Source organism: Punica granatum, chromosome 3 (genome assembly GCF_007655135.1).
Source record: "Punica granatum isolate Tunisia-2019 chromosome 3, ASM765513v2, whole genome shotgun sequence".
Taxonomy (NCBI): Eukaryota; Viridiplantae; Streptophyta; class Magnoliopsida; order Myrtales; family Lythraceae; genus Punica; species Punica granatum.
Window position 1 is genome coordinate 25,447,486 of NC_045129.1, and position 72,089 is coordinate 25,519,574.

A 72,089-nucleotide genomic window follows, 5' to 3' on the forward strand; every position below is an offset into this window, starting at 1 on the left:
CATATCTGCAGGCGGATTGGTTTTGGGGTGGAGAAGTTCCTTGGTCAGTGATTTTTGGGGTTGGGTGTTGGTTGTTGTGGTCGTCGAAAAGGTTGTTTGACCCGCAGTTCACTTTGCCGCGTAGTACTACGGAGGTTGTGTCCAGGACAGCCCGGTCATTCGACAAGGCGAATGCTGCACTGGAACCAATCTGCACGAGACGTCGAAATGGATCAGCTGGAAGCGGCCACAGCCTGGCTATGTCAAACTTAATATCAATGGCGCTTCTTTGGGTAATTCGGGTTATGCCGGTGCTGGTGGTTTACTGCGAGATGAAAATGGTCAGTGGCTGTTTGGCTATGCTCGTAATATTGTCATCGCCTCAGCTGTTATAGCGTAATCTAGGCATCACCTCGCCTCTTATCGCTCCTCCTTCCTTTGGCCGATGCCTATAATACCCAAATCGACCGAAATTTCAAAGTTAAGATCTCCATCAATTCAAGGAATGGGGGTGATGAGCAGTGGTCCCAACCCAACCCCTGGCAATACCACAAGCCAATAAGGCATTGTAATTTTGATTTTTAGTATGTAAACAAAAAATTATTAACAAAAATAATTTATTGTTGTCAAAAATAATATTTTTTACGTATCTGTGGCATAATCTTACGCGGTACAACCGTTGTTACAAGACCTTCCCCCCAAACACCCGAAGTTGATATTCATTTTTTTTTTCAAATTAAAACAGGTCCATCCTTGAGACATAGCGAGTAAAGGAGATTTTCATATATGCCTCTTTTTCTTTTTTTCCAATTTTTAACCTTTTTGTATTTTATTACGTGCTTTTCTTTTCTTTTTTCCTTTTTTTTTCAATATTTAGCCTTTTTTTATTTTATCACATATTTTTCTTTTTTCTTTTTTGGGATAAAGATGGGTGTATGAGTTTCAGTGACTATTCCCCACAGATTCTCATTAACACCCTGCAAGTACAAGAGACATTAATTCAACCACATAGAAGGAATCCAATATGGAATATTCTCTTAGATGAAGCGTAAAGTATACATGTCTTTCAACATTGCTTTTAACTATTTTTCCCATACTCATACCTGTTTCTTTTAAGTATTTTCACTCTTTTCATATGCATAGGGGAGAATACACCTGTGATATGCATGGCAACATAAAAATTCATAACAAAATAATAGTTTTGACTAAATGTTGATTTAAAGTAAAAAAATTGTTAAAATATATAATGCATCATTAAAAAAATTAACAAATAATTTTTAAGCTTAAAGGCCGAAAAGTGGCTTAATAAGCACTAACTTCTTGCGAGTACTTTTCTTTTTCTTTTCTTACCAAAATATGTGTTCTGAACTTATGTGGGTTGCTCAAAGAGAGGTCATAAGTAGTTTCTCGAGAGTTCATAAGACTTTTTATATTATAGTGACGCATCTTTTTGGTTATTTTATTTAACATTTTTATTATAATACTATATGTTCGAAAGTAATTTTGAGCACCATCTATTTATTTAGACTACTAAAGTTAAGTTCTAAAAACTGTTACATTTACATTTATATTTTATTATATCTTTCTATATATAATAAAAATAAAATTTTGATAAACCAAAATGAGATATTAACTTTTTATATCATGTAACATATATTAATTAGTATATTATATAAAAGGTTCAAAAAATTGTAAGAACAATTGAGTTTCTAATTTTAATTCTATTATTATATGTCGAGGTTATATGTTATATCAAGCATTGTGTGAACTATGAAAACAATGAAAATCGATCCATCCAGCAGAGAAAGTGAGTGGGGACCTTTTCCCTACTCGCCACCTCTTTATATATATATATATATATATATATATATATAATTTTCATTTTTAATAATTTTCCCCTTTTCTTTTCCTTCGTTAAAATTTTTCCCTTTTCTTTTACGTTTTCAAATCCGATCCGAAAAAAGTACCATGTAATTCAATCCACACATTATCCCGAAATATCCGATCGTAAGGTCGATGTATTACTCCTTTTTAGTGATTTCAGATATGACCCTAGTATCATTCCACATAATTCAGTCAATGGACTCAACGCATTATGCCAAATGATCCCATCATTTTAGGTCAAAACGTTATGCCCTCTCAATGTTTTTAAATTTAACCCGAATAAGATATCATGTTATTTTGATTGACATGTTACGCCAAACGATCTAATCGTAATTCTTTTGTTTTTATTTTTCTTAATTCTAATTTTTAACCCGGTCATGCGTTATGCCAAAAAATCTTATCACAAGATCGATGTGTTACACCTTTTTTGCATTTTTAGATTCGACCTCAGTAAGGTTCCACGTGATTCGGTCGATGCTTTATGCCAAATGATCCAATCATTAAGTCAAAAAGTTACACCTTTTTAGTGTTTTCAAATCTAATTTGAAAAAAGTACCACATAATCCGGTCAACGCGTTATGCAAAATGATTCAGTCATTATGGTCAGACTATTTGCGAAAAAATACTTTTACTCAAACTTTTATTTAGAAAATTAGAAGTTTCATACTAGAAGTACTATGTAATATTGTTTTTTAAAATTTTAGTTTGTGAATGCTGAATATCTTTCCTCTCTCTTTCTTTTTTATTTTCTTCTTTTTTTCAATATTTTTTTATCTTGACTCGATAAGATAGTGGTATAACCTTTTTGATCCGTCGGGTCAAATGACCCCATCAATATGGTTGACCAGTCATGTTTTACCACCACATGGTGCAAAAAAAAATTCTCATTTTGTTCTAATGATATAAGACTGAACACCCTGCATTTTACTATATTCTCTCTTTGTCTGAAGAGTTATACATATATCCTATACTTTATTTTTCTTTATAAAGGCACCAACTTTCTTCTTCTATATTATATATTTCTTAAGAAATTACACTAATTAAACACATACCCTTTGAATTACATGTAATACTTTTTCTTCCTTTGTCCATATGGAAAGGTCCAACAATGAAAATTCGTTATTAATTTATTTTAAAAAATTTATAAAATGTAAACATTTTCATTTTCTTAAAATCCACCATGTCTTCGTTGACTTAATATTATTTTTTAATAATGTTCGCACCTATATTTTTAAGAGAAAAATCATTAGCTTTATATTTAAAAATCAACTCATTTAACACATTCAAACACACTCCATGAAACAAAAAGAAAAATGATATCATTTTTGATAACATGATACCATCTTTTGAAAAAAAGAAATAGATTATTTGTTATTAATAGAGAGTACATAATTTTCACAAATAAGTTGTTTTATTATTAGTTTCAAAATATTGATCATTACACAAACCATTATGATGAATCAAAAAATTAAAGAAAAGTTTTCAACCCGCGATACCGCGTGTGATCTTCGCTAGTTATCTATTTATTTCTTGATCCCGTAAATCACACTGGATCAAGAGATGGTCACTATTATTATATAAAGCAAAATTACTTGTACACAACCAATTAATGCACTTTATAAATCTCATCCGAGAAACAACAAACATTGAACTTCACAGGAGCTGATTTACATTATAACTAGTATTCGATCCCTTGTGTTGCAGGGGTTCATTATCATATACATGTTATCAAAATAAATGATTAATTTGAAACTCAAATTAACCATTTATTCATATTTTGCAAACCAAACATGCTTTTAAGTCATTTAATTAATAATTTATTATGTTGATAATTTGATCAATATTAATCTAAATTTGTTTTATTTATGAAATTATGCATTTTCATTTATATAAAAAAAACTTTTAGCTGAATTATATACATATATATATTAATCTACATATTAGATTGAATTCTATTTAGAAAACGATTTCTATATTTATCAATTTTTAATTATTGATTTTTAGATTATATTAGTTTGAAAATTTAAATTTATCATATTTATGATATTACGCATTTTCATTTGTATTAAAATATTAGATTATATATATATATATTAACCTATATATTAGATTGAATTCTATCTAGAAAGTGATTTTTGCATTCATTATCACTTCTTGATTAACAACTTTCTTGGTTATATTAGTTTGCAGAGTTTGCTCTTATATACATTACATAGTGTATTCTATTATATATAGAGAGTATGGATATAGGAATTCAATAATCAAAATATGATTTTGCAATTATATCAATAATGGAAATAGATAAAATCCTATTAAATGTTTGTGGGAGTCAATTTTACTTATATATATAGATATAGATTAGTGGTTCAAGTGACTCTACTAAATTTTAAAAATTTTGATTGAAGTACCCCACATTTACAAATATTTATTTCAGTTTAGTCCAAGTAGTACTTAAGAAACTTCAATGAATTATACTGTAATGTGTAAACTGGATCCACTTTCTTTTTTCATTTTCTCTTATATATAGTCTATATCTATAACGGTGATGCTATCACGGTTGGCTGAAAAAATAATTACCATGATTTTTTTAACCATTAGATCCTATTAAATAAGATTTGGGCCGTACACATGTCCGAAATATTTTAAATTGAAGATTCACTCCTTATACTTTGACTTTCGATATTCTTCGACTTCGCATCTTCTCGACGACGCTCGGTTGCACACATGAACGATTCGAATCCGGTTATATTTAATATCAAACCGAAATCTTCCGGTTCGATTAGATACATAATAATTTTTATAACTTTAAGGGAAAATTACAAAAAAAACCCAAGTTTTGGAAAAAGTATCATTTTGGTCCTAAATTTTGTTTTGTAACAGAAAAAACCATGAGTTTTCTAAATTGTCTCAAAAATGACATCCGTTATAAATTCCGTTAATTTTTGCCTAAACTTTGTGGGTCCCTTAACAGTTCACGTAGGCAAAAATTGACAAAATTTATAATGGAAGTCATTTTTTAGACATTTTAGAAAACTTATGGTTTTTTCTGTTACAAAATAAAATTTAGGACAAAACCGAGACATTTTACAAAATTTGGGTTTTTTTTTGTAATTTGCCCTAATTTTAAAAATATAAGAAAAAATAAATAATGAAACAAATAATTTTCGAAATCATCATTTATTTTCCTCCTAGAATAGAGAACACCAGCAAAATCAAATCAAACAATCCCTAAAAAATTCAATCGATATTTAATTTTGTGCCATGCCCATTGTAAGCTGGTGGATATTCGTAGGATATGCGAGAATTGCCTCTTCTCATTCGCCATGATCAACAAGTCAATTGCCGAGATTTACAGATTATTGTTGGGGAAGGGAGCAGCTTCGGACTCTGTGTGCAGTAGGATAAGGAAATCAAGGGCGAAGTTGTGCTCATGCTATAACACGCCATGGATCTCGAGGGATCCCACCCAGATATTGATCCAGATCACCTCGATTTGTGCATTGAGCTTTTATATTACTCTAATACATTGAAAACTAGCATCATAGGTCATTGCGAAGCATGATTGTATGGTCACTGATATCACCCTTGAGGGATAATTGATATCATTCGAGCACTCATCATTGAGCGAAGTGAAGCATGAGTCTACAGCAACTGATACCACTTTCGAGTGATGATTGATATCACTCGAGTACTCATAGTCGAGCGAAGCGAAGCATGAGTGTGTGGTCATTGGCACTACTCTCAAGTGATGACTGATATCACTCGAGCACTCATCGTTGGCACTCATTATTGAGCGAAGCAATGCATGAGTGTGTGGTCGCTAATACCACTATCAAGTGATGATTGATATCACTCGAGCACTCATTGTTGCGCGAAGCGATGTATGAGTGTGTGGTGACTGATACCACTCTCGAGTGACGATTGATATCACTCGAGCACTCATCGTTGAGCGAAGCGAAGCATGAGAGTGTGGTCACTGATACCATTCTTGATTGATGACTGATATCACTCGAGCACTCATCTTTGAGTGAAGCGAAGTATGAGTGTGCAATCATTGATACCACTCTCGAGTGATGACTGATATCACTCGAGCACTCATCATTAAGCCTCTCTTATGAGAGGCTTTTACTAATAAATGCATCCTTTGTGTAACATGCATTAAATCATCCATAAAGCAAACTAATGCCTATAGCATAACAATGTATTGCCTACGTGTTGAAATATAAAGGATGGTCATTAAAAGAAATACTTGCGAAGGTGCACAACATTGAAGGTGCAGGGGAGTTGCTTTCCATTCACGTCCGCCAAGACATAAGCATTGGGGTACGGAGTACCGATGACATGTATGGGTCTTCCTACTTGGGTGTGAGCTTATTGCGCCACACCAACCTTGTGAACTCATTCTTCCTCAAGACCCAATCACCCACAGCAAACTGCCTGGTTTTGACCTTCCTGTTGAAGTACTTGGCAGCTGCCTCTCTGGCACAGGCCATGGAATCAGCTGCCTCCAGCCTTCGCTCCTCCAAGGTGTCCAGCTCCTTCGCACGTCTGTAATCATTGAAGCTTTCATTGTATATCTCCACTCTGTAAGTGTGTAGCCCGATCTTCGCTAGAAGAACTGCCTTAGAACCATACACCAAGCTGAAAGGGATTTCATTAGTTGCCACCATGAGCGTAGTCTTATAAGACCAAATGACATTGTACAATTCACAGGTCCAACTCCCTCCAAGCGAAGCAAACCTGTTGCGAAGGCCATGGAGGACTGTTTGATTAGTCCTTTCCACTAAGCCATTTGTCTATGGATAACCCACAAACGCGAACCTCTGTTCGATTTGCAGATCATTGTAGAACCTTCCAAGTTCCTTGCCAGCAAACTGTGCCCCATTATCTAAGACCAAAGCATGAGGGACACAAAAGCGACTGATGAGGGATGTGAAGAACTTAATGATAGCCCTCTCATTGATGGAAGTGACGGCTTCTACCTCCACACACTTGAAGAAGTAGTCCGTAGCGACGATGACAAACTTTCGTGCTCTTGAAGCAGGCGAGAGTAGGCCCACCGTGTTAATCCCCCAAGTAGAAAAGGGACATGCCTTTGGAATGGGGGTGAGCTTTGATGGGGGAGCTCCCGTGCTTCTCGCGAACTTTTGGTAACTTCTACACTTTTGAACCAGCTCTTGAGCATCAACATTTAAATTAATCTACATTAATTTAAATGCTGTTTATTCAAGTTTTCTTTTAACTTTCTATTTATTTTTTAAGATATTTTTAATTCACTCAACATTTATTAATCCTCAAATGCCCATAACATAGTTCTCATATTTAATAATTTGAATTATGAAGGAATATTAGTGGAGTTCATATTAGAAATAATCAAATATAGCATATTCAAGAAAGTTAAAATAATTTCATATTTAAGATAATTTAACGAGTTTCTAATATTATTTTATTATAAAACTAATTTGCGGCTGGAATTTTTCTAAATATCTACTAATATAGATAAAAGAATGACTTCAAGATGACGCTCTTACATAAGGGTAAAGGCGTCAAATAAAAAAATATATAATAGCTGTATGTTTTTCATGAAAGGAAAGATTTATCCCAAGAGTAATCCCCTTTCAATGGGAAAGACTCTCCTCACTCAGAAAAGAAAAATTTTGGAGTTAGAAATTTTGCTTTCGGCACTTTTTATGGGTGAATCTACTTTTCGGCCTTTTTTACTCCAAAATCCTTCACAAATGGTGAAATAGCGATGGAGGTTGATTTCAGAGAATTTGCAACCTTTCACATGATCCAAACACCACTTAAAAAGTCAAAAGTAACCGAACATTGTGTTTATGGCTTTATGCAACTCTTTCATATGAAGCCTAATTATTTTACAAATAGAAACTGAAGAGTAGACAGCACTTCCTTCCCCCCCCCCCCCCCCCCCCCCCCCCCCCCCACAAAAAAATAAAGGAGTAGACAACAAGAGAGAAGACTCATCCTTCTCCATTCATATAATAACCAAGAATATCACACTAATCGAATTATTCATTGGACAAACGATCCCAAAGTATTGGGAATACTATTCATCATTAAAATGGTGGGCTCACTAGTTCCAAAATGACCAAGAATGAAGCACCACCCAAAAAAAAAAAGCCAAGGAATTAATACGGTCGGGGCAGACAACTTCTTCAGTCAATTCAACATATCGTGTTCTTGTTAGTCTTCCTAGCCAGGACAAACTTTTTCCACGCTTCCGTAATCTCCCTCGTCGTCTCCATCTCGGTCTTCTTGACTACGCCATTCCTTCCATTTTCTTGCGAGGCACTCATCTTGGCCTTGACCTTGGCCGGGAGGGCGTCAAGTTCATGGATCACCTTGGTGATGTCGATCACAAGGCGCTCAGCGAGGGTCCTAGAGAAGTCTTCCCTGATCACCACGCGGAGCACAGTGATGTGCTGTGCATCCGCAGGCATGGTGTAGGCTGGCACGATCCAACCGAACCGCCTCAGCATCTCGGAGATCTCAAACTCATCGTGGCGGCTGTTGTCCTTGAGGGAGAAGGCCACCAGCGGGACCCCATCATCCTTCGACACGATGTTGAAATGCCCAGTCTTCTCCAGCCCTTCCTTCAGCACCATTGCATTCTCGCGACAGTTCTCCATCACATTGCGGTAGCCCTAGCATTCGTAATTTGGCAATCATGAGGTCATGCTTAAGATTTCGCATTAAAGAATCCAATGCCATGTAAAATCTTTTTAATACAATCACATATCACTTGACCCGTAAGACAGGGTGAACCAATGGAACATTAATTGTACTATTCTTTTTTTCCTTTTCTATTTTAGACTGAAATAGTGGTTTTATCCAAAAAAATATATATAGGAATAAGTTTAACAAGAGATTTAAGGAGATGAAGGATGGAGGAATCAGAATCGTATCCCTTGGAGGTCATGAATAACTATATGACTCGGAAGAAGTTCTTGCACACTTACTTCTTGTCCCAAGCGGATCAATTGATAATACTGTGCAATTATTTGACTCGAACCTGTAACATTTTGCAAAAGTAGGGAAGTTAAGAGAAGGCAGGTATCAAGATTATCATCTAAAACGTTTCATGGCGAAGTTTAATTTTGTGAAACAGGGTGATTTGGCAAACCTTTCGAGAAATTGAGAGTGAAGGTGGGTTGATCGGCTCCAAGATAGTTGATGTGGAAGATGAGTTCCTCAGGGAGGTCCACTTTGCTCCTCCAGATAACCCACCCAATGCCAGCATAAACGAGACCATACTTGTGCCCGCTGACGTTGATGCTCTTCACCAGGGGAAGCCGGAAATCCCACTCAAGCTCGGGGTAAAGGAAAGGAGCTATAAATCCGCCACTGGCAGCATCGACATGGATCGGAGTATCCCACCTATGGAAGGGAAAAAATATTCATTGTTCCCAATTATTTCGGTCGAGAGTTATCAATGGATTGTGAAAAGTGAAATACGGTCTCAGGTCAACATGGTTAGATGGATCATATGAGATGATGTTTAATTAATTAATTTATAGCATACCCAGTTTCCTTGTTCTTCTCGAGCAAGAGATCATTCAGGAGCTTCACATCCTCGAATTCACCGTTGAGTGTTGAACCAAGAATTGCAGCTACACAGATGGTGTTCTCGTCCACGAGTTCCACGGCTTGGACAGGGTCCATCACGTAGTAGCCTTCTCTCAGCTTCACTTCCTTCAGTTCTACCTCGAAGTACCTTGCAAACTTTTCCCAGCACACCTACATATTGGCAGAAATAACATCCCTTAAATCTATATACAGACTTGTAGTCCAATTAAGTTGGCCTTCCTTGCTCCGCATGCTCATGATTAGGCTCCGTTTGTAGAATAGCAGAATGCAACGATTTTCAACCTAAGCTCGGTTCAGCTCCACAACTGAATGTTGCCAAAGTTGAAGTCAAAATCAAAGTCAATTTCTTGTCGGTCAAGTGAAGGACTAAAGGCAGCCATTCGTTCTCCTTCTACACGAGAAATCTCATCCATAACCGGAAAAAAGAAACACGAAATCTATTTTTCACCTAAACCTAGGCCACTTTTTTCTCATAACAGGAGGTCCACATACATACATCGGTAGTTTACATGTCTGCTATAAACGCAAAAGAATCACAACAGGCTGTTTTTCCTTTCCAATTTGTTCATTTTTCTAAAGTTTATTACATTTAATAATGAAATCGTGCTGCATGGTTTGTCGGAAATTTTCCTTCTAAAATCCAGTGGGGCCATGTCGTATTTTGCCAGCCAGCTGTTACCAACTTTCATACTCATACACACACACTTATATATACATATATATATATATATACACACACATAATTAAGTAAATATATATATATATATATATATATATTATTGGAATAAATAATCAGTAAATAATAGTACCTGAACGTTGGCCCCAGTGACAATGTTGGGCTTATCATAAGGCTTCCCTTCGGCTTTCCTCTTGTTTTGCCACTTCCTCTTGAATGCAAGGCCTGCTAGCATTATCGCCTCCGAAGATCCCACTGTTCCAACACCCACTGCGGCTTCCGAATCACCAAGTGGTGCGTTGAAAAGATGTGCTATCATATTTACGCAACGATTCTGCACAATTATTAATATTAACGATTTTAGAATCAAACAGAAGACGAATTTTCCTCGATTAAATGCAATTAGCGAAAGAGTTATTAAGTTGTTTTTTTTCATCACAGGAAATATATATATATATATATATATATTTATTGTCGGTGGAATTCACCATATGCACCACCTAACACTGCATGCGCTCCTTATGATATATGGGGAACAGGGGCGGAGCCAATGAAGAAGCAGGGGGGTCAATTGCCCCCCGAACTTTGAAACTTTTAACTTTTGCCCCCCAAAGTATGAGATTTTTTATATAAAATTAGTACTTTGCCCCCCCTTAACTTTGAATTTTTTAAATTTTACCCCAAACGTATAAGTTTGCCCCCCTGGATAAAAATCTTGGCTTCGCCCCTGATGGGGAACATTAATTAATTAAGATAATATAAACATATAATAATCAGTCATTATGCGTAAGGTGTTGCAGACAATATTAAATATACGTAATAAAATAATAATAACAAATAGGGCGCTCTGCTTAAATGGTCAAAGTCGACCATTGCAAGGAAATGAGCAAAAACCAATCAATGGGCACATAGCAAACCAAAAGCAAATAAGTTCATAAAAAAGTACAGAAACAGTCAAAGTTTGACTTGCAATGAAAACAGCCAGGAAATCCTAACAGTACTAACATTTCGTTTTTTACTTTTCCCGAATGTTTGAGTTTTAATCAACAGCGATTTTTATCTATTGATGGTGTTTTCCTTAGTGATCAAATTTTAATCAATTTCGAGCAACTAGCGGTTTCACAAGCCCGTTTAGAGAGAGCAAGGAGACCGACTCGGATAGGAGCAAGTGGTCCAATTTTTACCTGGAGCTCAGTGGTCACGGGGTACTCATCCATGTCGACATAGTTCTTGTTGATGGAGTCCATGATGAGCTTATCGCACTCAGGCTCCATCCACGTGGTCACGAAAGATGCGAGGTTGAGCCTTGGGTTCCCATCCAGCATCAGCTCGTCGTTTATTATCTGGTAAGCAGCCTCCTTTGGTATCGAGTTTTCTGGCATCTTAAACCTGAAACAGGTATGCATACATATTTCAGTCCTGTCATGTTCTAGCTATAGGAGATCACTAAATGAGTAAAGTGGTCACTTATTCTAAAATATACATGGAAGCCAGTGATTCGTACCTGGGAAACGAACTGCGGACGTAGCGAGAGGCGAACGTGGAGTGAACTGATACATCGGATTCTGAGGCCGTCTTTGAGAGAACCATCTTTCTTATGATCAGAATGCAGAAGTAAGAAAATGCTTTTGTGAACTTGAGCGATTGCTTGGAGAAGAGGCCTGCCTGAGGGTTAGCTTATATATGAGGGCCTCAGCCTACCATGAAGTAGGAAAGTTCCTGTTCGCAGTTGGAACTGGGGAAGGCAATTACTTATTCAATTCAACAAATAGAAAAAGGAATAAAAGAACAATTCTTCGCTTTTTTGTATGAGTGCCCATTTTCATTCTAGAAGGGCCAAAAACACAACGCGGAAACTAGAGAAGGTGCCCGTTTCTGACCAAGCTCGTGTGAAACTGTCTCGTTGGAAAATGAATATTTGAATTAATCAATTAGGTTAATTAGTATTTTAGAATATTTTCATATTTGATTTAGATTTTATACTGGTATTTTGAAGTTATTTATTTCTTTGTTCATAGTTTTGGCATATGACCACACATGTTAATATTTCCTTCTCTTCTTCTAATGTTATATTTAATTTCTTCAATTGTCCTATGGCCACCGCACGTCTATTATTATATTTAATATATCATTGGGCATAATATATATGCAATCAAGAGTTTCGAATTATATTAGAGATGCTCGAATGGAATTAGTCCCAACCATTAGATGAGACAAAACTCATTAAAAGTCAGACTTGTGATAGGGGCTAGCTAAAATTGGTCCCCAAACGGGAATTGCGGTCTACCCGTAGGAAAGAACAGGGTGTGGGGAAGTCGGTCTTAGGCCCATTTGGGTCAGCGTTTAAGCAGCGGTCCCGTGGCAATAAGGTAGTTGGACTTCTGGAATCTAAAGGTCAAAGTACGAGCAAATAAAGACATTACCACCTTCGTGCTGGCCATCACACAAAGTCGGGTGCCTGTTCGTGAGATTACCTTACTTACTCCTTTCGTAAAGAATAATGGTGATTACGCGATATATCCTATAATTTTATCGTTTTTTCAAATATATCTCATACTTTAGAAATTATCTAACAAGATCTATGATTTTACATCTTGTTTCAAATCTATTACTCCGTCAATTTGTCCGTTAATGAAACGTAAGTGGGATTCAAACCTATTTTATGACTTTACTTTTTCTCCAATTTATCCATAATTTTAATTTTTTTCTCAATTTATCACGGGTAAAGAGCCACAGTGGAAAGAATGAACCCATTTACGTTTCACGTCGGCAACACTATGATAAATTTGGAACCAGATATAAAATATGAGCTTTTTTGGATAACTTTTAAATTATGAGATATATTTGAAAAATATGAAAACTTTTCGAGAGAATTACCAGTGGATTACAAACGGACTGTGTTTTCGCCGGGAAAGGCGCTAGTTCTAGTGGTGCTGGATTTCGTGAAATTCGAGTACTTACAACTTTTTTCCTGATTCAAAAAGCCTTAGGGATATGGAAATAATTTCAAACCAAGGGGCAACATGACCCTACTTTCCTTTGTTTATGAAAGGAAGCAAGGAATTTGGAACCCACCAAAGTCAGCGGGAAACGTAAGGCCCTCGGCCCGTCAAAGCAAAGTTTATATAATCTATCGTGTAACTCGTTAAAGCAAAGTTTATATGATCTGTTTCTGCCAGAAAGTAATGTAGAATCGGCCTTTGAAAAATTCGATTGATTTTTTTTGGATAATTGCGTCATATAACCTATCGTTTGAAAGAATTTTTAGTTCTAGTCCAAACTTAATTTTTTACCTGAGATATCCCAACGTTAACATATTAGTTTTACATCTATCCCGACGCTAATTTCTCGTTCAAAATTGACGAAAATGCACACGTGACACGTTAATTTTGTAATGTTACTTACATGTGTTACAAAATTAACGTGCCACATGTGCAATTCCATCAATTTTGGACGGGAAATTAGCGTTAGGATAGATGTGAAACCAACACGTCAACGTTGGGATATTTCAGGTAAAAAATCAAGTTTGAGATAAAATTAAGAATTCCTTCAAACGTTAGGATATACAGTGCAATTAACCATTTTTTTTCTAAAAGATATGTTAATTTTAAAATAAATTAACAAAACAAACAATATAAAATTGTAGGTTTCGACCAAAGAAGTCTTGGGCACCGTGATTTTGTAATCTATACCTATATTATATAGTAAAACTAATTACATTTTGAATAAAGTTGATTCATTCTAGGAATTAAATAGTCAATCTATATATATTTCATTTATTGAAACAAACTATTCATATAATTGGGGGGTGCATGGTTTCTTTAATGTCTTCAATTTTTTAATTTAATGTGATTTTTTTATTTCTTTATTTCAGTATAAAATACATATTTGAATTGATCTTTAAATTTAGATATCCACTTCTCATTCATACGTTTAGATATCCAAATTTTTTGGATAAAACATAAGGGCACAGTGCTTAGATTATCCTAAGAATCAAATTAATTCTCGCTTGGACAGTGATTTTTACCATAACTATGAGATACTTTTAATGATTTTCAACATTGCAACTAAAGTTCGTTACTTCAACTAATTAGCCGGATTACTTAAGGCCTATTATATTGCAATCATACTTTTCTCACTAGAAATAATGAAAAAAACAATCGTGGTGGTTATTTTTGCCACCAACTGTAGTAGCATCACCCAATTAAAATTAGCAAGTAAAAATGTTTGTTTAATGCCGTATGACATAAGAATTAATATTAGTATTAGTATATTAGCATGCTAGTATCAGTACCATATCAATATCAGTATATTATTATTATTATTATTATTATTTTATTTCATCTTTACTGAACTTGGTCCTCTGGAACAGGAAGCAAGTAGAGTGGGTTTCGGGACCCTCTCTCTCTTTTTCAAAAGATGGAAAAAAATATATTTTTAATATTTTTATTTAAAGATAAATTTAAATAATTTTTGTTAATGTTACAAATATCCTAATTCTTTTTAGTTTTTACAGTCAAATAAAAGGTTACGCCACTCTATTCACAAAACTAATCCTTACTTAGATATTGACTTAGCCATGACCACAAAATACTTTTAATGGATTTCAAACCTTAAAATATGTAGAGCCACTTAAAGCCTATATTTTTTTTATAATTTTTTATTTAAATATGAAATTTTAATTTTAATTTGTTTCCAATTTAAGTAGTCTCTTTTTATCGTAAAGTTAGAAATATCTTAATCTTGTTTTTTGTTAATAGCAATGTTAAACCGTTCTATTGACAATCCTTTCTTGAGCTGGATGAAAGGAAATATTTCAGGTCCGGTTCATGTTAGATTTAACAAAATTATTTTGTTTTATGTAACTGAAAAAAAATATTTTGTTGTATCCAGACTAATATACCAATGATCTCTCTCTCATTTAATAAAAGTCTTGAATCCATGATCCCTAATTGATTGACTTAGTCGTTGCACGAGATTTTTTTGAATGAATTTCGAAACCCACTTAAAATTAACAAGGCCGCTCAAGGCCTCTATATATATATATATATATATATATATATTACATTTTATATTTTAAATTCTTTGTAGATATAAAAGACTTATCTCATCAATTTGTCACCAATATAAATAGTCTCTTTCTATTGTGACGTTAGAATGTCCTAATTCTCCTTCTTGTGAAATGCAAGGTTCATGCCAATAGGGAGAATTATTATGTATGATTTTTAGACTGATTCAAAATTGAATATTTTTCCACTAAACTTTTATTTATTTCTACATATTTATCCCTTTTTATCTTCATTCCATATACTATTAAAATAGACTTTTCTCCCGCATTCATCTATGTCTTTTGAGATAATATTAACGTTAGAATCTTCAATTGATTTTGAAACTTAATTAAACTACAATAATTTCAATATGTTTGTTGTATTATAATATAATTCATCTTTTCAACATTACAATGCGCCCTACATTTTTTGCCTTCTTATTACTAAATAAAAAAATTCCTCATGATATATGAGTACATCCTATCTGAATACTATGTCTAAAAGTTATTGGAATAAAATGAAATACATTACAGTAAAGGCAACTTATAATGGTAAGATATCAAAAATATGAGATACTTAATGTGGATGAATTTGTTAGAATTATACATAAATATAGCTGCAATTCTATGTGCAAATACAAATAGATATGGTATAGTTACATACTAAACAAGCATTAATATTTTCCTTCTTATACATATATACTCCCTTTTATGTAGATACTATTTAATCGATATTTTTAAAATTTCATATAAATTTTTGCCTTTTTATGCTTCTTTTATCTTATCATTTAATGAAATTTCTCATTTCTTTTTCCTCCACGTTATGTTTATTAACTTAAGACAGTTTTGAAATATAGAGTGTTCTATTAATTTTAAAGTAAGTCACGCTATATTAATTTGTTAATTTCTTTAATAAGTGCAATTTGTTAATATTTTACTTTCCAACATTACTATTACTCTTTCTCACGCTTCAGTCATATGAAAATATTGTTGACTAAGAACTATTTAAAGACCCGCATCATCATATGGATTCCTTTCTAGTTTGCCTTTGAATGGCCAAAAGTCAAGAAGTAAAAAGAGCAATTTTAAAGGTGAAATTAACCTAGAAATAAAAGGCAATCAACAACAAATTCAGCACATTTGAATAATTAAAGATAATTTATAATTATCAAAAGAGAGTGTAGGACAGTGACGCATGCCCTTACCTGTTAACCTAAAGGTCTCAAGTTCGATACTAGCGGGATTTTCGTGCCCCTTTATTAATTGTTTATGATTTTTCTTCATTGTACTAGGTCTTGAACCTTCCTTATATAATAAAAAAAGGATAATAACAATCACTTAATATATTATTAGTAAATAATTGAAATTTATGCGACAGTATAATAAAATTATACAAGTAGATTGCATAGCGCAAGCATCACACTGGTGTAACTAAGATGTAGAGATTATTTCGAGGACGAAGTTAATTGAGAACTTATCAAAGTTTAAGGACTTCAAAGTAGCAAAATCTCGTTGGGGAATGGTTCGGTGAGGATTGGTAGAAATTATGCTAATTCGAGAAGGCCTAGGGAAAAAAATTATCGATGCTTTGCCCTGCATTCTTTGGGATCGTAAACCGTCAAATTATTGGCATAAAAAATGGTAAATCCTCCTAGCTGGTGTGGCCGAAAATTCTTCTAATTTAAAATTTCACTCATATCATTGGATAATACTTAAATATTATGTAAATGACAACTCATGTTCAATGCCATTGTGAATTTTAAATTCGGATGAATTTTGAGTTGCTTATTCCTCGTCGTATTATATTAGCAGAGCAACACTCAATTGGCATAGTCGAGCTAAGCTTTCTACAAACAGAAGGGGGCCAACTATGGCACTACAAAAACAGACCGATCTTTCTACCAAAAAAAAAGAAGACCAATTTTTTAAGGGGAAAATCTTCATTGGAAATTTTCTTTGATGGATTTTTGAGCAAATTTCTTGTCTCGGAAATTCAAGTCCCAAGAAAATTTCCTTTGAAATTTTGAAAAATTCTAAAAAAAATTAAGAAAAGAATAATGAACGGGACCGAGCCAGGTCTACAATCAAAGGGGGCATGCCCGGACCGTCCCAGCGCCTCTTGGCTTACGCAAATAATTCTTATGCTGGAATTGATCCAGACTCTCCCCCCATAGAAGCATGCGTTTTGTCCTTCAAAGCTATCCTTTTCAATTATTATTCTTTACCGTGTTTATTACTTATTAGACATTAGACGAATGCGCTATGCATGGGCAACAAAAAGAAAAAAAAATTATTAGAAAATTGAAAAAAAATCGACAATGACTCGACTTACGCGCGAAATTTATTACTCTCACGTCACATATTTTAAAGCAATGAAGCAAAAATAGAATTGTGAAATCATAAAATTTGTACAACCCAAAATGATAATTTTTGAAATTACTAGTGCGTAATCTTATGAAATGATCATGTCACATATTTTCAAGCAAGCGAAGTAAAAGTAAAATTCTAAAACTCGAAATGGAAATTTTTGAAACTATCGGTAACTAATTTTATGAAATAACCCCGACTGTGGGGAAAAAAATCTATTGCATGTAAAGTGGGGTTAATTTTTGTAATTGGAGATGTGTATTGGCCGGTTATTTTGCTGTATGAGGAATTATTAGTTTTTGCAAGGGGGCAGCTTTTGGACGGTTTCCTCTTCTTTTTCTTCTTTTCCTTTTTAAATTTATTATTTAAAACTTTGAATTATTTCTCATATATTTGACTTCTATGGGGGTATTCTTGTAAATTACCACATAGGGAGTCTCTTACTTTATTACAGTAATAGATTCAAATAAAATTTCTATTTTATATTTAATACTGATTTTTCATTTTCATAATTCCTTTAATAGGTTTTTGCAATTTTTTTGTTTATTGGAAAACTTATATTTGTAATACATTTTATTTTGAAAATTATTATTTATTTTAGAAATAGTATTTTGGACAAAATCTTTTCAGAAACTTCTTCGAAAAATAATTTTTTAATCAAAAAGTATTTTTCGATGAAATTTCTCTCAGAAATTCCAACGGATTTTTTTTATTTTTTAAATTTTCCAGTGGAATTTTTCTCGAAAGTTTGGAACTTCCCTTGATAGTCCGTCAAAAAATTCTAAGGAATAATTCCCTCATAAAATCTCAAAATTGTACTTACATTTTTTGTTGTGAGACAAGCACCTTTATTATCAAATACAAGAAAATTTTGTCATGGCTTCAAATCGTACGTATCCCGGTTTTACAACTACTAGATTGCCATAGGGAGAGAGAGAGTGAGACGTGATGCAATCTATCCGTTGGCAGCGTAAGATGCAGAATGTTTTGTGGGCACTAAGCTTCCGTATTCTATGGTAAGAGGTTGTAGTTTTTTTTTAAGTTACAAAGAAAATTCTGATCGGATGATTTTGCACCTCAAGTTTTCATGTATTTTTACTTCCCCACCATTCTTGTAACTTTCTATACACCCATAAATAATTATTTCAAAATTTTCTTAATTTTTTTTTAAAAAGGCGCAAGAGATGGAAACCTTCATCCTCCGACTGTTCATGGAAACAGTCGGCGGCGGCGAGGGGGGTGGAGGAGAACCCAACGCTAGCCACTAGAGCCCCCGAAGAAGTGGCTGATGAGCCCTCCTTCCATCAATGAGGTCCCCGGCAGTCCCTCGGTTCGACCCACTACAACCCCTATCTTATCTCTCCCTTCGAGTGAAGAGAGAGAGACAACCGTGGGGTGGTGGGGGCTTGACACCAGCTACCACTGCCCTAGGCAAGGTCGCCGACGTGACCTAGGGCTTATTGGCGACCTCGCCTGGGGCGGTGGTCGGCTGACTGTGCCCCCACCACCCCTCTTCGGCCTCCTTCAGCGTGCTTAGCCTTAAAAAAAAAAGGTCAATGGCATAATTCAAAATTTTTATACAAAGCGAGGACCATTTCTGTCTTTTTATAAATAATCATATCCTAATCCTCCCTTAACCCACTTCCTCCTTAGGATTAGTTGTTTCATACTTTTATCTAGGTATGTCATAATCCCAATCTCAATCCTAATCTGGCCTCTTTTCCGGCTTACCAAACATAGTCTTTTAAGTTTGGAGTCTTGACTCCTTTAACTGTGATTACTATCTACCAAGAAGAATATGAGAAATGTAGAGTTAGCCAAACATAGTGATGAAGATCGTGGACATGACAATGAGGCTGATGCACACGAGCTTGGAAGTCGGACTCGTGAAGAGGGAGCTGATGCACAAGATCTTCGAGGCTTGTATGTTCCGAGTGAGCCAATCACACGGGCGAAGGCCAGACAAATCCAACAAGCTATGGAGAGCTTGCTGATGGGCTTTTTGGGCCAAGAGGAGTCCAATTCAATTGGGTCTCCAAAGGGCTTTATTCAACTAACTTGCCATGAGATATTGAAGATGGAATAAAATACTGCCAACTATTCTAGATAGCCTTTATTTAGTTTCCTTTGTTATTTCTATCTTTAGAAAACTAAGGTTATTCCAGTTGACAAGTTTATTAGTTTCTAGTTTCTCCTAGGCTTATATAAAGGAGGCTGAGTAGCTGATCATAGGCAGACTATTCTGGTATTTTGGTGAGATTTTCTCATTTGTTCTTCATTGAACTCCTTCGAATGAACAAGTGTGACAGCTTGTGATTGTTCGGTACAATTTGATATTATTGGTTCTTGTTTCTTCATAAACAACGGGTCAATAATCCTTATCTTAATATTGTTGGTTCTTGTTTCTCTATAAACAATGGGTCAATAATCCTCTTTATCTAAATCTGTGTTTGGCGATCGGAGAATCGATTCAAGTTGGTCGTCGGGTTTCACAATCCTTCATGAGGTCCGCATCATTTTGGTATCAGAGCATCAAGCTCCAAATCAGGTTTATCATATCCTTTGCGTTTCAATTTGCTGAATTTCATTCCGTCTAGCTTGTTCGTTCTGGATAAGTAGTAGCAAAAAAAAAAGGAAAAGAAAAGCGAAGTTCCCGCTATAAAAAAAACAGAGAGAGAAAAAAAATTCGACCAAAAAAAATAGAGCTGAAAAAAAAAAGATAGAAAGAGAAGAAAGTGAAGCTTGTAGCGGTGAAATTCACTGATTATGCCATCGTTTGGTGGGACAAATTGGTTAAGGAAAGAAGGAGGAACCATGAAAGGCCTATAGAGACTTGGGAGGAGATGAAGACTATCATGCGGAGGCGATTTGTTCCCTCGTATTACTATCGGGACTTGCATTTAAAATTGCAAAGTCTAAGGCAGGGGACGAAGAGCGTGGAAGACTACCACAAGGAGATAGAAATAGCTTTGATTCGGGCCAACATTGAAGAAGATGAAGAGGCAACTATGGCCAGGTTTTTATGTGGTTTGAACCGAGAAATTGCTAATGTGGTGGAGTTGCAACATTATGTGGAGATAGAAGAGATGGTTAGCATGGCCATGAAAGTAGAACGGCAACTCAAGAGAGGGAGACCAGCAAGGCAAAAGGGTTGTTCGAATTCGGGGTCTTCATCAAATTGGAAGTCGAAATGGGGTGCCAGCTCAAGACCAGTAGAGAAACCCAAATCGAATGCTGAAAGGAGTATGAGCCAAGGGGACAATAAGGAGAGATATAACTCTACATCCCAATCTCAAAAGAATAGGGATATCAAATGTTTTCGGTGTTTGGGATTTGAGCATATTGCTTCTCAATGTCCAAATAAAAGGGCAATGATCATGCTAGATAGTGGGGAAATTAAAACTGAAGAAAAGGAAAGTGATTCAATGCCAACACATAATGATTCTAATGATTATGAATATGCTGCTGAGAGGAATGCTTTAGTAATCATGCGAGCACTTAATGCACAAATTAAGGAAGAAGAAAGAGTTGATGTGCAAAGGGAGAATATATTCCATACTAGATGCAACGTGAAGGATCGGGTATGTAGTTTGATCATTGACGGGGGTAGCTGTGTGAATGTGGCTAGTAAGTTACTTGTTGACAAGTTGGGATTGCGTACATAGAAGCATCCTAGGCCATATAAGCTGCAATGGTTGAATGAAAGTGGAGAAGTAAAGGTGAACAAACAAGTTCTGGTTTCCTTTACAATTGGGAGTTACAAGGATAATGTTCTTTGTGATGTAGTGCCTATGCATGCTAGTCATATGTTGCTTGGGAGGCCATGGCAGTTCGATAGACAGGCAATACATGATGGGTATAAGAATCGATACTCTTTTATCAAGGATGGTAGAAGGCGACACTTGTTCCATTGACACCTTATCAAGTGTATGAGGATCAGCTCCGAATCAAGAGATCAATTTGTGAGAAAAGTGAGATAGAAGCTGAGATTCAAAGAAAAAAAGAGAGTGAGCAAGTGAGAGAGAAAACTGGTAAGAATAGAGAGGAAGAAAATCGGGATAGTGAAAAGAAAGAGAGCTCAACTATAGATGAGATGAAAGAGTTAGTTGAGAGAAAAGAGAAAAAAAAATGAGTTTCTATGCAAAATAAAGAGAGATCAAGAGTGCATTTAAAGCTAATCGTCCAATGATCATGTTTGTTTACAAGGAGGCTTATTTATCGGACCTTAATTCTTCTTTACCAAGTTGTGTAACCTCTCTTTTGCAAGAATTCGGAGATGTCTTTCCCAAGGAATTACCCAATCGTTTGCCACCAATAAGGAGAATAGAGCATCAAATCGACTTTGTGCCAGGAGCCGCGATTCCGAACCGGCTAGCTTATTGAAGTAATCCAGAGGAGACAAAGGAACTTCAAAGGCAAGTGGACAAGCTTTTAGCTAAAGGGCATGTGCCTGAGCGTGAGTCCTTGTGCGGTCCCGGTGTTGCTGGTGCCAAAGAAAGATGGTACTTGGCGAATGTGTGTTAATTGCCGCACTATAAACAAAATCACGGTAAAGTATCAACATCTCATTCCTCGATTAGATGATATGTTGGATGAATTACATGGTTCCACTTTATTTACAAAAATAAACTTGAAAAGCGGATACTATCAGATTAGGATGAAAGAGGGTGATGAGTGGAAAACAGCTTTCAAAACAAAACATGGCTTGTATGAGTGGTTAGTTATGCCATTCGGATTAACTAATGCGCCTAGTACTTTCATGAGGCTCATGAATCATGTTTTGCGTGCTTTCATTGGAAAATTTGTTGTTGTATATTTAGATGATATCTTGGTGTATAGTAAGAGCTTGAAGGATCATATCGATCATTTGCAACGCATGCTTCAAGCATTGAGACATGAAGAATTATATGCTAACTTGAAGAAATGTACATTTTGCATGGATCGAGTTGTGTTTTTGGGATTTGTTGTTAGTTCCAAGGGTATTCAGGTTGATGAGGAAAATGTGAAAGCAATTAAGGATTGGCCGACGCCGAAATCCGTAACCGAGGTAAGAAATTTTATTGTGCGAGATTTTAGTACTTTGGCTATTACATTGACGGAAGTGGTTAAGAAATATATAGGTTTCCAATGGGGAGGAGAGAAAGAGCAATCATTTAATTTGATTAAGGAAAGACTTTGTTCTGCACCTTTATTGGTTTTACCTGATTTTTCGAAAACTTTCGAGATTGAATGTGATACTTCCAGGATTGGTATAGGTGTTGTTTTGATGCAGGAAAAACGATCGATTGCCTACTTTAGTGAGAAGCTAAGTGAAGCCTCTTTGAATTATTCTACATATGACAATGAACTCTATGCTTTGGTCCGCGCTTTGGAGACGTGGCAGCACTACTTGTGGTCGAAGGAATTTGTCATACACACGGACCACGAATCATTGAAGCATTTGAAAGGGCAAAACAAGCTGAATCGGAGACATGCCAAGTGGTTCGAATTCATAGAGATGTTTCCATACGTGATTTAGTACAAGCAATGAAAGGAAAACGTGGTAGCTAATGCATTATCACGGATGTATGTACTTATCTCTACTCTAACTGTTAAATTTCTTGGGTTTGAACATCTTAAGGAGTTGTACATGCAAGATTCTGACTTTGGTGTTATATATAGTGCATGTGAAAGGGTGCATTTGGTAAGTTCTATAAGCATGACGAATTCTTATTTAGGGAGAATAAGCTATGCATTCCTAATTCTTCTATGCGTGAATTACTTGTGCTTGAGTCGCATGGGGGAGGTCTTATGGGTCATTTCGGGGTAATTAAGACGTTGGATATTTTGAGAGAACATTTCTTTTGGCCGCACATGAAGAGAGATATGGAGAGAATTTGCTCTAAATGTGTTACTTGTAATAAGGCGAAATCAACAGTCAAACCACATGGAATGTATATGCCTTTACCTGTTCCTAATGAGCCTTGGACTGATATATCCATGGATTTCATCCTAGGATTGCCTAGGTCTAATAAAGGACGAGATTCCATTTTCGTAGTTGTGGATCGATTTTCTAAGATGGCTCATTTTATTCCATGCCGCAAAACTGATGATGCCACACATATTGCAAATTTGTTTTTTAGGGAGGTAGTGCGATTGCATCGGATACCTAAAACCATAGTTAGTGATCGAGATGCTAAGTTCTTGAGTCATTTTTTGCGCGTCTTGTAGGGAAAGTTAGGAACTAAATTGTGGTTTTCAACTACTTGTCATCCCCAAACGGATGGGCAAACCGAGGTGGTTAATAGAACGTTGTCCACTCTTCTTCGTACTGTCATAAAAAGGAATTTGAAGTCTTGGGAAGATTGCATACCGTTTATTGAGTTTGCTTATAATCGTACAATACATTCTTCTACTAACTTCTCACCATTTCAAATTGTGTATGGTTTTAATCCATTAACACCTTTGAATCTAATCCCTTTGCATATGAGTGAGATTTCTAGTCTTGACGGAGAGAAAAAGGCAGATATGGTGAAAAAGATTCATGAAGAAGCGAGGCAACATATCTTGAAGAAGAATAAACAATATGCTGAACGTGCTAATAAGGGACGGAAGAAAGTGACTTTTGAACCAGGAGATTGGGTGTGGGTTCATATGAGGAAGGAAAAATTTTCAAACCAACGGAAATCCAAATTGAGTCCACAAGAAATTGGACCATTCCAAGTCATAGCCAAGATAAATGATAATGCTTACAAAATAAATTTACCAAGTGAGTATAATGTTAGCCCAACTTTTAATGTTTCTGATCTTTCTCCGATTGATATAGGTCTCGATTCGAGGATGAATCCTTTTGAAGAGCAGGGGAATGATGAGGATCGTGGGCATGACAATGAGGCTAATGCACACGAGCTTGGAAGTCGGACTCGTGAAGAGGGAGCTGATGCATAAGATCTTGGAGCCTTGCATGTTTTGAGTGGGCCAATCACACGGACGAAAGCCAAACAAATCCAACAAACTATGGAGAGCTTGCTAGTGGGCTTTTTGGGCCAAGAGGAGTCCAATTCAATTGGGTTTTCAAAGGGCTTTATTCAACTAACTTGCCATGAGATGCTGAAAACGGAATAAAAGACTGCCAACTATTCTAGATAGCCTTTATTTAGTTTCCTTTGTTATTTATGGCTTTAGGAAACTAAGATTATTCAAGTTGGCAAGTTTATTAGTTTCCAGTTTCTCCTAAACTTATATAAAGGAGGTTGAGTAGCTGATTATAGGCAGACTATTATGGTATTTTGGTGAGATTTTCTCCTTTGTTCTTCATTGAACTCCTTCGAACGAACAAGTGTGACAGCTTGTGATTGTTCGATACAATTTGATATTATTGATTCTTGTTTCTTCATAAACAACGGGTCAATAATCCTTATCTTGATATTGTTGGTTCTTATTTCTCTATAAACAACGGGTCAATAATCCTCTTTATCTAAATCTGTGTTTGGCGATATGGGAATCGATTCAAGTTGGTCGTCGGGTTTCACAATCCTTCATGAGGTCCGCATCACGTAGCCTTATACTATTCGCCCAATTAGCTATGTGATTAACTTTTACATGATAGATAATATTGTCAATCTTTTTAGTGCATGAAGCCACACCAGCCTGCTGCTTCAAGATCAAGTATTTCAAAACAATGGGCCTGAAAAGCTCAAAGATGCTATGTGGATAAGAAAGAATATGGTCCCTTGCGGAGAGAAGTCTCCATCAGAATTTGTTCACTATGTAAAAGTACTAAGCGTGATAATGTTTTCCCGGGAAATATCCGAAAGATACGTACAAAATTTTTTTGTGATAATTAACGATAATTTAAAACCAAGAGTTTGCGATTGTATCGGATCAATAGAGTTAGTCTAAGTGAATTCTACCCACTTTAATATGATGTCATTAAAGGAGAATTTTCTCCTTTGCTGAAAATCATATTTTCAAGGGTTCAAGGGCTCTTTGATATAAACTGTCCATAGAATGTCATAAGAATTCACATTCCCAGTGGATTTGTGTAAATATTTGAGAAATATGCGGAAATTTCCAAAAGCCTCGTATTTGATTATATGCACTGAATATGCAACTCAACTATTATCCTTAACAGTTCTTATAATTTATGAAAGTGGAGTGTTAAAGCGATTGTGAACACGCATGATGAAACTACTACACAAATATGGATCTGAGGGCCGCTTCCTACTAGTTTTTTAGATAAATCCTAGAGTACTTTCCAAATTAGGATAAGCGCAAGACCTAATAAAATGCGCTGCCTATTATGAATTAGAACCCATGTAGTCTAGCATCAGACTATACTATACGGTAACTCGATATTTTATTTTCTATATATATTTTATATTATTAGTAAATAAGTGGAGTATTGTTGTATTTTTTTGGTGAATATTGTTGTATTAATGTCATTTATTAATTGATTTCTTAACAAATTAAAAATTATCTTTGGCTATTCAATTTGCCGATGATTGCCTTTAAATTCTTGGTCAATTTCACCTTTAAAAATGCTAATTTAATTCCTCCTTTGACTTCTTGACTTTTGATCATTTAAAGGCAAATTCAATTGCACTGACAGTTAATAATGATTAGCATGTCCAGATAAACCACTTATTGGGTGTGTAACCCTAATAGGGGGTCAGATTCGTGAAATTTTTGGGTGATCTTACTTCGCCACATGACGTAAGAAAGCACCAATTAAATTGCATAAAATAAAAGACCTGATGCTATTCACTCAAATAATTTCCATAATTATTCTTCATTAAAAAAATATTATTAGTTTTTCCTCATCGTGTCAATATGACGTAGGACTATTTAAACTTTCTCATCAAATTCGGTGCGAGAAATCTAGCATATGATTTACATTATTTTCTATATTTTATATGGGTTATGTTCTAGTGAGCATATATCATAATTTGCAGCGCAATATCTCTTGTAACCATTGTATCGAAGGTTAGAGTTTCGTTGAAACTATGCTGTAATATTGTGGCGAAATTTGTATCTATGAAATAGATTTTTAAGAATGACTTACCCATTGATCTATTTCAAGTTTTTAGTTGGACGACTTTTAGCTCGTTCAACTTTCTAAATTGTAATGTCTTCTAGACATTTGATTTTTGGTTTTGTGTCTCTTGAACAAATAATATTATTGCAATTCTCATTTTAATTTTTTAGTACTTTTCTCCACATCTCGAAATTCCCCACAACATACACTGCTAATATAATGCCATATTCAATTATGAAGTTTTAATTCATCAAAGTCTAACAACATGGCATTAATTTTATGCTGAAATATACACATCTAGTGCGATTATGGCGTTACATTTGGAATTGGTGCTCATTTTCAAAAAAAAAATATGGTTGCAAGTAATATGAATTTATATATAGGAAATAATTTCCAAACGTGAAACAAATATATCATTAATTGGAAAACATACATTTAATTTTAACCGTAAAAAAAAACATAAATATTGCTAGTAAAAAAAGGAAGGAATTACTTTCTTTCTTTTTTTGGATGAATAGAAAAAGAATTACTTACGCTACTGAAATCACTCTCCGCACCATTTTACCCAGAGAACTTCTACATTAAGACAAATATGGTCACCTTCATATAAAAATTTGGTGGGCCGATTCTTAGATGCCTTTTTTTTTGGTAAATTACAAAAAAAATCCAAATTTTGTAAAATGTCTCAATTTTGTCCTAAATTTTGTTTTGTAACAGAAAAAACCATAAATTTTCTAAAATGTCTCAAAAATGACCTCCGTTATAACTTCCGTCAATTTTTGCCTACGTGTGACCTACGTGGACTGTTAAAGGGACCCACCATCAGTAGCAAAATTTGACGGAAATTATAACGGAGGTCATTTTTGAGACATTTTAGAAAACTTATAGTTTTTTTTGTTACAAAATAAAATTTATGACAAAACTAAGACTTTTTACAAAATTTGGATTTTTTTTTTGTAATTTGCCCTTTTTTTTGCAATTTCTTTCAAATTTTTAATTTTCATTTTGGTGATGGCATTTTTTTTTGGGTGTAAATTTTAATTCTTTCGTGAAATAGAGAGGTGATCTAAATAGGAGACGGAAAGTAGGGCTACGCAAAGAATAGGAGGCGGGAAAGTGTAAAAAAGAGGAGTGGAGCAGTGGGTCTAGACTTTAGAGTACAGTAGTAAGTTTAGACTAGAAAATTATCATTATATTATGTCAATCCATCGATCCAAATAAATTGAAATTTATATAAGAGGGGCGACGGCCGGAGGAGCCACCAAATCCTGACCTGCGCCCCCTTCTTCCCACTCCTTTCTTCACGGCAACCTCCACTGGAGGTTGCTGGCTGGAGGGGAGCCCCACCGTTGACTAGCCCTTTCCCTCAAAACCTTTGTGATGATTTTTTTTAAAAGATTTTTCATTTCATATTTCTTAATTTTTTTAAATAAAATACTAAAACAGCAAGTCACATCAATCAAATTTATACATGGCATCTAGTCAAATGGGAAAGATATCGTTGTCTATTTCCAAAAACATAGAAATGTCATTGAAATTTGCCTTAAATATAAATGTTTACCCTTTCTTGTGTGAGCATTTACATGTTCTCCATTAATTTTAGTATTTTTCTTATGAATTTAGATCTAAATAAACAGATAGGAGCAACTTGAAGATAAATTACCACACATGTATCTTGCGGTTATATATATATATATATGTAATATTTTTTTTCGGTAAAGTATATATAATATATTTATCCATTCAAAAAATAGCTCATGCAAATATTGATGGTGCATTAATTCTTAATTCAATCAAAACCAAGGAAACACTAGTTTTGTCGGTGTTTGAAAATCATACTATTTTGGGAATGAGTATCTCTACATTTCGAGCAACATGCAAAACCATTGATCATGGGAGAGAATTTTCTATCCTTAAATTGTTGTGAGAAATTTTAAGATGGGAAAAAGAGCATTGAAAAATTAAAATGAGAATTTCGCAACAATATTATTACGACAAGATAAACAAAATCAGAAATTAAATTCGAAAGTATTACAATTAGAATCGACAACATGAAGATGAAGTTGATGTAAAAGAGCTTGGAGACTTGCATGTGCCTAGTGGACCAATCACACGAGCGAGGACAAAACGGATCCAATCAGCCGTGGAGAGCTTGATTGTTACTCTTAGAGACGAAGAACTAAAAGGCTTAGGTGAGATGGACTTTTCGAGCCAAGAAGTTTCCTATTTAGTTGGGTCTTCTAAGGGTTTTGATTTACTAAGTTTACATGAGTTAGTAGACACATAAGGAAGGCCAAGAGGAGCCGAAGTTGGAATAAATTTAATGTCAATGACTCTAAATGGCATGTCTTTGAATTTCCCTTTTATGCTTTCAGTTTTGGAAAACTAGATTAGCTTGTTTCTCAAGCTTATTTCTTTTTATGGTAAATTACACTGCTGGTCCAAAAAGTTTTAATAATGTATCAGGTTGGTCCAAAAAGTTTTTTTTGCTACTTGATGGTACAAAATATTTCAAAATTGTAACATGATAGTACAAACCGTTATATCGCCATTGACGTCGTCATCTCGCCATTGACATGGGTGGACCTTTAAGTTAATTAAATAAATATTTTGTACCATTATGTTACATTTGTAAAATATTTTGGACCATTAAGTGACAACTTCAAAAGAGTTTAAACCATCATGTGGCATTCCACCAACTCTTAAAAACATATCAAAGCCACGTGTCGGCTACGTTTCGGCCACGTCAGCTTCATTTGACGACGTCAATGGTGAGATAACGGTTTGTACTATCATGTTACAAGTTTGAAACATTTTGTACCATCAAGTAGCAAAAAAAACTTTTTGGACCAACTTGATATATTATTAAAACTTTTTGGACCAACAGCGTAATTTACCCTTCTTTTTAATTGCACCTAGGATCATATAAGGGGCATAAAAGCTAATCATGGGTTAGAATTTTTTGGTGAGATTTTCTCGTTTGTTCTTCATGGAACTTTCCATCAAATGAATAAGTGTGATTGCTTGTCATGTTCAAACATCTTTGATATTATTGATGCTTGTTTAATCATAAACAACGGATCGATAATACTTTTTTGATATTATTAGTCTTGTTTCTCTATAAATAATGAGTCAATAATCTTTTGTACCTAAATTTGAATTGGCAATCTGGGAATCGATTCTTATTTGATTGTCGGGTTTCACAATTCTTTCGTGAGTTCCGCATCATTTTCGTATCAGAGTATCATGATTCAAATCAAGTTTATTATATCCTTTTTGTTTCCATCGTTAAATTTCATTCCGTTTAGTTTGATCTTTGTGGACTATTAGTAGCAAAAGAAAAAAAAAGAAGTTGCAGAAAAAAGGGATAAAAAACGGTGAAAAAAAGAGAAGTTGAACGGAAAGAAAGTGGTCTGAAGTTTTCTTGAGTTCTGTGCAATCATGGATTTTGATACAAATTCCTTGCATCCAATCATTCTAAACACATTGACCCATGTTGATTCTTTTTCCATAATTTTTTCATATCTCTTTCCTCCGTATATTCCCTTCCATATATATTTCCTCATATCTTTCATTCCATATAATTTTGATACATTCCATTCTTTATTTCTAACTTTCCATCCTTCTTGATAGTATCATTTCTTCTTTTTTCCTTACTTCTCCAAATTTCCTTTGACCATTTAGTTTACTATTTTGTTTATGTATGGATTTCTACAAATAATTTCATTTGATTTGTGAGTGGCTAAATTCTTTAAAGAGCTTTGAGGAGGAAATTAGAGTGGAACAAGGCACGAGTGGTGAGAGTATAAAAGGGTAAAAGCCATTGAACTGAGTGAAACATGAGTATTGAAGGTAAACACATGAGAGAGTGTTGTGAGATCCTAATAACAATTTTTTTTTTGTATTGAAAACATGAGTTTGGCAGGAATGGCCATGGAATTTACAAGTCATGAAGGTAGTAATACCGAGCAGCAAGATCCTACTTTCACTTTAAAAACCATGAAGCAACAGTTCAAGAGAATGGAAGTTGTTTTGGAAAACTTTTCCGTGATAGAATGCTAGGCAAAATCAACGCATTAATGAGCTACAAAGAGAGCGAACCAGATAGCCTATTCAAGTACCCAATGCAAAGAGGCAAAACCAGCAACCCCCTATTTCTCAAGATGATAAAGATGGAAATTATGAGTAAAATGATGAAGTGGCATTCGTGAGTAATATTAGGAGAGGAGAAAATATTGGGTGAATACTACACAGTCAAGTGGCTGTGTAAAACTCTACCCTCGAATGATACACGCAAAGTAAGAAAGAGAGAGTTATCCGGTGGGGCTCTTGTCATTCGGGAGTGGAGTTTTACAAGGTCACTTGGTGGTGTACTACTCACCAAATATTTTCTCGTTAGGAGAGGTAGAGGAGATATGAACGAGGGGTGAAGACATGATAGGCGAGATCAAGGAGTCAGAGGTAGAGTAGATAGGAACATTGGCAGCATTAAAGTTATGATAATATCTCACAATTCTCTCTCCAAACTAATATATAAGACCCCTCAGATAAGGCAATTATAACGTGTTCTAATATATAACATATATCTATATATAAATATATTCAGGTTTACCGAATTTTTTCAACATTTGGATATTTTTTTCAGATATATAATATTAAGAAAACATTAAATCATCCTAAATTGTATGCCTGTTATATCCTTTTGAAACTTATATATAATAAATAGTCCTTGGATGTTGATTTGGAGAACAATTCGGAGAATAAATAGGAGGATCTAAGAAAAAAACATAAGATTATTATAAAATCATGGTTTAGATAATATGTTTCTAAAATCAGAAAAATATCATTGTGTGCACCCACTTTTCTTCGGGTCTTGGATCCGCCCCTGGTAGCATGAGTATATTCTCTTCTCTAAATATGAAAGGGAGAAAAAAAATACTAAAAGAACCATTTAAATATCGGAAAAGTAGCAAGAGCAATTACAAAAAATATGTGTAAAATATTTCTTGAAATTATGCAAGAGAATATTCCGTATTGCCTCCTACAGTTTGGTGTGGAGAGTCATGCAGAATAGTCGGTAGCTGAAACCCATTTATCTCACATTAAAGAGGAAAATATAAGCTGAAGATTAAAAAAAAAAAGAAAAACGAAGAAGAAGGGTGTATGAAAACTCCCCCAACTTGCCGTATCTTTGAGACGGACGAGGTTTAGCACCCGATAGCATGAGTTCATTCTCTTCTCTAAATATGAAAGGAAGAGGAAAAAAAAACAAAAAGAAACAATAAAATATCGGAAAACTAGCAATAATTACGAAATATATGTGTAAAATATTTATTGAAATCATACAAGAGAATATTTCTTACTGGTGTGGAGAGACATGGAGAATAGTCGGTAGCCGAAACCCAGTCACCTTGCATTATTAAAAAAATGGAAAATATATTTAATAAAACTGAAGATTTAAAAAAAAAGTAGGGGTATGAAAACTTCTCCAACTCACCGTATCTTTCATACGGATGAATTTTATATACATGATACGATACGATAGGAAGCATTTTAGAAAACCATTTGTTGGTTTTGCTGACTTCCGCTCATTCATTCTTCATTCCACTGATTGATTGAGAAAGAGAGTTGATAGAATGAGACCTCTGAGCAAAGAGATAGCGCCTGTCCAACCTGCATAAAATTATTAAATGACCAATTGTATGGGTTTGTGTTCGTCAAAGGTGATGTAGAATTACAAAAAATGGCTTATAACTATTGCATTATATCATTTGCTTGATCACTTAACATTGGAGTCTTGGCTCCCTTAAATATAATTACATGCTACCAAGAAAAATATGGCTCAGCAGAAATTGAGCTCCCAATGAACGAATTTTATTTGCAAGGCAAGGAATCGATACTCTTTAAAAGTATCTCAAGCCTAATGCCAAGACGACATCTAAACATATTTAGTCTCAATCTAAGCTATTAGTTGAAAGCTTGATAATACCAATTATCTCTCCGCAAAAATATCACTAAACACCACATGTGGGAAATTCACTTTAGTCCAGCTTCCAAAAAAAAAAAAACAAAGAAAGAAAGAAAGAACATTTCTTCTGGTTTCTTGAGTAGGTTTATATCATGACCCACATTGGCTTGATAGACAAAAGAATATATTGAATTAGTGTTCAATCATTTGTGTTGCACAAGTTTGTGTTCATATATTTATATTTTGTACAGATAATAATTATCACAATTTAATATATTGATTTACTTATTATATAGTATTATTATTATTATTATTGAAAATAAAAGTCCTCAACAATCAATTTTCAAAAAACAAATTCAATTGAGTTGAATGAATGCTTTTGAATAGTTCAATTATAATTTTATAATCAACGTTCTTATTATATCTTGTAAATTTATTTAATTTCTTTCACAATTTTAATATGTATTATATATAATTATACTATTATATATATTTTTATTCTTTTATATTCTTTTCAAATTTATGGAATCTTCCTTATAGATAAAGATTGTTATTATTCTACATAATATCATTTTTTCAATTTATATAATCTTCCTTCATGGGTAAGGATTGCTATTGTTCTATATAATGAGACATTATATATATTTTTATACATATTATTAACTCGATTTTTTATATATTATTTTTACATATTTCTTATTGTTTTAGAATTTATTAAAGGTAATCATTTCTATGATTCATGATTCTTATTATTATTATTGAAAGTAAAAGTTCTCAGCAATCAATTTTCAGAAGTTATTTTCAATAGAGTTGCATGAATACTTTTGAATAATTCAATATTATAATTTTATAATCAACCTTATTATTATGTATTGTAAATTTATTTAATTTCTTTCACAATTTTAGTTTGTATTATATATAATTATATTATTTTATATTATTTTCAATTTTATGAAATCTTTCTTCTAAATAAAGATTGTTATTATTCCACATAATATTTTTTTTTAATTTATATAATCTTCCTTCGTGGGTTAGGATTGCTATTGTTCTACATAATGAGACATTATATATATATATATATATATATTATATGTATATTAACTCGATCTATATATTCTTTTTATATATTTCTTATTATTTTAGAATTTATTAAAAAGTAATCATTTCTATGATTTATGATTCTTATTTTTAACACGATAAATATTACATTTCAATATGCTCGTACATATGTATGTTTAGTTTTTATGATAAATTATATATATGCTTAATTAATTTTCATAAGAATATCGAAATTTTTATATCAATTTCTATATGTTATGCTCAATTTTTATAATGTCACGTTAGGTTAATTATTTATATACATTTATCACTTATATATAATTAAGAAATTACAACAAAAATTTCTCTTATTTGTATTTAGTAAGAGATTTAGGTACATTTAATTGCATTTATTAAATATTTTTAATTATTATTTCTTTGTTTTTTAATTTTTTCAAGATTCTTCAAATTTTCTTTAATTATTATATACAATGAGTAGGATATTTTGATACATTAATTGCATTTATTAAAAATTAAAAATTATTATATTTACTTTTTAAATTTTTTTAAAAGTATTTATTATGCACCCAAGTAAATTTTAGTTATATATAGATTATTTTAAATATAAATTTTAACTTAGAAATGAAGTCACGTAGATCTCTCCCAGGTGAAGTAATAAGAAACTGTGCATTCCAGGCAGGCCCACATTATTCATATGGAAGGGTCAGTTATCACTTTCAATGGTGAGAGGAGAGAGAGTTTTCTATCCGAAAGTAGAATTCAGAGTGATGTTTTGCCTCCTCGCTATTTCACCACGTCTAGCGGTCCCACAATAAGCCATGTCAGCATACCCAATCGCACACGTTATCTCTAAATAAAATATGGGCAATATCTCTCACGCAATGAATCAAGGCAAAAAATTCTCAATGTCTAGCTATCACAAGATTTTTACTAAAACGATGGACATATTATGTATATCATTCTATAATGAAATAAAGTACTCACAGAACTCCCAAAATATAGTGCACCGAATCTATCCTTCGAGGCGCAAAGTTTGGTCTCCTCAGCCACTATTAACTATAAGCATGAGAATAAAATTATATGAACAATAATAACGAAAATATATATGCTGGTTCTTTTAACTTCCCAATCTTATTTGAAAAGACCAAAAAGTTCAAAACTATCGTACTCGAGTCCACCATTTCAACCTTACTTTCGATCAGCTTCTTGTTAGTTTATTTTGACAAACTAACCAATAATACTTAGCCCATTCAAGTGATAATATATACTTTTGGGTCGACGTCATTGATTGAATTAAGTTGAAATAATTGTATTTATATCCGAAAACTTATCAAAACTTGTAAGTTTTATCTATATGCAATTGCCAAATTAAAAGATTCGAATATCAGATATAAAATATATAAATCTCACGCCATCTATTTAATTTCAATTTGATGATAATATTCCCCACAGTGCGAAAACGAAAACTTATAAATACATATAACTGACATTAATTTCACAATTGTTTCCTCTGCTGGTGCAATCACGGTATACTTACCCTAATAACTGAAATTAATCGCATTTGACTGTCGATTAAATTCTGATGACGAAATACTTTGGTGAGTTTCGAAATATTGTACCGATAGTAAATCATATCGCGGTTGTGATCAAAGGTTTGCAATAGTTGCACAGTTGCTGTCTCCCCCCTTCCCTCTCTCTCTCTCTCTCTCTCTCTCTCTCTCTCTCTCTCTCTCTCACACACACACACACACACAACTGTACAGTGTGCGGGGCAGACAGAGACCATCACCCACAACCACTTCCACGGTTCTACCTATCATGAAACAGAGGAGCTTGTCCTTCTTCCTCTTTAAGTTATGTTCGATGTTCTCTCCTCTCTTTCACAGCCACAACCAAATTACACGCATCTCTCCGATCGCTCTGCCTCTCTCTTTCTCGCACACACATTCAGTATAGAAAGAAGAGCAGCCATGTCTGAAAGAATCTATCCTGCTTCCAGGCCCGCCGCAAATGGCACCGCGTCTGTCGCTGCAGCCACAAAACCGCCTTTCCCCGCCACCAAGGCCCAGCTCTATGGCACCACCCGCCCCACCTACCGCCCCCAACCCCAATCCCACCGCCGCCAGGGCTGCTGCTGCACCCTCTGCATCTGGCTCACGCTTACCGTCATTGCGCTCCTTTTCCTCGCCGCCATTGCCACCGCTATCCTCTACCTCATGTACCACCCTCATCGCCCCACCTTCTCGGTTACTGCCCTCAAGATCTCCGCCCTCAACCTCACCTCCTCTTCCCTCACCTCCAAGTTCGACGTCAGTGTCACCGCTCGGAACCCCAACAAACACGTCACCTACTCATATGACCCTGTCTCTATCTCAATCTACACGAACAAGATCGACATTGGTGACGGCAGCATCCCGGCATTCGTCCATGGGAAGGAGAACATCACCTCGCTGAGGACCTCAGTCATCAGCAACAAGCAACAGCTGGATAGCAACTCGGCCGGAACTCTGAGGTCGCAGCTAAAGAGCAAGAACTTAGATATGGAGATTAAGATCGACACGAAGGTGAGAGCGAAGATGGGAGGTATGAAGACGCCGAGGGTCGGTATCAGGGTCACGTGTCGTGGGATTAAAGCGAGTGTGCCAACTGGGAAGTCTTCTTCCAGAGCTTCAACGGCCAATGCGAAATGCAAGGTCGACATGAGGATTAAGATCTGGAAATGGGTGTTTTAGGCAAATGCAGAAGAAGACCTGCGGACAGAGAGGAGGAAGAAGAAAAAGAGGAAACAAGCTGGTGGAATTTCCTTTTACTGTTTTGTAATGTAATACAACACTTTGCATGATGTTCAATGTGTTTCTTGTTAGTAAATCTCGTCCAGTGGGTGGAATACTATTCCAGTCCTCCTTTTCCTTTCGTTTTTGTTTTTGTTTTTTTTCATTTTTTTCATTACAAAATAGACCTTAGACCTAATACAGTGAAATATAAATTTTAAAAATCAATAAAGAGACACGAATAATTACATGATGAGTATCGAACCTATAATCTCTTCGTTATCAAGCGAGAACCTCCGTCACTAAGCTGACAATCTCTTTGATTTTATGCATGGTTCCTTCTGATTAGTTATCAATGGTTCCTCTATCGTTAGATCCTTGAAGAGAAATCTGACGATGGAGAAGCCATTCCGATTATTCAAGTAGCCCGTCCTCATGCCATTCCCAACCTGTAAAATCCTAATGATTTTATATGATAAAAATCAATAAATACAATGAATTTCCATACAAATAAGGAATATTCAGAAATTTATAAATTCGACCGAATAAGTAAAAATTCCAATAAATGCCACGAATTTACTGTCATTTTGACATGTAAAACAACTGACAAAACATATTTTGGGGGTGACTTGATGCTTAGTGAATAACCACAACCTAAACTAGTCGGATCATAGTATAAGTTCAATAATATCATAAAAATATCGTCAAGACCTTCATAATTCAAATCGTCCATGTGCCCCTCACAGCTCCCGACTACAGTAGTGGCTCTACATTGACAGCTACTATACTCCAGGTAGCCATTTCCTATTGCTTGGTTTACGACCGGCTCAGAGCGCCATAAGACTCACCAACTCCCATCAATTTCAATTACATAAGTTAAATCTCACCAACTCATTTCCAAATATCATAATCGATATACATGCATGATCTGTGACAGTGACATTGACATGACCATGACAATGTAGTTTTAATAAACTAATTATAATCAAGATAAAAATACCAGTTTAGGAATATGTTACTCACCTTGACAAATGCCCCGAACATCAAACATAAAAAACCGAATATTTTCCATTTTCTAGATTTTTTCTCACATTTTCCCCTCAAATTTTCTCTCTCGGTCTCTCAAGGTCTCTCTCTATAATGGTTTGGCTATGAATACGGAAATAGCCGAGAAGAGTTGATGAAAGGCCGTTTAAAAGAGAAGACTAAGGCGGTGGAAGGAGATCACCATTTAAAGTCCAAATTTTAAAGAGTACGAGAGGGGGACACATAAAGCAATTTGAAGGTTAGCTAGTTGCTCTATGGAAAGAAAAGTTGTATTTAATTAATTACATTAAAAAAATCGTATTTGACAAACACTTCTAGAAAATACAAAATATGAACATTCTGAGTTGAATAAAAATTGGGATGTTACAAACACTCCATGACTATTATATACATAATGTAAAATAAATGACTGTATTTTAATAGCAGATTATTCTATTCATGATATGGACTACTCCATTCATTACAGCTGCCACTGACATACTTGGACATTTCTACAAAATATTAAACATTTGAACATAAATACTATATCATTAGTAAATTTTAGTATACAAGGAAAGGGTTTTATTAAGGTGACACAAGTCATCAATTCAGAACTAATGAGTTCGATCTTATCGATGGAACTTACATGTACCTTTACTTGAATTTATTTCTTATTCATGTACTAAACTCGTGACCTCTCTCATGACAAAGAAATTTCGTACTCCATGAATAAGTGTTTGTAAGATTAATTAGCCATAATAAGTTACAAAATTGAACGACAATTCGAATAGCAATTCAGATAAATAGAATGCTATAAAATTAAATGAATTTTACTAGTATAAGAACTTGGAAAATTCAAACTGATACAAAGACGAAACCGGAAGATCTGAAGACACGAGAAAGCCGAATTCTGTGTTAGACACAAACCCCTTGAAACAGAATTGTCCCCTCCTGGGTACTTGAGGTCACGTGGACAATCGTTTCCCGGGGTAAAACGGCAACAAGCGAAGCAGCAACACAAACAGCAACGCTCCAAAGAACTCGAAGTGAAGCGTGAGCACTATCTCAAAAATTCGGATGCAAATTCAGAAATCTAAGAGAAGAAAAATGTTTTTGTGTTTTTCTTAGATGAGAGAATTGTTGGATTTTATAGGCTAGGGGTTCAATGCTTCTATAATTATTCATGAATGCAATCCATATGATTATTCATGAATGCAATCCATTCATCTCTTGTAACCACCACTTAAATATAATTCATTCCCACTTGAATGTAATATATTCCCCTATCATTAAGAGGAATTTTAAGTGTGGTTAACATAAGAAAATCAATAGTCATTAGCTTGTGAACAATTTCTTTATTCACCCATTGGCCATAATTTCCAACAATCCCCCACGTGAATGGAAATTGTTTTGTTTTGATTCGCTGATAGTGTTCACCAATTGAACTTGCAGAGGATAGGTAGGTGTTACCACCTTTGAACCTTCCATTGTGAAAATGCATGTACTTTACTAGCAGTCCAATAGACGCGAAGTCCTTGAATTGATTCGCTGTTTTGTGTAAAGATATCACACACCTCACACATGAGTCAAATGACTTCATTCGGTTCTCATAGTTGTGTCCATTTTTGCCATGGAACACCGTCTTGGTTCTGCGAGAGTTTCTGAATAATTAAGTCCATAGAAATTCTCCTCTGAAGCGGCCCTACTTCTCTTTCACATAAGTGATTTCACATATCATTAAAGCAATTCAGATTGCTAGCCTTATCCATTTATCACTGTTTCATCAAGGAATGGTCCAAGGATTTTCTTCCAAGTGATTTAATTCAGTTCTATAACTTAGTTGTCCCATTGAACCTAGATCTTGGGATCTCCAGTCAGCTAGGTTGGGTGTCTGCTATAAAACATTTCCTCTAATGGACTTCAGACCCATTCCCTTTGACAACTTTTCAAACTGCTCTTGACTTAACCTTTTGGTTAGCGGATCCACTATATTATCTTTTGACTGCACGTAGTAAATAGAGATAATTCCAGTTGAGATCAGTTGTATAATGGTATTATGTCTACGACTTATATGTCTAGACTTACCATTATACATATTACTCTGTGCCCTTCCAATTACCGTTTGACTATCACAGTGGATACAAATTGGGAGCACAGGTTTTTTCCATTTAGGAATGTCCTCTATAAAATGGCACAGCCATTCAGCTTTTTCTCCACATTTATCTAGAGCAATAAACTCAAATTCTATTGTGGACCTAGCGATAACAGTTTATTTCGAGGACTTCCATGACACTGTTGCACCTGCTAGTGTCAACACATATCCACTAGTGGATTTCAAATCCGTTATATTAGATATCCAGTTTGCATCACTGTACCCCTCTAAGATAGCTAGATATCTAGTATAGTGCAACCTGTAATCTCGAGTGTATCTAAGGTATTTGAGTACCCTCATAATTGCCTTCCAAAGGTCTCTACTCGGATTACTCGTATATTTGCTGAGTCTACTAACTAAGTATGCAATATCTGGCCTAGTATAACTCATTAGATACATCAGACTCCCAATGACTCGCGAGATTTTTATCTATGTAGTGTGACTGACTTAAAATTAGTCCATTTGATGTTCTCATGATTTTTATTCCTAAAATCACATCAACGAGATCCATATCTTTCATGTCAAATCTCGAATTCAGCATATTATTCGTAGATTGATCATTCTGTCATCACTACCAATAATGAGTATGTCATCCACGTAGAGACATAAAATGACGTAACCATTTTCTGTCTCCTTAATGTATACACATTTATCACACTCATTGATCTTAAATCCTTTGGAAATCATTACATTATCGAATTTTTCGTGCCACTGCTTTGGCGCTTGTTTCAACCCATATAATGATTTGATCAATTTACAGACTTTCATTTCTTTTCCTGGAGCCATGAACTCATCGGGTTGTTCCATATAGATTTCTTCATCTAAATCTCCATTTAAGAAAGCTGTTTTCACATTCATTTGATGAACTTCCAAATTACGCAGTGCCGCAATTGCAAGTATCATTCTAATGGAATTTATTCTCGTCACAGGAGAATAAGTATCAAAATAGTCCAAGCCTTCCTTTTGCCTGTATCCCTTAATTACAAGCTTGGACTTGTACTTATCAATGGATCCATTTGTTTTTTTTTTCCTCTTAAAGATCCATTTGGATCCTAAGGGTTTACAACTAGTGGGGAGATCCACTAATTCCTAAGTGTGATTCTGCAGAATAGAATCAATTTCACTTTTGATTGCCTCCTTCCAAAGAGGTCCTTTAGAGAAATTCACTGCTTTAGCATCGTTTTGTGGTTCCTTTTCTAATAAATATGTCAGAAAATCATTCCCGAATGATTTTTCAATTCTAACTCGTTTGCTGCATCTAAGTTCAATCTCTTGATCTGAACCCTGGCTTTCATGATCTATGTCATGAAGTCCATCATTCATAGTGTATGATGTTCGTTTCGACGAACTCAATACCTCATTAAGTTTACATGGAAATACATCTTCAAAAAACGACGCATTCCTTGATTCCATTATCGTGTTCTTGTGTATATCGGAAATCTTAGATTCATGCACAAGAAATTGATAAGCACTACTGTTATGTGTATAGCCAATAAAGATGCAATCCACCGTCTTAGGACCGATCTTTACTTTCTTTGGTGTCAGAATGACTACTTTTGCCGAGCACCCCCACACTCGCAAGTGATCGTAGGATAGTCTCCTACCTCTGAATGATTCATAAGGTATCTTTTCCTCTTTCTTTCAAGGTACCTTATTTAATAGGTAATTGTTTGACAATATTGTTTCACCCCATATATTTTGAGGTAATCCTGAACTTAATAATATCGCATTCATCATGTCTTTCAACGTGCGATTTTTGCGTTCAGCAACACCATTCGATTGAGGTGAATAGGGTGCAGTCACTTCGTGTATAATTCCGCGTAGCGCACATAATTCCCTGAAAGGCGTTACATATTCGCCTCCTCTATCACTCCTCAATCTCTTGATTTTCTTGTTGAGTTGATTCTCAACTTCATTTTTATAGAGAACAAATTTCTCTATGGCCTCATCTTTGCTTTTCAACAAATATACATAACAGTATTTTGTACTATCATCGATAAAGGTATTAAAATAATTATTACCACCTCTTGTTGTTGCAAACTTTAAATCGCATACATCACTATAAATTAGATCAAGTGGCTCAGTGTTCCTTTCAATCGTTTGAAATGGTGATCTTTTCAATTTTGCCTCAACACAAATTTCACATTTGTACTGTGAATCAATTTGGAATGTAGGTATGTGATTCAAGTTAATTAATCTACGCAAAGTATTATAATTAACACGACCTAGTCCTCCATGCCATAAATCAAGAGACTCAATCAAATACGCAGAAGAACTAGAATTCTTATTTATTATGGTCATTACATTGAGCTTAAAAAGCCCATCACACACGTATCATTTTCCTACATACATTCCAGACTTGGACAAAATAACTTTGTCTGATTCAAAAACCATCATGAACCCATGCTCGTTCAGCAATGACACGAAAACTAAATTCTTCCGAATCTCAGGTACGTACAATATGTTGTTAAGAGTCAGCTCCTTTCCTGAAGTCATCTTCAGGACCACCTTGCCTTGACCTTCAACAGTAGAATGGGCAGAGTTTCCCATATAGATCATTTCCCTAGTGACTGGTTCGAGTATAGTTAACAGGTCTCTGTTTGAGCACACATGTCTGGTGGCACCGGTATCCAGCCACCATTCCTTCAGGTTGGACCCAATGAGGTTTACCTCTGAAACCACAGCAGATAGGTTGATGTTTGCCACATTTCGAGCCATCTCATTAACCACGTTTGCTTCATGGTCCTTTTTCCTCTTTGGGAGCCTGCAGTCAGCAAATCTGTGACCTTCCTCTATTCGTACCCAGCTTCTTCTTGCCTTTTCTGTTCTTGAAGCTTTGCCATTGCTCCATGACATTTACCTTAGCAGCAGCAGGAATGATGAGATCCTTTCCGGAGTTCTTATTGTCATCTTCAATTCGAAGCTTGACAACAAGATCCTCCATTGTCATCTCTTTTCGCTTATGCTTCAGATAATTCTTGAAATCCTTCCAACCAGGAGGCAGCTTCTCAATGACAATAGCCACTTGGAAGGATTCACTTAGAGCCATTCCCTCAGCCTGAATCTCATGCAAGAGCACTTGAAATTCCTGCACTTGACTCATTACAGTCCTTGAATCGACCATTTTAAAATCGAGGAACCATCCGACGAGAAATTTCTTCGCACCGACATCCTCTGATTTATATTTACGGTCCAAGGATTTCTATAGCTCCTTTGCTGTCTTAAACCCCTGATAGACACTATACAAGGAATCATGAAGACTATTCATTATATAATTTCGGCAAAGATAGTCGGAATGCTTCCAAGTGTCAACCGCACTGAGAGCCTACACATCTGACTCCCCCACAGATAGGGTTGGAGCATTTTTAGTCAAGAACCTTGCAAGGTTCGGAATTATGAGGTAGAATAGCATCTTTTATTGCCACCTCTTGAAGTTCAACCCATTGAACTTCTCGGGCTTCTCGACATGGTTGACAGGAACCATCGAGGGAGCAACCACATTTTGGCTAACCAAATGGTTAGGCAACATAGGAGCAGGGCCGAAGCTAGTAATTTGGCTTCCATTGGTCGCATCCCCATCGTTCCCCGACGCCATTCGAATTGTTCAAATAGAGATTATGTTTCAAGATTGTAAGATTAATTAGCCGTAATAAGTTACAAAATTGAACAACAATTCGAATAGCAATTCGGACAAATAGAATGCTATAAAATTAAATGAATTTCACTAGTATAAGTACTTGGAAATTCAAACCGATACAAAGACGAAACCGAAAGATCTGAAGACACGAGAGAGCCGAGTCCTGTGTTAGACATAAACCCCTTGGGTGCTTGAGGTCAAGTGGACAATCGTTTCCCCGGGTAAAACGGCAACAAGCGAAGCAGCAACACAAACAGCAACGCTCCAGCGAACTCAAAGTGAAGCGGGAACACTATCTCAAAAATCCAGATGCAAGTTCAGAAATCTAAGAGAAGAAAAATGATTTTGTGTTTTTCTTAGATGAGAGAATTGTTGGATTTTATAGGCTAGGGGTTCAATGCTTCTATAATTATTCATGAATGCAATCCATTCATCTCTTATAACCACCACTTAAATATAATTCATTCTCACTTGAATGTAATATATTCCTCTATCATTAAGAAGAATTTTAAGTGTGGTTAACATAAGAAAATCAAGAGTCATTAGCTTGTGAACAATTTCTTCATTCACCCATTACCCATAATTTCCAACAGTGTCTTCTCGTAGCTTATTTTCCTCTCTTTATACTAAACCACCTACTAATAAAGCACATAATTTATACCAATTTAGCACTCTCAGTTGTGGATACATTGCGAAACTAGCAATTTGAGACTTCCAAATCGGATTTGAAATTAAGGCGTCGCCACTAGTCAATTAAGGTTAACTGAAAACTTATATTATTTACCGAGAATATGACATTGTCGCACCTAGGATTTTCATTGGTCTACAATTCAAAATTCTTGATTTGGAGTTCCTATTATGGGATTGAAGGCTTGGCAGCCAATAACCCCCCCCCCCCCCCCCCCCCCCCCCCCCCCCCAAATCGTACTTTAATCATCTAGCTAGTTGGCTTTATTCATTTCCCAGTTATGCCTAATTGACTCAAGTCGTCCTCAAAGTTCCACTCAATTCATGTCCTTGTGATATGGCATCTCATCTCCACTTCTCCCTTGGGCAATCATTCAAGCATATCACAATGATTTGACACATTTACAGGAAGGTTTATGATGCAATCAATTATATGACGCAATAAGCTTTTTTATGATTGGATGGTCAATAAATTATTTATTTATTTATAAAATAATTGCAATTCAACAGTTTAAAAAGTGATCTTATAGAAAAAGTGATTTCACCCTAAGATTCCCCACATTTACAAGTTCAAGTGATTAATTGCTTGATCAAAACATATCTTTTAAATCAATTTTCGCCATTCCATCATTGTATTAACCAAATTCCGGAGCGAAGTGATTAATCAAGTCTAGTTGTATGGTTTCGATTTAAAAAATCAAAATCAAAATCAAAATCCCTTAGAACTTATTCAGGACCATTTTGAAATTTCTATAAATTTGGGGCTGATTTGGAACCATTTCAAAAGGCAGGGACTGAATTGCAAAGTCTGGGAAAGTTCTGGAATGTTCATCTACATACACAAACCTCTCCTCAAGTTGTCTCAAAGTCAACAAAAAATTCCCAGGTTAATTGAAAAACATGTTTTCCATGCGGGGGCTGATTTGAGAAACTATGAAAGTTTGAGGACCAATATGAGAACTCTGCTAAACATGAAGAAACTACCCCTGGACTAAACTGGAAAGTTACAGCACGTTTAGGGATTGATTTTCAGATTCTGCCAAAATCAAGGGCTGATATGGAAAACTGAGAAAGTTCAGTTACTGATCTAGAAAACATGTGAAAACAGTCAAAAAAACCGCCCAGGGATTGATCTGTAAAGTCACAAAAGTTCAGGTACAGAGTTGGAAACTATTAAAAAACCTCCTAGGACTGATCTGCTAATTATGGGAAGCTCGGGAGGGGACAAGTTTAAAAATTGTGAAAATGTCAGGGATGGATTTGTAACAGTGGTAAAACTATTGAAAACGAGTTTCATCATGGGAATGTTTGTTCATTCGATTTTGTTAGTGATATGCCAAAGAGCCTGATTTATGTATTTGGATAATTCCTTTTATGGTAATAAAGTTTATTCTATTATTCGTATATTGTCTATTATGGCAATAAAGTTCATTCGATTTTGTTAGTGATATGCCAAAGAGCCTAATTTATGTATTTGGATAATTCCTTTTATGGCAATAAAGTTTATTCTATTATTCGTATATTGTCTATGTTTATTAGAATAAAGTCCTTAAGATATTTTGAATACTTCATGCTTAAAAGTTAAGAATATGAATGACGAAGTAATTCGGTAAGAATATCTTTAAACTGTTCACGATTGTGGGAGACTTAACTAGGCATTATTTCTCCAAATAGATCGTTAACTCTGTCTGTTTCCATGATTAGTATACAGATACTAATGAAGATGGAGTAGTGAGTCTCATGCTATCTGATAACTGTTATCAGGACGGGCATGTGGATACTTATATAAAAAGTAGTCGAATGTGACTGCAAATAATATTCATACGGTAATTTACTCATGTCAATGAATGTTATTTGGATCCTATTAGTACATATAGTACTTAGACCTCAGATGGAACGCTATCTCAAGTATAGGTGATTAGGATTTGCTACTGTTAATGTATTTGTGGTTAGCATGAGTATTTGGCAAATAATGGTCCTAGTTAGTTATACTTGGAGTTATGTGTCCAATCAAGACGGGATTTGCTAACTTGAGTAAGCAAGGAAAAAGTCCTATGGATATGAGTTTGGTTCTAAATCGAGAAATCCTCAGCCAGGGTAGATAGACTCGAACAGAAAGGAGTTTATGTTCAAGTTCTACAGATCTAAGAATGAAATCAGAGAATGCATATGATCAACTATAGAATTTGGCATTTACCGTAACTCTGACTAGATCGGGATCTTGTAGTGAAGGGATTCAGTGCATGTCATATACGATCAGAGGTTCATCAGAATGTTTCAATTATACATTTGTTATCATTTGGATCGTCACGATATGCTGCTAGGTGTCACTCATGAACCTTGGGAGCCAATGACATTTTGGGAATTATGCTTTCGGTTGCAAAAAAAGTTTCTGGTAGTGTCAAAAGAGTTGATACTATAATCCCAATGCCATTTGATGATGAACCTAGTTAGTCACACACATTGAGCGTGTCTAAACTGAGAAAAGAATTAATTCTAATTAAGAAAGTTAATTAGGAATTAATTATCGAACGAGGCTTGCAATGTGGTTGCAAGGGTGCTAGCACATCCTAAAGCCGAGTTCAATATCAAGGATAAATCTAATTAAGGAAATACAATAGTTTCCTTATTTGGAGAGTTTTTATAAATAGATTGTCTATTGGTGGAAACTCGCGTCAAGGACTTGTTTGAACTTTCTTTCTAACTACAAGGGCAAGTCATTGGATGACTTAAATTGTGAGGACTCTTTTGTAATTTATTAATTAATCTGGATTAATTAATAGTTACATTTTAGTCCCTAGGGTAAAGATATATATAGATATGTTCTTTATAGTTAACCCTAGAAATTAATCTATCATCAACCGATATTAGAGAGAAAGAAAGAAGGTTTCAACTAAGGCAATAACAGCAACTCAGCCGCACAAATCCCAAGGCTGATCAGAGTTCTTTTCGGTTTCGATTCGGCGTTTTGGTGTTGTCCTTGACGTCCTTGAAGAGATCCTTTCATTCCATGATGATTACGTTCGAGATCGGTGACCTAGATTGGAGTGTACTGGTCAAGAGGAGTCTAATCTCGTGTGGATGAGCTAGAGACCGGACACTTGGACGGTTAGTTTGATCGACTCGAATCGACAAGGTTAGTATAAAAGTCTAAACTTTTTCTTGTGGATTCGATATGTGATGTTATCTATTCGTTTAGAAGGCGATTCTTATATTAAGATGTGATCTTGAAGTTTTGATTAAACGAGCACGCGATAAAAATTTGATTTTTACCGTATTTAACTTTTCCGCTGCGCATGTGCTTGGTTATCTTACAGTGGTATCAGAGCCACCCTTCTAATCAATTAGATACATGTTTCGTGCCTAATTTGGTGGTTGATTGTGATTTATTAAAGTGTTTGATAAATCGGTATCGGATCGGGTACGAGGAATCGTTTCTTGTAACTAGGTTTAGATCACCGTACCGGTGATCTCTCTCGGCTGAAAGGTCAGTCGCGAGATGGCCTTTACATGGCTAGGAACAACCACAGCAGGTGGCTGCTGGACGGCCACAGAGGCTGAAAAGGTTACAGTAATCGCTGATGTTATGGACACGACTAGGCGCAGCAGTGAAGCGCGAGACTGGACATGGTTGTCCAGAATTGGCGCTCGTCGCGTAACGAGTAAATTTCGATATTTTCGGAAATAAGATTTTCAAAACAATTAATTACCAAAATTGTTTTTTGTAAAATTTGATTTTATGAAATTGGATATTTGATATCCTATTCTAATGAGATTAGAGATTTGATATTTGATATCAAAAGAGATTTTGGAAGATACACTAGATATATGATATCTTATATATTTTTCAAAATTGAAAATTTCATAATATTTGATATTTGGATATTTTGTAAAGAGCTACAAAATTGGCACAATTTATTTTCCTTTTATGCTATTAGTTTCCTTTCATAAATTTCGAGCATGGTGTGTGATTATGGATTTTAGGAAATTTTGCTTAATTCTTGTGGCTCTAGGATTAGGCTAATAGTAAGTCCATGATCATGCTTTTATCGATTCCGAATATATATTTATGCTTATGATGCGTGAATACGAATACTGTGCAAAGTGAAACCAAATAGTAATTACGTCACCAAAATAGAAAATCTTCCAAATTAAAATATTAAGTCGGGAATGGCACGAGGTTGCGAACCTCTGTCATGGCTCTCCACCAAAGCATTCTCCAGAGAGTTTTAATTTGTTTTGTGTCGGTCGTGGACACACAGGGGCACGAGACAGATTAAGAGATCCTTCTGCATGAATGTTAAAACATGTGATATTTTATATTGTCGGTTACCAATAACGGCAGGCACCTGAGGTAGTTGACATCTTGGGTTTGGTGGGTCAGATTTAACTATGTATGATGGACCAATAACGGCAGGCACTTGAGGTCCAGAGTACTATGATCCAAATTGATTGAGTCGTACATAGAGATGTACTGAACAAGGAGTTGTTCACTTGTAGAGTGCTTGTTTCCAATAATGGCAGGTACCTGAGGAAATTAGTATTCTATGAGAATTCAATCACCCGCTAGGAATCTTTCCCAATTAGGATTCTCATTTCCTATTTTGGAAGTGTAGGATTCGAAAAGATAGTGGGAGACCATTTTGATTGAAAGTCCATGGTCATTATGGTTGTATATACATAAATTCATTAATTTAATCTTGTTATTTTTGCAGTCATGATAAGTATGAAATCTATGAATCCTCTCTCGTGCATACTGAATGATAATAGGCTCACTGGGCCTAACTTTTCGGCTGGCTCCGTAACCTTAACATGGACGCTCTGGGATACATTCTGGAGACTCAGGAGATTGAACTCCCTGGCGGGAATGCTCCGAGTGATCAACAGGACGCATATGATCAGTGGTCTGTTGATGACTCGAAGGTCCGCTACTATATGCTTGCTTCCATGAGCAATGAGTTGCAGAAGCATCATGAGAACATGAAGAGTTCTCGTGAGATCTTGAAGAATCTCAGGGAGCTATATGGGGAGAATAGCAGCACCGCACGATATGAGATATCGAAGGAATTGTTCCGTGCGAGAATGCAGGAGGGAACTGAAGTCGCAACTCATGTGCAGAAGATGATCAGGCTGATTCAGCAGCTTGAGAAACTTGAGTTCCATATGGATAAAGAACTCCATGTGGATTTAATTCTTCAGTCTCTCCCAGATTCTTTCTCATGGTTCATTTTGAATTTTCACATGAACTAGTTATCATGTTCGTTGTCTGAGCTACTAAGCATGTTGGTCACTGCACAGAATGCAATGAACAACAAAAGGAAGGATAAGGAATTCATTCTTGTGGCTAGTACTTCTTCCAGCAAGACTAGGAAGAAGAAAAAGAAGTCCAAGAAAGGCTCTGTTCCTCAGCAGTCAGCAGGGGTGACCAAGAAAAAGGGCAATGCAAATGTTGTTGCGGATAAGGGAACTTGTTTCCACTGCGGTAAGGATGGACATTGGAAGAGGAACTGTTCCCGATACCTCGCCTCGTTGAAGGCAAACAAGGGAAATAAACCATCAAAAGGTATGTCTATCTCATGTTATGTTAGTTCCAATGGTTCATATAGTTCATCTTCAACTTGGGTTCTTGATACTGGAACAAGTGTTGCTGCCAAAGCTGTGGGGTCGACTTCGTTACATCTAGATGGACATGTTTTATTTCTAGATCGTGTTTTAGTTTTACCAAACGCCTATCGGAACATTATTTATGTTTCTAGTTTGACTAGGAGTGGATATTTGTTTGATTTCAAGCATGATGTTTGCGACATTTATTATGGTAATAAATTTACTGGCGTTGATTATTTAAACGATGACCTTTACTATCTTAGAGCCAGAAATGAAATGCTTCCGAATACGATTGAGATTAATACCGTGTCCGAATCTACTTCAAGTCCAAAGCAACTTTGGCACCTTAGACTAGGGCATGTTGCAGATGATAGGATAAGTAAGTTGGAGAAGATGGGACTTATAGTTTCATTGGGTTCAGAACCAAATCCGACTTGCGAGTCTTGTCTTCAAGGCAAAATGATTAGGACTCCATTTGTATGACAAATGAAAAGGGCTGAAGAAGTTTTAGAACTCATACATAGCGATGTATGTGGTCCATTTAATGAAGTGGCTCGGGGTGGATATTTCTACTTCATCACCTTTACCGATGATTATTCTCGTTTTGGGTATGTTTATCTTATGAAGTACAAACATGAATCCTTTGAGAAGTTCAAGGAATTCAAGGCTGAAGTAGAGAAGTAGAAAGGAAAGAGCATCAAGACTCTTCGATCTGATTGGGGAGGAGAGTACATGAGTACTGAGTTTGGTGATTTCTTGAAGGAACACGGTATTGTTTCTCAATTCACTCCACCAGGAACACCACAGTTGAATGGAGTTTCTGAAAGGAGGAACTGTACTATGTTGGACATGGTTCGGTCGATGATGAGCTATACAGATCTCCCCATTTTAATGTAGGGATATGCGCTGCAAACCGCGTGTTGCTTGCTTAACAGGATTCCCGGCAAGTCGGTCTCTACCACTTCTTATGAGATATGGAATGGTAGGACACCTAGTCTTAAGCACGTTAAGATTTGGGGTTGTCCTGCATTCATTAAGAAGCAGGAGACCGATAAGCTGGAAACTCGGTCCGAGAAAGGCAGGTTTGTTGGTTATCCAAGTGACAGCCTTGGATACTATTTCTACTTCCTTATTGAGCAAAAGGTTGTTATCAGTAGAGATGCGATCTTTTTGGAGAAACAGTTTGTCTAGGAAGGTGGCATGGGAAGACAAATAATACTTGATGAGGAGTCATCAGTGCCACAGACCGATCAGGCACCCATTTCGACGGACACTGATAAGCCAGTTGAGACACCTATTTAGATTGAGAATGTTACAAAACCTCGAGGGTCGGGTAGGGTAACTCGTACTCTCGCGAGATACCTTAATCTCCATGAGAACGTACAAGAGTTGTTCGTTCATGAAGAAAATGCTCATAGGGATGATCCTACCACTTATGAGGAAGCTATATCAGATATAGATTCTTCTAAATGGCTAGAGGCCATGAAGTCTGAGATGGACTCCATGAGCAAGAACCAAGTCTGGGATCTTGTTGACCCCCCTAAAGGTATAGTACCTATAGGGAACAAATGGGTTTTCAAGAGGAAGATTGGTGCTGATGGAAAGGTAGAGACCTATAAAGCTAAGCTAGTGGCGAAGGGTTATCGCCAGAAGCAGGGAGTCGACTATGAGGAGACTTTCTCGCATGTAACAATGCTGAAGTCCATCAGAATAATGCTAATTGTTGCTACGCAGTATGATTATGAGGTTTGGCAGATGGATGTCAAGACCGCCTTCCTCAACGGATACATTGAGGAAGACATATTCATGGACCAACCCAAGGGTTTTGAATCCAATGATAAGTCCAAGGTGTGCAAGCTTAAGAGATCCATTCATGGTCTTAAGCAGGCTTCAAGGAGCTGAAATCGACATTTTGATGAGGCCGTAAAGTCCTTTGGCTTCATCAAGAACAAAGATGAACCATGCGTGTATAAGAAGGCTAGTGGGAGCATGATCGCTTTTCTTGTATTATATGTGGATGACATTCTGCTAATGATGTTGGTATGCTCACTTCTGTAAAGGTCTGGTTGTCTAATACTTTCTCCATGAAGGATTTGGGAAAAGCGACCTATAGTTTGGGTCTTCAGATCTATAGAGATAGACCGAAAAGATTGATAGGTCTATCACAAGCCCTGTATCTAGATAAGGTGTTGAAGAGGTTCAACATGCAAGATTCCAAAAGCGGATTGCTCCCTGTGAGACACGGTATCCATCTCTCTAAAGCGATGTCTCCCAAGACTCCTGAGGAGAGAGAAAAGATGGCACAGGTACCTTATGCTTCAGCTATAGGTAGCCTGATGTATGCTATACTGTGTACAAGGCCGGATATCGCGTATGCTATTAGTGTGACTAGCAGGTATCAATCCAACCCAGGACCTGATCATTGGACTACTGTCAAGAATATCCTTAAGTACTTGAGAAGAACTAAGGATATGGTTCTAGTATATGGAGGAGGTGAGTTGAGACTAGACGGGTTTACAGATTCTGATTTTCAGTCAGATGTTGATGATAGAAAGTCTATCTCCGGTTACATATTCACCTGTAATGGAGGTGCAGTTATCTGGAAGAGTTCTAAGCAAGAGACGATTGCAGATTCCACTACAGAGGCTGAGTATATTGCTGCATCTGATGCAGCAAAGGAGGCAGTTTGGATTCGAAAGTCGGTGTGACTGAACTCGGTGTCGTTCCTTCCATATCGTCACTAGTAGAGCTGTATTGTGATAATACTGGAGTGATTGCTCAGGCAAAGGAACCGATGTCACATCAGAAGTCCAAACACATTGAGAGGAGCTATCATATTATCAGGGAGATTATTGGGAGAGGCGATGTAGACGTGCAGAAAGTAGCTTCAGCGGATAATGTCGTTGATCCACTCACGAAGGCCATGACATAGTAACAGCTAGAGAAACATCTTGAGAAGATGGGTCTTAGATACTGTACTGAGTGGCTCTAGTGCAAGTGGGAGATTGTTAGTGATATGCTCTAAAGCCTGATTTATATATTTGGATAATTCCTTTTATGACAATAAAGTTTATTCTATTACTCGTATATTGTCTGTGTTTATTAGAATAAAGTCTTTAAGATATTTTGAATGCTTCATTCTTAAGAGTTAAGAATATGATTGACGAATTAATTCGGTAAGAATATCTTTAAACTGTTCACGATCGTAGGAGACTTAACTAGACATTATTTCTCCAGATAAATCGTCACCTCTGTCTGTTTCCATGATTAGTATACATATACTAATGAAGATGGAGTAGTGAGTCATATGCTATCTAATAACTGTTATCAGGACAGACATGTGGATACTTATATGAAATGTAGTCGAAAGTGACGTGTAGATAATATTCATACAGTAATTTACTCATGTCAATGAATGTTATCTGGATCCTATTAGTGCATATAATCCTTAGACCTGATATGGAACGCTATCTCAGGTATAGGTGATTAGGATTTGCTACTGCTAATATATTTGGGCTTAGCATGAGTATTCGGCAGATAGTAGTCCTAGTTAGTTATACTTGGAGTTAGGTGTCCAATCAAGACGGAATTCGCTAACTTGAGTAAACAAGGAAAAGGTCCTATGGACATGAGTTTTGTTCTAGTTAGAGAAATCATCAGCCGAGGTAGATAGACTCGAATAGAAATGAGTTCCTGTTCAAGTTCTACAGATCTAAGAATGAAATCAGAGATGATCGGCTATAGAGTTTGGCATTTACCGTAACTCTGGCTAGATCGAGATCTTGTAGTGAAGGGATTCAATACATGTCATATACGATTAGAGGATCATCAGAATGTTTCAATTATACATTTGTTATCATTTGGATTGTCACGATATGCTACTAGGTGTCACTCGTAAACTTTGGGAGCCAATGATATTTTGGGAATTATGCTTTCGGTTGAAAAAAAAGTTTCTGGTAGTGCCAAAAGAGTTTATACTATAATCCTAATGCCATTTGATGATGAACCTAGTTAGTCAGACACATTGAGCGTGTCTAAACCGAGAAAATAATTAATTATAATTAAGGAAGTTAATTAGGAATTAATTATCGAACGAGGCTTGCAATGTGGTTGCAAGGGTGCTAGTACATCATGAAGCCGAGTTCAATATCAAGGATAAATCTAATTAAGGAAATACAATAGTTTCCTTATTTGGAGAGTTTTTATAAATAAATTGTCTATTGGTGGAAACTCGCGTCAAGGACTTGTTTGAACTTTCTTTCTAACTACAAAGGCAAGTCATTGGATGACTTAAATTGTGAGGATTCTTTTGTGATTTATTAATTAATCTGGATTAATTAATAGTTACATTTTAGTCCCTAGGGTAAAGATATATATAGATATGTTCTTATAGTTAACCCTAGAAATTAATCTATCATCAACCGATATTAGAGAGAAAGAGAGAAGGTTTCGACTGAGGCAATAACAGCAACTTAGTTGCACAAATCCCAAGGCTGATCGGAGTTCTTTCTGTTCTTATTCGGCGTTTTAGTGTTGTCCCTGACGTCCTTGAAGAGATCCTTTCATTCCGTGACGATTCCATTCGAGATCAGTGACCTAGATTGGAGTGTATGGGTCGAGAGGAGTCTAATCTCAGTAGAGAGGTGCTCGTGTGGATGAGCTAGAGACCGGACACTTGGACGGTTAGTTTGATCGACTCGAATCGACAATGTTAGTATAAAAGTCTAAACTTTTTCTTGTGGATTTGATATGTGATGTTATATATTCGTTTAGAAGGCGATTCTTATGTCAAGATGTGATCTTGAAGTTTTGAATAAATGAGCACGCGATAAAAATTTGATTTTTACCGTATTTAACTTTTTTGCTACGGATGTGCTCGGTTATCTTACACTTTTACCACCCATTTATTTATATGTCCACACCAAAATGCACTTAGCCAAGTTTATTACCACTTCAAATGAGCTAAACTAATCTTATCAATATTTTTTCCTTTTTCAAAATAAGTTTTATTTCTTCATTTCAGTAACCATCCACATTGTTCGCGGGCAAACTCACACACATTAAGCACTAGGGGTGATCGGTTCCGGGTACCCTGTTATTTTCACAATACCCGGACTCTACCATGTAAGGAACCGGTTCCAAGATTTTGGAACCGGACCGTATCCTGTTGAATCTTGAAACCGAAACCTACCCGGAACTTATATTATATCACAGGTTTCGAGTACCCTATTGGAACCTGTAAATTTTTTTGTCTCCCTAAATAAAACCGAAAATACCCCATCCATAATCAGTAATCCCGGCAAATATAATATCGACATAGATTTAGATTAATCCACAACAATAAAAAATAATGTCTCATCAATCCATCCGCAAAACTAAACATCCATAATACGATCTCACACAACAAAGAGTAATATGTCCTTACAATACGTCCATAAACTAAACATTGAAAAAAAAATTAACGACACACAAACATGGCTGAATAATATATGTTTGAACAGTCCTACAAGAATCACCAAAATTCTTCTGATACTCATCCAGCACTTGCGCGACACATACAAGGCATATTCAATTTGTCCTACAAACCAAGCAAAGGTAATCAGAAATCAAATTAATTAAACTTTCATATCGTTAATGGGAAATCTCAAATCCAGCATTTCCTTAACAGACTGCTCATCCAATCCTGCACAATAAATCTAAGTTTTTGCTGGATTTAACTTGAGTACAAGAAACAAACCCAAGGTGGGTTAGCTGAATTTTTTTTAGAAAAAAGGATGATATGCCAGGACACCTCTTGCAGCAGCACTATCAAGCAGTTTGGAAAGAACTTCAACAGCCTTGACAAATAAATAAATAAAGTAATTTACCATAAATTTAATTAATTTACTACATGTTAAAAGTAATTTAATTCGATTGTTGCACCATAAAGATTGTCAGCATCCCATTTTGGCTCACCATTCCAAACAATGATATCAGCAATGGTCAAGACCATGACTTAAGCAGAAATACAGAAAACGGCTCGGTAGAGCAAGAAATCACTATTCATTCTCAAGTCGGCAAAATTGAGCAAATCACATAGGCATATGACAGAAGGACTCCAGGGGTCACCAAAAGGCAACAAAGTGATTAGAGAGTTCAACAATGTCCAAAACCGGCATTTCCAGTAGTCCTATTTTCCGATAGTCCTATGTTCGGAAAATAGGACATGGATAGTCCTATTTTCCAATAGTTCGCTCGACCGTCGGAAGATAGCCCATATTGGACTTCAAAAATCCACATCAATGCCAAACAGATGAAAAGTATTTTCAAACGCATTTCGCAAATCATCTCCTCTATACAGAACAACTTTCTGTATACAAACAACTTTTAAGTGGAAGTCCAAAAATGCCGGCTTCTCGGAGAAAAGTTAATTCCAAATATAAGATGCGGCCATGCCCCACAATCATACAGAGCACGAGCAGTGCTTCAGATTGTCTTTTGGAAGATACACAGACACCTTGAATGACTTTCGAGCAACAAAATGGGCATACCCCTCTTCATAAAAGGATAACCGGAGACTGGTCTGATGGAATAACGACAAATGAAGTTGACCCTGTATTACCCCGAAAACTCTAGCGGACAGACGCAATTGGGCAAATCTGACAACAAAACCCTTCACGGTTTCCCGAGTAATCTCCGAGGAGCACAAAAGGCCATTTTCAGTGAAAAATCCATATTCGGAGGTCCTCTTTGGGGAAACTTGACGCCGGATGCTTACCTTATACAATGCTAGCATTCTCAAGGCTTAATGTGGAATCTTTGGAATGAATCACACAACTCATCTAGAGCCTCCGAACAGTGCTTTAAGGGTCTCATATGCACTTTTCATATCCTTAAAGGCCCAATCTCAGCAAACAGAGATTACAGTGATCTCCGGATCGCCCAAGCAACTCAGAAAACAATCTGAGAAATCCAATTTCGGCCTCTTAGGACATCTCCAGCTCCATATTTGCATTACCGGCTTAAGGGTCCAGTGCCCACGTAGTTTGACAATTTATGTCAAAATGACCGACGTGGGATGCAGATACAAGATATGCTGTCAGAAGTGGGTAACCTCGCTCTAAATGCGTAAAAGGAGCAAAACCGGCTTTCGAACCTCATATAGACATTTGGTAATTTCTCACGGAAAATGCCAATCTCGGACTCATTAAATTCGTTTCCTCGCGTATATCGATAATTCAACGTTCAGTTCGAACCACGAGCTTCGAACGCGCGATCAATCGAGACCCAAGCTTTTTCCCGGTTTCTCCTCTTTGGTCATGGGACCGACGAATTGCCCAAGGGCAACTCTTCCCTTGCCAAACCGTCCACCCCAAGCTTCTCTTGCACACTTGCACAAAAATATCTCTAAATCTTCCAAGACAACACTCAATGCTCATCAATGCTTCTTGGCTCTTCTTCATCAAGATAGCATGATCCACATTCACCCTCATCTCCTTGTCATCTTCTCCATGCAACTTGCATCCTCTTAGGAAAATATCAAGCCTACAATTTGAAGACAACACTCCATCTTCATCAATGCTCATCAATGTCTTATCTCTTCTTCATTAATGCAATGGAAGAAGATGAGGCTTGATATTTTCTTATTCAAACCGTCCAAGCTTAATCCAAGGGGTTAAGAGCACTTGTTTTTACTTAATTGCTCATTAGTTTTGCCTATAAATTACCCAAAAGTAATTAAGTTAATCACTTCTCTTCTTGCACACTCTCTCCAAGCATTCTCCCTCTAGAAAACCTCTCAAACTCCATAGCCAAGAACACCCAAGAACCAGCAAGCTTCAGCTTTGAAAAACCGAAAAGAAAACATCGAACAAAACCCAAAGTTCTTAAGTAGGAAGCCGGTGTTCATTATCCCGACTTAACTTCAAAAATTCCCAAACTCCATATCCCACTCATTTTGGACCCATGGAGTTCATTGGTGAATTTGGTTTTTCCATTTGAAGTCTTTAAATTATTGTTTCAGGTCATTTAGTGCATTTCGAGCGAAATCGTCACTCTCGGGTGAATAGTGCCAGTCGAGCGCCAGCCGCGCACGCTCTCCCACGCCCACGCACGCCCCGCGCGTCTGCCGCATGCCTCCCGCGCGCCTGCCGCGCACGCCATCCGCGCGTCCGTGTGCCTACCAACCATGCTCCAACGTCCTTTTGGCTTGTATGCATGCATGCCCATGCACGTCCACACTTCCTTGACGTCCATACGTCCGTGCTAACGTTCCCGACTTGTTGAGTCCTCTCCCATGCATGCCCGTGTCTTTGCACGTCCATCCGTGCATTGTAGCTTCCCCGAACGTGCACTTCGTGCATCCCAAACGTTCATCCAAGGATTCTACCATGTCACGCGACTCTCAAACACTTCCCTAACTCTTTCCTCGTATCTCAAGGCTAGGTAAAATATTCTTGACTTAGAGGAGTTAGGGCTTTTCATATTTTTGCATGGCTATGGAGTAATATGGCGTTTTATGCATGTTTAACTTACAAGACTTAATTTTTATGCACTTTCATGTTATGTTATGCATTTTTACTACCTTATAATTTGCTAGCATGTCAGAAAAAGGTTTGGATCGTTATTTGGAAGACCATCCCGACCCGAAAATGGCAAGCAAGCTCTCGGCCAAGTCTCTAAATGGGATGGCCGAGACTTAACTTGCTCTTTTCGGGTTAAGATTGGTCTCTTTAGCCCGGTCCAAGTTAGTTTCCGAGTTTATTTTGTTGTTCTTGCATGCATGAAACCGGTATTATTCTATCGATTCCTTAAATAACACGTTTGTGTATGTTTACATGTTTGAATGTGTCATTCAAATCATGATAATACCGGCTTTTGTCAAAAAAACATGTTATTCATCGTGTTTGATGTTTGAGCATGCGAAAAACAATGAAAACCAAGGCAAGGAAACCACTTGTGACTCGAATCAAGTCATAAGAGTTTTCGGCCATCCTTGAGAGATGAGGCCGAGAGCCTCTTGGCTTTTCTCGGATCAAGAATGATTTCCTTATCTCGATTTTAGTTTGTTTTCTCAGATTGTGTGAAGTTGTAAATTCAATATCTTCACGATTTCCATGTTAAAACATCGTTTAAAACCTTTTTTTAAACAAATATGCATGGGTTTGTGTATCGAGGACTCATTCAGATCCATTCGGTTATAAGGGTATTGTCGGTTATTTGATCGAATTATCCTTGATAATTATGGAATCGTTTTGGTCGTCGAATCACGAATCGTTTTCATAATTAATGCATTCGGCAATAACCTTAAGCATTAATTCCAGGAATGGGTTAATCGGGACGTTCACACGGTTAATTCATTCAATTTAAACAACTTTGCACGAATTGGACATTAATTTGTAACTCGTGTCGACGAATTACAAAACGGTATTAATGCCCTTTTTAAAACCATCATACTTTCAAATCTGTATTGTGTTGTTTCCCTTTTCTGAAAACAAATTTTCAAATCAATGACAAGAACATCATTTTGTGATTTGGCGTCATCTTAGCATCGTTTAAGATGTCAGTTGGGTAATCTGTATCAAAATTACAATTACCTGACTAATCATTTCACTCAACTTAACAAAATGCTAAAAAATGGTTAGGTGGAACTCTAGGTTCCAAATCTACCGTCAAAACACGAGTTGGGTTAATTCAGTGGTAATTCAGTGTCACAACACCGAATCACTGTAAAAACAATCCATACACACGAAACTTGACTACGGACACCCGATATGGCAGGTTCTCAAACCAAAGCCGAATACTAAAACATTGGCACGCGTTGTTTGCTTAGCATATGGCATTTGCTTGCAAAAACACACTTGGATTAATAAACTTGTTAATCCAAGTACATTCGGTGAATATAAACACATTGTCTATTATTTACCTGTTGCTTGTTATCTTTTCGCACTTATTTGCCATGCGGTCGAGCCTAATCCCTAGGCCGAATGATATTAAGATTCAACACCCTAATCATTGATCATAGGGTCCAACGCCCTATTCAGTGAGAACGTACATGGAATTTCAGTTCTTCGGTCTTTTCCCTAAACTCACGGTGAGTTAGAGTGGAATAATAACCGAACGCGAGTCGACTGGAATTCGACCATTTGTAATTTGTATTTATTGTTTTTGAAAGTATTGTAAGAACTTTTATTTTGTACATTCATTCTGTAAGAATTCCAGTCAGTAAGCGAACGGTCCGAGAGTCGAATTAATCGAATCGGTTTAATGCTAGCCCAAAGGAAAGTAAATCCAAGAATTCGCGGTTCTGGTTCACACAGGGATTCAACCTCCATGGTTCGATGAACTGTAACGCAAAATTGTGAACCAACTCCCCGACATACGGGTTTACTTCTCTCTCGGCTTCTCAACCGACATCGTTTAGTTCACCGAATCTCCGGTGTCAAAACGTGCGAGTCGAGTGCAACTTAATTCAAGCGATAAATAATAAAACATGCAAGCCTAGCAAACCAGAGTACCGAAAGGGCGTGCAGGATATAGACTTGCACGTAACATGAACCCCCGAACATGGATTTTCCGGATCCGCACAGATCAATGCCTTAACGACAAACTAGGTGTTTCATACCCCTAGACCCGGGTAACTTATCCGCACTCGACCTACGGGTCTTAAAATGATAAGTGGTGACTCCTTCTCTCGCGCGTGTCCGTCTCGCGTCCCCACGGGAAGGTGAACACTCCCAAGCCGCGCAATCCAAAAGCGCGCATGTGGGCCCAGACGAGAGTTCACATTCGAGTCCGTACAAAGATCATTAACACAAGAACCATCGTCAGACCAAACAAATCAAGAAGGAAAAAAAAACCATTGATCTGCATCGAACTTCAACTTCCATATCGTTAACTTCCTTTAGTATTAATCAGGGGGACATCTGTACCAAAGAGCAAATGTGCAAGTTGTGTCGAAATTATTAATTTTCAGAACATATGTACCTAGTTTATGATGGAAAATGCACTTCGGAATAAACATAATTTTCGAGAATAAACCTTATAGTTGCTCCACACATTAATCCACTATAATCTCTGTCGTGGCGCCGTTGAATTCTATAAAAAGAAAACCACATGAAAATAAAAAGTTAAAAGAGTGTAAGTGAAAATTAGAAGAAAAGAATAACCATGAAATAAAGTTAAATTTACCTTCCTCATACTTTTTTGCATCCTCCAAATATTGCTCAATGGTGATCGAAGTTGGAGAAGAGCGCAACCAATCTTGTGCGCATATCAAAGCTTCCACAAATTTTGGAGTGAGTGAGCTACGAAATTGATCAAGAACTCGACCAGATGTTCTGAAAGCCGACTCTGAGGCTACTGTGGACACCGGAATGGCTAAGATGTCTTTTGCCATAAAATTTAGTACATTATAGATTGATTTCTTATCATTCAACCACCTCAATACATCAAAAGAATCACTTTCTGTCTCGGTGGGACTACCAAGGTATTGCTCCAATTCAGTCTTAGACCCCATTTCTTGAACATTTTCATCATCTTCACACCAACCTTTCACTAGTTTCTTCGAATTCACAATCTTGGCACAACTACTAGCCTCAAGAGGTGAAGGAGTGATAGACTCAGTCGTTGAAGTACAACGTTCACTTACCGAAGAAGAATGAATATTCTCATAGAATGAAAAAAGACGCTCTAAGACATCTATTATTTGCTGAATCATCTCCTCTGCTCTACTAGAATCATCACAAATTCTCTAACAACAATATTTCAGAAACCTCAATTTATAGTGAGGATCCAACACCACAGCTATCAATACCATCATATTTGTTCTATCCACACTTCCATAGTATTTGACAAGTTTCTCTCTCATTTTTCAAGCCATAGATCGAAGACAGGGATTGGAATCTCTTGCATAGTCAGTCAAAGTAGAAAGCATGCTAACAATTTCAAGAAAGTAACTATTAGACGTCACATAAAGACTCCCAAACATTCTCTTGGTAGCTTCATAGAAGCTTTTCAAGAACAAACACAACATAGATGCATTATCCCAATCTTCACTAGTTGGAACTCTACCATCAAGTTCACTAATAAAAGCAAAATCATCATCTTCGAGTCTAATAAAGGCCTGTATGAACTTAAGTGCAGTCTCCAACATCAAATAAGTAGAATTCCACCGAGTTGAGATATCAAGACAAACATAACCCTTATAAGTTATTTCCTCCTCAACAATACAATGCTGGAACAACTGAGCTCTAGCTGGAGAGCTTCTCACATATTTCACTGTAGCTCAAATTCGATTAATAGGATCACGAATCTTTGTCAACCTATCTTTCACAATCAAATTCAATATGTGAGCTGCACACCTCATATGAAAAAACATTTCATCTAAGACAAGCACATTCTTCCACTTATCCTTCAAATAATTCACAACAACATCATTGGAGCTAGCATTATCAATTGTAATAGATAAAATACAATCTCTAATACCTCACTTATTGATGCATTTCTCAACCATCTTACCGATCTCCTTACCTTTATGGCCAGGCATAACAACAAAATTAATAACTCTTTTGTGCAACTTCCAATCATCATCAATAAAATGAGCAGTGAGACACAAGTAACTCAAATTCTGAATGGAGGTCCAAATATCCGTAGTGAGAGCAATCCTTGATTTTAGAGATTTTAGCTTATCTTTTAGGCTCATTTTCTCACAAACATAGAGCTTCATGCAATCCCTAGCAACTGTAAACCTCGAAACATGCTTAAACAAAGGTTGCAACACTGTTACAAAACCCCTAAAGCCTTCTTTCTCTACAACAGAAAATGGTTGCTCATCCACAATAACCATCCGAGCTAACATGTGCCTATAATATTCTTCATCATATTGCCAAGTGGTACACTTACTCCATCTACTCCAGATTGAGAAAATGATGATATCAACTTTTGCTTTTTTTCAAGATTTTGGGGATATTTTGAGCAAGTTTTCAAATGCTTCCACATTGATGAAGTACCCAATAAACACAATAAGTAAGAGGGGAATTGCAGTAATTACAAATGGAAATATCCTTTCCATTTTTCTCATCTTTGCCCTTATGAAAATGATCCCAAACCTCGAACCTTCACTTCTTAGAGCCTACTTTGGTCGATGATACCCCTCACATGCAGACTCACTATCAGCGGGGGTCTTGTTACTCGAATTTTTCATTTGCAATACAAGTATATAACTACAGCACATCAGTTTCATTAAAAGAGTCTCATATCTAAAAACTAGTTAACTATATATCTCTCAAGATAATGCTGACGGTTGCTCCATTTGTTGTCTCGATAAATTTAAATAAGGGTTTGCAATGCAATTGAATTCTAGATAACAAATAGGCTGATTGTGAATGTAACACATAGGAATAATTATGTCTTCTGCATGGTCGAACTGTTATAACTAATTTAACATTGCTTAAGAACATCCGTAATTTACAGAAAAAAAAAAAGAAGGCCCACACTTGTGGGTTAATTACTATGTTTTCTGTTGGATTAGTGAAAGCAAAGCCACAGGTGTAAAGATACTTACAATCTGTTTGATTTCAGAGTTAAAGTTTTGAATTTGTAACTGTGATTTTGATTGTGGAAAAAGACAAATAAAAATTAGCTGATGTGGACCTCACCTGTTTTGATTGTATAGATAATTGATTATAATAAGATTGTATGTTTTATAATCTGTGGGGCCCACCTGTTTGACTTGGGAAGAGTGTGTTTTTTTGTGTAGTGTGTTGAGTTAAAGTTACAATTAAAATTTTGAAATTTAACTTTGAATTCAAACAAGCCGTTAGCCACCCTAATTTCATGTTCTCTTTTACCCCTTTAAGGAAACACATTCAACAGCATTACAGCAACCTAGCTAACTTTCTGGTAATCCACCCAAACCCGACGACACTTTAATTTGTATTGGTAATGAGAGTGAACTGTAAAAATACACACACATACATACATATATATATATATATGTGGAATATGATTCTAAATACCAAAAACGCCTCTTTAGAATCAACGAAAAGCCAACAGAAAGTAGGCTGATCAAGTGTGGTGAAAAATGATAAAAAAGTTGGCTTTCGTAAGTATTTTATTCAAAATTTGCGAAGAATTTCTCAAGCTTATGTCGCCCTAGCATCAATTTGTACTATCTATATGTTCATTTGTCATTTTCATCTTTAAAAATCGAGCAAATAAGATCGATTGTTGGGCCGTCACTTGGCAACTGGTGAGGTAGGTCGCCAAGATTTATAGGGAAGAAGGTCAAAAAAAGGACATACACTACAGAGGATGGCCAGAGGAGGCGTCGCCGGGAAAGAGAGCTGTCAGCACCCCATTTTGGTCCACCAGCTCCAATAGAGATCACCCGACCAAAGCTCGGGTCACTATTCACGGCCAAGCCGACGGACACAGACGTGCGGACCCGGAGACATTAACTGCAAGGAAGAGGCAGGGGCCACCAAAGGGTGCAAGAGGGGGCAATCAGAGGAAGCCGGCACAAACTTCAGGACAGCAGAAGCCGGCACTGTAGCACTATTCATCACCGGAGCATCAGAAGTTGTCCAATATGGGGTTCTAAAAATCCCTTCTGGTACCAAAATGGCCAATGGCACCCCCGAGCGCATTTCAGAGCTCTCCTGCTCAAGCCAGGGCACTCCCGAACATTTGCAAACGCCTTCTTGATGAGGCTCCCGGGACGCCCGATCCATAAACCAATAAATGGCACCTAGAAACATGTCTGCACACGCCCAAGGATCACCAAGACCAGGGAACAGGTTTCAAACCGCCTTTCAGAACTCATCTCGGTTTCCCGAGTGGATCCCGACCCGAAAAAAGGGGCCATTTCTGCACAGAAACATAGCCGGAGACCCTTTTAACGAATCGTCAGTGCACGATATCTGCGCCAATCAATCCCAGGGACCTCAAGGGCTAGGGAAATAAACTTTATTCGCACTGCACAAGTTATTTAGGTTTCCCGAGCACCGTTCCAGCGGAAAAAGGGCTCCTTTCACACGAAATCTTGCGCTCAAAGCTCATTCAGGGAAATGTTGACGCCCGAACTCTGCACCACCCACTCCGAACAACTCTCAGGGGTTAGAAAATCATTTTGGTTCGGACCAAGCAAAGCACATTGGTTTTCCGAGTGACGTTTTAATATTCACGAATGCCTCCCGGTAAGCTTTCAGGACTCGTTTTGGACAAACAGAGATCGCAGTGGTCTCCAAACACATCAGAACACTTGGAAAACACTAAGAGAGCCCCGTTCGCGGATTCCTAGGACGTCTCCGTTTATCGATCTCCAGCCGGGGTCGGCGAGTAAACCGTTCTGCCCAAAGCACAAAGCACGCCGATACGAGCATTACAGCACGTAGAGGCGCGGATAGGCGTCAGAAGAAGACAACTTCGCTTCGATCATCCAAACTGGACAAAATAGGCTTTCGAGTCCCCGGGTCACCTGAGCATTCACTTACAAAAGCATGTCAATATTAGGCTCATTAAAACCATATTCGCGCGCACATTGGTAATTCGTCGTTCAAGCGAACCACGGAAATCGAACGCACGATCAATCGCGAGCTTCTTCCAGCTTTCTTCCTAGTCAAGTGGGACCCTTAAACTAGCCAAGCCGAGCCAAGCCAAGCAAAGCCGCAAGCCATGGCTCTACTCTAGAGTTGAGTCAAATGAGCCTCCACCATACATTTCAAAATATCTCTTACACACTTCCAATCCATCATTCCATCCATCAACTCCAATTTTCCTTCTCTTCCTTTCCTCACACTCAACAAGACAACTTCCCCTCCCTAATCTTCCCTCCAAAAATTCGGATGCCCTAGGCACATTCTAATTACACTTAACTTCTCTCAATCTTGTCATTAAGCTCACATTTATATGCTCTTGCATCATTAACCTGAATCACAACTCAATTCCCATCATCTCTCTAGCTTTCTCACTCAAGAACACTCTCCTAACTCCTCTCATTTTCCAAAAATCCGGATAGCCTCAGCTCAGCCAGAAAATAAGGCCGATTTGCCCGAAAACTCAATAGTTTTCCGGCGACCACCCCTCAACCCGAACCAAACTTGCCCAAACTTCTTACCCCCCATGTCTTCGACCTTCTAAATCCATTTCCGCACTTAGTTTTAGCGTTCGAAGCTTCCAGCATGTCGTTCCAGTTCAGCACAGAAATAGCGCCCAATCGAATTTTATCCGTCACTTTCGGGTCTTAGACGTGTCCTACCTTCCCACGACTTTGGTGAGTCGTGCCTACACGTTCTAAGGGTCCCTCACAACCCTCACTCTCCCCCGTGAAGAGGTGGTCACGTGCCGAGAGCCGTTCAACCGAGCAAGACCTCATTTTTCCTTTTATTTTCCTTACCGGGTTTTTTTTTGTGAACTTACCGGTTCTTTCTTTGAGTTTTTGGGTTTGTTCAAGCTTTAGCACTCTATCAGCTCATCATAGACACTTCAAGCAGTCCCTTAGGAGTCGGAGGAACCCGAGCCAGCTTGGTGCAACACCCGGAGCCCCCTTTGTGGCCATTTCAACCCAAACAGCCCAGTCGGGTCTGTTCCTCTGGTTTTCTTTTCTGACCCACACTTTACAGGAACATACAGGTCAGCTCGGGTTGAACCTCGCTACGAGCCACCTATCACCGTGATCCTCAGTCAGTTAGGAGTCCAATGCCACCAATCTTACATCAAAAGACCACCGGGAGCCTCCTGTAGAGTCGTTTCTTTATCGGGTGCCAGTCGGGTCTGTTTCATCCTGACTGGGTCTGTCATTTTTTTACTGATCCGAATTTGCTTTTGATTTTCGGAAAATCTACGTGTGTAATCCTCACGAAACCACCACAAGCATGATCCTCAATCAGTTAGGAGTCCAACGCAACTGATCTCGAGCGAAAAGGCCACCCCGATCAACCGGTACAGCCCCGACAAGTCGGACTGCCAGTCAGGTCTGCCAGCTGACCCGACTTCATTGATTCGGGTCTATTCGTTCCAGGGGGCAGAACCGACTTCCCGAACCTCTTTTTCCGACTTTCCTTGACTTTTTCGGCATCCCGGGGTTAGGTATAACCATTTCCAACTTAGAAAAGTTAAGACTTTTAATTTTACTTGGCATTTGTGGGGCAATAAGGCAGTCCATAACCGATTCGCATGCGAGTTTATATTTTTTTTAAGCATTTTCACATCGTATTAGTATGCTAGCATATCGTGAAAAGACTCGATTCGGAGTCGAGGAAACCTTATTGGCTCGGGCAAGCCAAGGGAGCCTCTCGGCTTCACCCTAAGAGGGGTGGCTGAGAGCTTCTCTTGACTCTCCCGGGCCATACACGATTTACTTGCCCCGACTTAAGTCATTTATCGAGTTTTTACAGTTTTACATTTTTCGTCTCCATGAGTCGGTGCCGTTTTATCGATTCCTTTAAATATCGTGCTTGCCCATGCTTGTATGCTTGTTTCCGTCTTCCAAGATCATGGCGACACCGGCTTTATAAAATGTCCGTTATTATTGTGTTTGATGTTTTATGCATGCAAGAAACGGCCAAAACCGATATAGGAGACAATCCATGACCTAAACCGAGTCAAGGAGGTTTTTGGCTTCCTCCTTGGAGGGTGGCCGAATGCCCCTTGACCTCCCTCGGGTCGGGGATGGCCTCCTCTATCGCTTTAAAACCGGTTCTTGGAATTGATTGCAATTACATTTTTCGTTCAATCATTAGTTTCGCGTTAGTATGTATGTTAGGCGCGTTAATTTCGAACAACCATTACATTAATCCATAACAATTGAGGTTCAAGGCCTCAATCACTAAACCATTCCATAAATGGGAAATGGGATGTATCATTTGATTAATTAAATCATTCGGCTTAAATAATTGGATGAATCGAGTATCAATTTGTAAACGCATCGACGGATCACTAAATGGTGGAAATGACCTTCTAAAATCCACGATCTCAAAACACCGAGGTATGTAACACGAATAGAATTGGTGTCTAGAGAGCACTTGTGTGCTATGACTCGAGTCCGGGCCCAATTTGAGGCGGCTCAAGTCGAAATATATGAGTCCTCTCTAGACGTCTTCGTGTCATGCGATCTCAATTTTTACATATGCACTTCACATATCTTACTGTTCAAGGGCATGACCATTATTTCGTGATTTGCCGATATCCTAGGCGTTAAGGAGAATGAAACACCTCGATCCGTGGGCAAAGAGAGGCAATCAGTTCGGATGCGAGTCTCATTCGCATGACCCATTTCGCTCACTTTCGGTGTTTCTATCCTCTTATCGTAGATTCGGTAGTTAGCGTCATTATCTCTGTCACAAAACATATAAAAATGGATTAATCATTCACTTGACTTAATCAAACATTAGATAATTGTTAGATAGAACTCTAAGTTCCAAATCTAGAATTAAAACACGAGTTTTACATATTCAGTGAAACCACAGTGTCACTAACAAAATAAAGTCTTAAAACAAACCCACGCACATAGTTGGCCTAGAACTGCATACTAGGACATCCATTTGCTTGCCTAGGGTAGATAAATTATTTGCCAAATAACCCCGGTTAATAACTGATTAAATCACGTAAATTCGGCTTAATACACGACTTATCTGTATTTATCTGTATTTATCGGTTTTTGTCTGTTTTCATCTGTTTCTATCAGTTTTTCTTTGTTTTCTATTATTGCTTGCTGATTTGTCGCGGTTCGAACCCGAACCCATAGGTCACGCTTATCACGAGGTCCAACACCCCAAACCATCGACCACGGGGTCCAACACCCCCATGTACACCGAGCGCGCGCAACCCGAGTGCGGAATGGGGTCTAGCCCCGAGTCACCACTCTACTCCGAGTAATGTCTATGTGGAAGACGACTCGGATCGGGTGTGTGAATCGCGATTAGACATCACCCGAGAGCTCGAACGGTTCAATGGTTATCGTGAAAATCGATCGATTCTCATGTCGCCCGTTGGTCCGGTTGGACCTGACCCCCGGCTCCTTGAGCCCGCATTGCTTTAATTTATTTGTCGGTCATTCAAAAATCTCACGGTGAGCCGGAATTGAATATTGACCCAATGCAAACCGATTGGGATCCATTTATTTTATTCAGTTGTACTTTGTAATTATTCGAGTGAACGTTGCGAGGATTTCATTTGTACATTTATTCATTTGTAAGGATCCCCGATCGGCGAGCGAGAGGTCCGAGTGTCGAACCGGTCAAGTCGGTCTATTGCTACCTAGAGATTAGTAAGTCCGAACACTCGTGGTCTCGGTTCGTATAGGGAATCGACCACCACGGTTCAACGAACTGTAACGCGAAGATAGTGAACCAATTCGTCGAGATGCAAGCCTACTCTTCTTTCGGGGCCTTGGCTCAAAGTGATCATTTCACCGAATTTATGATGTCAAAATGGGCAAAGAGAGTGCAATCTAATCCATGCGGTAAATGAATAATAAACAGCAAGCCTAGCAAACTAGAGTACCGAAAGGGCGTGAGGGATATAGGCCCGCACGTAATAGAACCCCCGAATTCGGAATTTTTGGTTTCGTACGACCAATGCCTTAACAATTAGGTGTACCACGTACCCCTAGACCCGGACGACTCAACGGCCCTCGACCTTCGGGTCGTAAACAGTAAGTGGCGACTCCTTCTCATGTGCGTCCGTCGCGCGTCCCCGGGAAGGTGGACACTCCCAAGCCGCGTTGCATAGGCACGCTCATGCGCACCCTGACGAGATTAAAGTTCGGGTGTGCACAAGAGCGTGCAGAGGAAGGATTCGTACCACAGGAAGGATTCGTGCCAGAGGATGGCCAGAGGAAGCGACCGCTGATTACTAGGATTTTGGTGAAGAGAAAGAGAAAAGGAAACCCTCACGCGGTGCCTTCGAGAGCTTGAAGGAGAGTCAGAGTCGAAGATGGAGGCCACGGAGGGGTTTACGAAGCATTCACTTGGAGAGTCAAAGGCCAGACTCGAGAGTAAAGAGTCTGACTCGTTTGAGGATAATACTTAATAGGGGTTTACGAAGTCTCAGAAGTCAAAAACAGGGAGATGAACTTTACTCTTCTTGTTTTTTTTTTTTAAATAAGTACCGGTTCTGATTCCGATTCTGGGTACCCTATAAGTAGGAACTGGAATCAAAATCGGTTTTTACCGATTCCTTATCTTAATACCCGGACCCTACCATAACGGGTAGGTTCCGACCGGTTTCGAGTATACCTGGTACCCGTGCACACCCCTATTAAACACATCATCACTTGGCTATTACATGAAACTAAAACTCATATCGTCACTGAGTTGAACCCTAGTTCAAGGTGGTTTAATAGTTCTTCAACGAAAACACAACAACACATTTGGCGCTCGCCTTCTCGGCTTTAGCACGAGATCAAAGACGAGCAAATGAGCATCTAAAAAACCACACGCTGCAATCCAACCCGAGTCCCTCCGTCATGAGATTTGGCAATGCAAGTGTAGGCTAGGTCTTTCTATGTTGTTCTGTTTGATCGGTCTTTTCCCACTCTAGCTTTCACTCAAGCCATTCTTTTGGATATAAAGTGCATGTTTGCCGGCTAAATGAGCCTTTCACATAATAGTTTTGATTTATCCATGGTTTGATTATTCTTTATCCCGAAAATCCTATTTCAATTTGATCAAAATGATTTAGAATTAAAAGAGAGGATTTGATTCTTTTATATTAATATTTTAATTGAAGTCCTATTATATTATGGATTTAAGCTACATCATAGAAATCTTGTTCCATATATATATAATATGGTATTTCTAAATAAGGTGTTTTATATAATAATATTGTTATATAAATAGAATATGTCCCTTTCATGTTTCTTGTAAAAGTGACATACAGACACCTTGATTTGATTCAATCCATTCATTCATTCATTCATATCAAAATGAGAGTTTAACCTCCCATATTGGAGGCCTAGCTACCCATGGGAGGTTCTTGTGGTTGTTTGGCACTTTTTTTCATGAAGAATGTCGGATTAGAAAATGTTTCGAAGAATGAGAGATAATTATTTCTTTAAAATTGCACAAAAAATCACATTCTTATAATAGAATGAGTGGAAAACTCCCAATCTTGAACCCATCCTTGCAGAAGTTTGTCTATTTTCTTCCAAAATTTAATAAGTCAAGGCTTAAAAAGGAGAAATTATTGGGTGATTCTAAATTGTCACCTGACATGAGGAAGTACTAATCAAAATGCATGAAATTAAGGATTTGTACTAATCATTCAAATCATTATCATAATTATTTTTTATTAAAGTATTCTTATTGATTATTTATCATCATATCATCTAAAATTTTCTCGCTGAAAAGACACTAATTTCACACATAGCAAAAACTTTCCCGAAATCGTGCAAAATAGTACAAAATGACAGGTTCGCCCTGACCAAACCGTGCAATCAAATGCGGTCAAGCTATTGACAGGATGATGTTAAACCGTGGGGGCACACTCAAGAACTGACAGTTCATTGATTGCCCATTGTATGAATTTTTACAGTTTGCTCAAATTCTGATCAAATTACATGCAAGTTGCTATTCCTTCGTTCGCCTTCTCGGTCGAGGATACTCCTAACTGAGCTGGGTCCTAAGTTTCACCTTGATCATCAATTGAACTTGGGCCGATCTGCTTACATCATTTACATTTATTAGTACTTAAATATATTTACAAAGTACTAAACATGTGAGCATAAGTAATATATTATTCGTAAAATTTTAGTGCTCTTTGAACAGATGTTCGTAAGAAATCACCCACTAATTGAATACCAAATGTAAACCAGATTTAGTAATCCTAGTTGTAATGGTCCTTCGATACTTTTATAAAGCATTAAACATTTGAATATACTACTTAACGGTATGTGCATTGTAAGTGAAGCATATCTATCTATATTATTAAGTAAAATTGACTTGAATCGCAGTAACTGCACTTCAATTAATGTCTTGGAAAAAGTTTAAAAAATAAATACTTTTTCAAAATGATAAAAATTATTATGAGATACGCTATATCTTGCAAATAAGTCGATAATATCTCGAGATATACTTTGTAATATATTTTGTTACTATGATCCTCTAGATTAGGCATCCTTTGATATTTAGAATTAGTTTTTGTTTCCTCTTATACATTAGAGAGGACTTGTATATCTTGTAATCTCTTGAACGTTAATCAATAGAACGTTGGATACAATTCTCTATCTTATCATGGTATCAGAGCAAGGTTTTCGAGAAAACCACTAAGACCGAAAATATGTTTGAGACAGGATGATGAGGAATGAAGACAAAACTGAAGATTCTGGGAAAGGGATGCAGCTTTCAGCGATATTCAAGATTGGAGCTTCAGATTTGACAGGACTGCATATCACTTCATGTCTTCTTAATGGAGATAACTATTTGACATGGTCGAGAGTGATGAGAATTGCACTCACGGCCAAAGGAAAATTGGGGTTCGTGGAAGGCGAAGTCCCGAAGCCACCAGTAGGAGACCCGAATCTAGAGAGCTGGGAGATGTGCAACTCCCTTGTGTTGGCATGGATATTCAACGGGTTAGAGAAAGAGCTTCAATCGAGTGTTGCCTACGCTACTGAAGCGAAGACTCTTT

At 36.9% G+C, this 72,089-nt stretch overlaps 3 protein-coding genes across 3 annotated transcripts; 2 read left to right on the plus strand and 1 right to left on the minus strand.

Annotated features, from left to right (window-relative positions):
* Nucleotides 1-7,824: 7,824 nt before the first annotated feature.
* Nucleotides 7,825-11,836, minus strand: LOC116201663 (glutamate decarboxylase 4). Its single transcript, XM_031532964.1, has 7 exons — nt 11,652-11,836; nt 11,332-11,536; nt 10,281-10,481; nt 9,407-9,621; nt 9,008-9,261; nt 8,844-8,896; nt 7,825-8,528 (listed from the first exon to the last, which is right to left on the minus strand). Exons 1-7 carry the CDS (start codon nt 11,735-11,737, stop codon nt 8,049-8,051), a joined length of 1,494 nt encoding a protein of 497 aa, XP_031388824.1. The 5' UTR covers nt 11,738-11,836; the 3' UTR covers nt 7,825-8,048.
* A 23,540-nt stretch (nt 11,837-35,376) lies between these two features.
* LOC116198983 (NDR1/HIN1-like protein 13) lies at nt 35,377-36,628 on the plus strand. The gene has a single exon (XM_031529264.1). The coding sequence runs from the start codon at nt 35,461-35,463 to the stop codon at nt 36,334-36,336; it is 876 nt and encodes a 291-aa protein (XP_031385124.1). The 5' UTR covers nt 35,377-35,460; the 3' UTR covers nt 36,337-36,628.
* A 15,150-nt stretch (nt 36,629-51,778) lies between these two features.
* Nucleotides 51,779-52,413, plus strand: LOC116200478 (secreted RxLR effector protein 161-like). Its single transcript, XM_031531327.1, has 2 exons — nt 51,779-52,165; nt 52,264-52,413. The coding sequence occupies exons 1-2, from the start codon at nt 51,779-51,781 to the stop codon at nt 52,411-52,413; spliced, it is 537 nt and encodes a 178-aa protein (XP_031387187.1).
* Nucleotides 52,414-72,089: the final 19,676 nt, after the last annotated feature.

Excerpts from the sequence above, each read along its gene's own strand:
- LOC116201663 (XM_031532964.1), bottom strand. The coding sequence starts at position 11,737 with ATGGTTCTCTCAAAGACGGCCTCAGAATCCGATGTATCAGTTCACTCC. Across the intron at positions 10,482-11,331 it reads CCGTGACCACTGAGCTCCAG|AATCGTTGCGTAAATATGAT; the intron begins GTAAAAATTGGA and ends ATAATTGTGCAG. Across the intron at positions 9,262-9,406 it reads GAGAAGAACAAGGAAACTGG|GTGGGATACTCCGATCCATG; the intron begins GTATGCTATAAA and ends TCCCTTCCATAG.
- LOC116198983 (XM_031529264.1), top strand. The coding sequence starts at position 35,461 with ATGTTCGATGTTCTCTCCTCTCTTTCACAGCCACAACCAAATTACACG.
- LOC116200478 (XM_031531327.1), top strand. The coding sequence starts at position 51,779 with ATGGCACAGGTACCTTATGCTTCAGCTATAGGTAGCCTGATGTATGCT. Across the intron at positions 52,166-52,263 it reads CTGATGCAGCAAAGGAGGCA|GCAAAGGAACCGATGTCACA; the intron begins GTTTGGATTCGA and ends GTGATTGCTCAG.